The 72,089-nt window shown below is 37.4% G+C and overlaps 1 long non-coding RNA gene across 1 annotated transcript; it reads left to right on the top strand.

Annotated features, from left to right (window-relative positions):
• Positions 1-44,175: 44,175 nt before the first annotated feature.
• LOC130681488 (uncharacterized) lies at positions 44,176-65,798 on the top strand. Its single transcript, XR_008994671.1, has 3 exons — positions 44,176-44,636; positions 64,686-64,906; positions 65,645-65,798. It is a non-coding gene; the product is annotated as an uncharacterized LOC130681488 (long non-coding RNA).
• The last annotated feature ends 6,291 nt before the right edge of the window (positions 65,799-72,089 follow it).

Here is a 72,089-nt window from a genome sequence, read left to right as displayed (position 1 = left end):
TTGTAGAAGGCAGAACAGGTATTTTCTGAACATGAAAAAGCTCAGAAAACTTATCACTTTAGTTCCCTGACATGTTGCTTGAAGATAGATTCTGATTAACTGAGACATGACCAGTGAAATTGTGAATAAAACACTTAGCAAAACAGATGGAACAAAGTCTAAGTATGATTTCAAAGGAAATTTGTCAATGTTACTAATGATTCTTGAAAGGGAAGATTTCTGAGGTAAAACTGTTTAACTCAAGCACTATAAATAGGACTTAGAGCCACACTTTATATGTTCAGACACAGTGAGTTCTTATTGCCTAAAGGGTTCAATAAAGAGGTTGGTGAATCATTTGGCCTCACAGTCAGGATTCAAGCATAGGTACTTGTGAGGTCAGAGCCACTCCAGTCTCCCCACTTCGATGTGATGCTTTCCTTCTCTAGACCACCACAAAATTGCATTTCAAAAATAAAATTTTTAAGTCTATAGCAATTCATATGTTTTGGCTTATGTTGGTTTCATTCACCCAGTCTTTTCTCAAAACTTCAATGAGAATTTAAGCTCCATAAGAGTATGGTCTATGTTCTGTCATTGTTTTGTTTTGCCTTTGCATTCTAATACCTCAACCCAGCATCTAAATGAGCCTAACTATAGACATTACCAGATACATATTCACTGATATACGTTCTCTTACAGACATGCAATGCTTGACAATCTGCTACTTGTGGGAATGCATGTCCTAAAGGACAGCTACTGAAACCCAAAGGAATGAGAGAACAATATAAAATCATGCCAAAGGTGACAATCAATTGGAGATAGATAACTGCTTTTATGTACAGAAAAAGTTATCCTAGGAAGTAGGTGCTAGTGAATAGTTGGCATGGGACAACAATGTAGCTGGCTAGAGGCTTCACTGAGAAGTGAAATTTGAGATAAGACTCAGAGTTTATATAGCTTCGCAGACAAAGAGCTATGAGAAGGATCTTTTAAGTGGGGGTTTTAAAACTTGAAGAATCTGAAAAAAAAAATCAGACTCCTGGCCATGCACTCTAATAAAGCCACACATATTAAAAAGGGAAGATAAGTTCAAGCACCAAGAAGTGGGTGAGACTAGAGGCCACGCTGTGGTTGATAAGGAACACCCACAGGGCATCCACGGAGACAACAGAGCTCTCTGCCATTCTCATCTGCTTTTTTTTTTTTGAAAAAAGAACTCCCTGCTCTACCTCCCTGTCACTTATGTCAGCCCAGTTTATTCAGAATCCTTCTAGATGTGCTCCACCCTAGAAGGTTCCCTTTATAAAAGGTATCTTTTGGAACTCACATGTTAATCAACCAAGTCACTCTCATCTATATGACATCCTTGCATAATCTTTGGTGGTTTCTTGGATGAATAGCTACTATTGTACTTTTTATACATATACTTTATATTTCATTAACACCCAAGCCTGTATTATCCCTTCCATCTGAGTTTAGGCTGCCATGATTTCTTCCAGAGATGTGTCACCACAACCTCCAACTCCCAGGGTCCATCTGTCCAATTCTTTCTATAAATTATTGCTAGATTATATTTTTTTTCTAAGACATGCTTTAAGACATAATGGCAGATATTCAGATTAAAGATGGCAGTGTGAGAGGAGAAACAGAGGCTTCCTCCTAAAACCGCATATAACACAAAAATATAATTAATACAACTGATCCTGAAAGAGCAACAGGAAAGAGGACTGCGCCAGACTGCACACACTGGGCGAAAAGATCAGACCTCATGGAATAGGGTAATGTACCAAAGCTGTGGCCCAGTGGGGCCCAATTCCTTCCCCACCCCACCCCCCCGAGCTCACTGGTGGAAGAGAAACAGAGCAGGGAGGGAGTAGAGGCCTGGGACTGCTGAATACCTAACTCGGGAGATCTGCTCTGGGAACACAAACCTACATTTCAAGGTGCTTTCATGATACTCTCATAACTAGGGGATTGGAAAGCTAAGGCAGGCAGAATTCCTGGAGAGACTGAGATTCCAGTCACTTGTGGAAAGCAGGGATCCATATCCAGCTGCTCTGGGACAAAAGAAAGGTGGGCAGTCTGAGAGACTTCCTAACAAGGAAGCCCTTAGCAAGAGGGCCGCTAAAGGGGCAGGGATTGCACAGAGCTTACTGCTCAGGAGAAAGGACAGGTAGACAAAATTGTCCGGGTGTACTCTGCCCAGTAGGCTGGGAGCTTTCACGATTTCCAGGTGCTCCAGCTCCCTGGCTGGCTACACGGCTCCAAGGACCCCCTCCATGATAGGCAGCCTACTGCACTTTTCTCCCAGCCAGCCCCACCTGGTTCACAAACTGGCAAAACTTACCCTAGCATTAGGCCAGCCAGAGGGAAGATCTGTCTACTGCAACTACAAACGCAAAGCATAGAGGCTTATACCTGTGTCCTCAGCCCACTGGTTCAGGCAGTGGAGATAGGCATAGTGGTTGGGAAATAGGAAACAGCTCTTTCCTCCCCCCAGGCACCAATAATGCTCCCCTGCAACCCCCAACATTGCTTCAGGGACTGAGCAGATACAGAGAGTAGAGCTTCTGGGCACTAGAAGTCGCCATATACAAACATGAAACACCAAAGGAACTTGGTTCTGAGTAAAATTATTAAATACAACTCCTGAGAAAGATGACATGGACCTAATGACTCTTCCTAAAAGGTTCAAAATAAAAATCATTAACATGCTAATGGAGGTATAGAAAGATATTCAAGAACTCAGGAATGAATTCCAGTCAGAGATCCAGTCGTTGAAGAGCACAATGGAGGGTATTAAAAGCAGGTTGGATATGGTGGAGGAGATGATAAATGAAATAGAAACTAGAGAAGAGGAATACAAAGAAACTGAGGCACAGAGAGAAAAAAAGATCTGTAAGAATGAAAGAATATTGAGAGAACTGTGTGACCACTCCAAACGGAACAATATTCACATTACAGGGAAACCAGAAGAAGAAGAGAGAGAAAGGGATAGAAAGTGTCTTTGACGAGGTAGTTGCTGAAAACTTCCCCAATCTGGGGAAGGAGATAGTCTCTCAGGCCATGGAGATGCACAGATCTCCCAACACAAGGGACCCATGGAAGACAACACAGAGACATATAGTAATTAAAATGGCAAAGATCAAGGATAAGGACAGACTGTTAAAAGCAGCTAGAGGCAGAAATAAGATCACATACAAAGGAAAGCCCATCAGACTAACAACAGACTTCTCAGCAGAAACCTTACAGGCCAGAAGGGAGTGGCATGATGTATTTAATGCAGTGAAGGAGAAGACCTGGAACCAAGCTTACTTTATCCAGCAAGATTATCATTTGAATTTGAAGGAGGGATTGAACAATTTCCAGATAAGCAAAAGCTGAGAGAATGTATTTTGGAGGGACTGTATTAGATGAAAGTGTTCCTCAGGTTTAATAGCTGTCACCAGAGGTAATAAAACCACAGTAAGGAAAGTAGAACAGCTAATTTCTAAGCAAATGCAAAAGTAAGTTAACTATCCCCAAAGTCAATCAAGGGATAGACAAAAAGTACAGAATATGATACCTAATATATAAAGAATGGAGAAGGAAGAAAAGGAAGAGAAGAAAAAAGAACCTTTAGATTGTGTTTGTACCAGCATATTAAGTGAGTTAAGTTAGACTCTTAGATAGTAAGGAAGTTAACTTTGAACCTTTGGTAACCACGAATCAAAAGCCTGCAATGGCAATAAGTACATACCTATCAATAATCACCCTAAATGTAAATGGACTGAATGCACCAATCAAAAGACATAGAGTCACTGAATGGATAAAAAAACAAGACCCAGTCTATATGCTGCCTACAAGAGACTCACTTTAAACCCAAAGGCATAACACAGACTAAAAGTGAAAGGATGGAAAAATATATTTCATTTGACTAATAGAAAAAAGCAGGAGCTGCACTACCTGTATCAGACAAAATAGACTTTAAAACAAAGAAAGTCAAAAGAGACAAAGAAGGACATTACATAATGATAAAGGGGTCAATCCAACAAGAAAATATAACCATTATAAATATCTATGCTCCCAACACAGGAGCACCCACATATGTGAAACAAATACTAACTGAATTAAAAGGGGAAATAGAATGTAATGCATTCATTCTAGGAGACTTCAACACTTCACTCACTCTGAAGGACAGATCAAATGGACAGAAAATAAGTGAGGAGACAGAGGCATTGAAGAACACATTAGAACAGATGGACCTAACAGACATCTACAGAACTCTATACCCAAAAACAGCAGAATACACATTTTTCTCAAGTGCACATGGAACATTTTCAAGAATAGATCATATACCAGGCCACAAAAAGAGCCTCAGTAAATTCAAAAAGACTGAAATTTTACCAACCATTTTCTCTGACCACAAAGGTATGAAACTAGAAATAAATTATGCAAAGAAGATGAAAAATCCCACAAACATATGGAGGCTTCACAACATGCTCCTAAATAACCAATGGATCAATGACCAAATAAAAACAGAGATCAGTCAATATATGGAGACAAATGACAACAATAATTCAACACTGCAAAATCTGTGGGATGCAGCCAAGGCTGTGCTAAGAAGAAAGTATATTGCAATACAGGCTTACCTCAGGAAAGAAGAACAATCCCATATGAGCAGTCTAAACTCACAATTAATGAAACTAGAAAAAGAAGAACAAATGAGGCCCAAAGTCAGTAGAAGGAGGGACATAATAAAGATTAGAACAGAAATAAATCAAATAAAGAAGAATAAAACAATAGAAAGAATCAATGAAAGCAAGAGCTGGTTCTTTGAGAAAATAAACAAAATTAATAAACCCCTAGCCAGACTTCTTAAGAAAAAAAGAGAGTCTAAACACATAAACAGAATCAGAAATGAGAAAGGAAAAAACACTAAGGACACCACAGAAATACAGAGTTATTAGAGAATACTATGAAAAATTATATGCTAACAAACTGTATAATCTCGAAAAAATGGACAACTTTCTAGAAAAATACAACCTTCCAAGGCTGACCAAGGAAGAAACAGAAAATCTGAACAGACCAATTACCAAGAATGAAATTGAGCTGGTAATTAAAAAACTACCTAAGAACAAAATTCCTGGGCCAGATGGCTTCATCACTGAATTTTATAAAACATTTAGTGAAGACCTAATACATATTCTCCTTGAATTTTTCTGAAAAATAGAAGAGGGGGAAATACTTCCAAACTCATTCTATGAGGCCAGCATCACTCTAATACCAAAACCAGGCAAAGACACCACAAAAAAAGAAAATTACACACCAATATCCCTGATAAACATAGAAGCAAAAATACTCAACAATATTAGCAAACCGAATTCAAAAATACATCAAAAAGATCATCCCTCATGATCAAGTAGGATTTATTCCAGGGATGCAAGGATGGTAGAACATTCGAAAATCCATCAACATCATCCACCACATCAACAAAAAGAAGAACAAAAACCACATGATCTTCTCCATAGATGATGAAAAATCATTTGACAAAATTCAACATCCAATCATGATAAAAACTCTCAACAAAATGCATATAGAGGGCAAGTACGTCAACATAGTAAAGGCCATATATGACAAACCCACAGACAACATTATACTTCATAGCAAGAAGCTGAAAGCTTTTCTTTTAAGATTGGGAAAGAGACAAGGATGCCCACTTTCCCCACTTTTATTCAACATAGTACTGGAGGTCCTAGCCACGGCAATCAGACAACACAAAGAAATAAAAGGCATCCAGATTGGCAAGGAAGAAGTCAAACTGTCCTTGTTTGCAGATGACATGATATTGTACATAAAAGACCTTAAAGAATCCACTCCAAAACTGCTAGATCTAATATCTGAATTCAGCAAAGTTGTAGGATACACAATTAATACACAGAAATCTGTGGCATTCCTATACACTAACAATGAACTAGCAGAGATAGAAATCAGGAAAACCATTCCATTCACAATTGCATCAAAAAGAATAAAATACCTAGGAATAAACCTAATAAAAGAAGTGAAAGACCTATACTCTGAAAACTACAAGACACACATGAGAGAAATTAAAGAAAATACCAATAAATGGAAACACATCCCGTGCTCATGGATAGGAAGAATTAATATTGTCAAAATGGCCACCCTGCCTAAAGCAATCTATAGATTCAATGCAATTCCTATCAAAATGCCAATGGGCCAATGGCATTCTTCAATGAACTAGAGAAAATCATCCTAAAATTCATATGAACCACAAAAGACCTTGAATAGCCAAAGCAATCCTGAGAAGGAAGAATGAAGCAGGGGGAATTACGCTCCCCAACTTCAAGCTCTACTACAAAGCCACAGTAATCAAGACGATTTGGTACTGGCACAAGAACAGACCCATAGACCAATGGAACAGGCTAGAGAGCCCAGATATAAATCCAACCATATATGGTCAACTAATATATGATAAAAGAGCCATGGACATACAATGGGGAAATGACAGCCTCTTCAACAGCTGATGTTGGCAAAACTGGACAGCTACATGCAAGAGAATGAGACTGGATTATTGTTTAATCCCATATGTACAAGTAAACTTGAAATGGATTAAAATTTGAATGAAGTCATGAAACCATAAAACTCTTAAAAGACAACATAGGCAATCATCTTCTGAATATAAGCATGAGCAACTTCTTCCTGAATGCATCTCCTCAAGCAAGGGAAACAAAAGCAAAAATAAACTCATGGGACTACATCAAATTAAAAAGTTTCTGTACTGCAAAAGACATCATCAACAGAACAAAAAGGCATCCTACAGTATGGGAGAATATATTTGTAAATGACATATCTAACAAGGGGTTAACATCCAAAATATATAAAGAACTTACACACTTCAACATTCAAAAAGCAAATAACCCAGTTAACAAATGGGCAGAGGATCTGAACAGACAGTTCCCCAAAGAAGAAATTCAGATGGCCGACAGACACATGAAAAGATGCTTCACATCACTAATCATCAGGGAAAGGCAAATTAAAACCACAATGAGATATCACCTCACACCAGTAAGGATGGCCAACATCGAAAAGACTAAGAACAACAAGTGCTGGTGAGGATGCAAAGAAAGGGGAACCCTCCTGCACTGTTGGTGGGAATGTGAGTTAGTTCAACCATTGTGAAAAGCAATATGGAGGTTCCTCAAAAACTAAAAATAGAAATACCATTTGATTCCAGAATCCCACTCCTTGGAATTTACCCAAAGAATACAACTTCTCAGATTCAAAAAGACATATGCACCCCTTTGTTTATTGCAATACTTTTTACAATAGCCAAGATATGGAACCTAAGTGTCCATCAGTAGATGAATGGATAAAGAAGATGTGGTACATATACACAATGGAATACTATTCGGCCATAAGAAAGAAACAAACCCTTCCATTTGCAACAACATGGATGGAGCTGGAGGACATTATGCTCGGTGAAATAAGCCAGGTGGAGAAAGACAAATGCCAAATGATTTCTTTCATTTGTGGAATATAACAATGAAGCAAAACTGAAGGACAAGATGGCAGCAGACTCACAGACTCCAAGAATGAACTTGATTACCAAATAAGTGGTTACCAAAGGGAAGTGGTGTGGGAGGGCAGGTGGGGATGGAGGGAGAAGGGGATTGAGGGGTATTATGTTCAGTACACATGGTGTAGGGGGATCAAGGGGAGAACAGTGTAGCACAGAGAAGGCACATAGTGGATCTGTGGCATCTTGCTGCACTGATGAACAGTGACTGCATTGGGGTACGGTTGGGAACTTGATAATATGGGTAAATGTAGTAACCACATTGTTTCTTCATGTGAAACCTTCATAAGAGTGTATGTCAATCATACCTTAATAAAAAATTTTTTTAAAAAGACATAATGGCAATTTAAAGCTGGCAGAGTCCTTGAACATAGACTCTAATGCTTTCTAAATGGTCATCCTTTAAATATTCTGCACAAAAATGTCCCTCATAAAGTTTGGGAGCTGCTATGCTCTGGAGATTCCCTTTGAAATTCATAATGCATATTTGCACAATAATGGCCATCGAGTCCTTTCATAAAGAAGTCAGCTGAATTTTGTATAATCCAGGTGACTCCCAAATATGCTTGACTACGTTCCATGGAGCTCTCCTTGGAAAACATTGCCATAGTCCCATCTCCTCATTTTTCAGGTATTCAGAGCAGGTAAGCTTAAGAAACTCTACGTAACCTTTCCTGAGCACCCTTCTTACAGAAAATTATCAGGCCCCTTTTTGTGCCTCATCAAAGCTCCTAGTATCTGTTCCATGGATCATGTTTTACTTTCGAATTGTTTACTGAATCACTTCAAATAATTTATTCCACATTTGCCTTCCCTGGTAAAGTCCGATTTCCTATGGAGGCAGAGGCCATGGCTCTTTGTCTACTACTCTTTCTAGTGCTTAGCATACATCTGGCATATAATAAGTGCTTTCTAATGTTGTATGGCTGCCTGACCAGTGGCGTTCTGGTGAGAGTCTGTGTTATACTCAGCTTCCTCTCTGACCCCACTTAATTATATCATAACCTTGCTCATCCAATTTGGATGGATTAGTTTTAGAATGAGGTGACCTTTCGGATTGTGAGTGCTACAGAGCCAGATCAGGTGCTCAGCTTAAAGGAGACTTGTGAAATAGCTGCATCAGCTATGGGGACACTGAGCTGGGTGCAGGCTGCGAGGACACTATAACTGAATTCCTATGCCCTCGTGAGTGTTTACTGAATAAATAAATGAATGAACAAAGAAATGAGGACCTTACTTGGTAGTGACTCCAGGAGATACTGTGGATAAGTAGGTATAATTTCTACTGAGTGCATTTTCATTCTCCTGTTGACCCCTATTAGCCACCAAGTGCTCCCATTGTGCTCCTTGCCTGACATAGAGATGATGGGCCCCATGATTTTACACAGATGTCTGACTCTTTCCATTCCTTCTGCCTCCACCTCCTAGCACCTGCTTCTCAAGCGCCATCCACCTATTGCACCTGTGGCCCCCATCCTCATCAGCCCCCTCCCTTTAGCTATGGAAGCAATGGTATTTGTGACAGAGCAGAAAGATGCCTGGACCTGGAGTCAGGTATCTGGGTATGAGTCCCAGTTCTTCCTCTTAGATACTTTGTAAGAATGGATAAGCTGACAGAAGCTCTGTGCTTCTTTCTGCTAAAATGTTCACACTAACGTTTGCCTCACCCAAACCGTGAAATTCCTGAAGGCAAGGACCTGCTAATGACAGAGCCCTCTGTGTATCAGAGGTTCTCAAAATTGTCCCCTAAAATCATAATTATGGGAGAAGCTCTGTGAAAAGGTTTCTGTGACCCAATATACCTGAGGAAAAACACATACTCTATCCTTATTTGAAATACTGATATTCGTAGAAATTAGAGGGCTTGAAAGTCTTGCGACAAATAAATCTGTTTGACCCAGAGATTCCCCCAAGCCATTTTTATTACATATCCTTTTTGTTAGTTGGTTCATGTATGAATATTAACATCTGACAGATGCTGGTGTTCCACAGAACACATTTTGAGAAATGGTGCACCCAGCCAGGGTGAGGTGAGAGTGCTGGTATTGGACATGCCTCCCAGAAAGCTGTTTTGTTTTAAGGGACTTCTACCTCTTCGACTAATTTGAGTGAGATGCAGTTGGATTATCAGGTACTTTGGCAAAGAAGTTTGGGAACAGAGAACCTTCTGGTCGCTGGGGAAGGCAGAGAGCTAATGTCTTGTCTGGCCTGAGAGGCCTGTCCTGGACAGGCCAGCACAGGCTGCTGGCTCCTTTCAGCCTCAGTGCAGCTCAGGCTCTCATTCTCTCTCCCACAGACCTTCCAACCAGCCTGTGCATCATGTCTTACCCTTGGCTACTGAAGATCATCCTTAAAAAACAGACCCTTGCCCTATGATGCAGCAGTCTCTCTTCTCAGTCATTACCCCTCAAAATTGAAATCAGGATCTTAAAAAGATATTTTCATTTCTATGTTCATTATAATGTTATTAACAATGGCTGAGATGCAGAAACAACCTCACTGTCCATCAATGGATGAATGGGTAAATGAACTATGGATATGATTGGATACCATTCAACCTTATAAAAGAAGGACAGCCTGCTATTTGCGACAACGTGGATAAATCTTGAGGACAGTACACTAAGTGAAACAAGCAGTCACAGAAAGACAAAGACTGCATGACTGATTCCGCTGATATGGAATATCTGATGTGCTCAAACCAACCCACAAAAGCAGAAACAGAATGGTGGTTACCAGTGGCCAGGAGGAGACGGAAATGGCAGATGGCTATTCAACAGGTATGGATCAGTTATGCAAGGCGATGAATTGCTAGAAATCTTCTGTACAGTATATATATATATATATATATATATATATATATATATATACTTAAACATCTGTTAAGAGGATTGACACATTTAACTTTTAACCATAATACAAAGGCAATTGACCTTGTTCTTTGCTTATGTAAGAATCCACAGTGACTCCTCTTTTTTTTTTTTTTTTTTAATGGGATAAAACCTAAACTCCTTGGCAGAGAATCCCCAACATTTCACAATCTGACTCTAACCTATCTTTCCATTTTCATCTCTGGTCCCCCAAAGGCAATCACCTAATACCATCAGATTGGGGATTAGGGCTTCAACACATGAATTTTAGGGGACCACATTCAGTCCATGACAGAGTTATTTATATGTGTATCCTAAGCATGTAAAACACAGCATAGCAGCAGACACAGGGTCGGTACTTAGCAAATTTTCACGGATAAATATGTGGACAAAACAACCAACATAATTCTAGTGAAAAGGTGAAATGGTGAACTTACAGAGTCACACATAAGAAATGGAGATGTCTCTATTCAGCCCAGGAGGCAGTAGAAAGGAGTATTAAATGGGCAGAGAAACCCATCTGAAGGTCTAGAGGAGAAGGAGCAGAAATGAGCCTCTCCTAAATGCCAGAGGCAAATGACACCAAATGGCTTTACTGGACATCCTAGATTGATCGATTCAGTGTGGTTTATACATTACTTGTGCCTTTATATTCTTTTTACCTTTTCATACTTTTTCTAATATTTTTGGCTTTCTCTGTCTTAAAAGGAAAAACAAAAGTATGTTAGGTAGCTGGCAACAGTTTCTTTAAAGAAAGAAGTTCTCTAGTATTTGAGTCAGGACGACAATTTGCTAAGTCTATATAATTGATTAATTCTGTTAAAAGATTTCTTTGGGCTTGATAATTTGAAAAGACCCAGAATATAAATTCCTTTACCATTGCTGGAAAAATTACACCTCTATAAATCAGGAGGGGTTGATTTCATTCATTCAGTACACGTTGATGGTGTCTATAATATGATAAACTTCTAGGTATTTTGGGCACAGGGAAAAGCACAAGGTCTGAGCTGAAGAATGAGCTGTTTGTCTCTCAGCAACTCAGAAGTTTGTCTTGACCAATTAAAGAGGCTGACATCCATTTGTTACCTCTTTAAATGGCTGAAAATCTGTGGATCGGCAGTTGCTTTGCTCAGGAAACCACCATATTTGCAAATACGAATGCGTATTTACACTCCGATGAATAATGAAGGTTATTCATTGCATGTGCTTGAAATAATGGTTGATTTTGGAGCTCCGTTCATAAAACCAGCATCAGAAAGTGTTATGGCCTGATGTTTTCATTGCAGTTCAAGTAAAATAGTCATTGGAAATGGTCTTGCCACCAAATTGCAATCATAAAGGCTGGAGTTTAGACTGCGAGAAGCACTTTATATTGCGAACTTGTGGATAATACATTACATAAAAAGTTTAATCGAATCACTCAGTTGGGTTTTTGCCCAGAAAACTGGGAATGTAAATGGTGTTACAGCTTCAGCATCCAGTGATACCAGTCAGCACTCCTTAGATTGGATGTAAATAATCCTGTTTGCGGATATGCAATACGATAGGGGTACACTTGTCTGTAAACTTGCTACCAAAGGTAATTACATAATCCCATCATGTCTTTACGTATATGAAAAAAAATCACTGACCTCAAAGTAAGATTTGATATGTGTTTTCCTTCAAGCTACTAGAAGAAAACACTGAATTTTTAGCAACCTTTATCTTACTTTGGAACTGCAGAAGCAAGATAGAAAACACACACACTGCACGCACACACACCAAAAGCTCAGAAGTTACCATAGCAACAGTAATATCTGCTCCTGACCCACGTTTGGAGAAGTTTGCTGCAAACACAGTCCAACCTGATTGACCATGAGATTCTTCTTTTCTGGGATTAGAGGTTCGAGTTTGGTTCAAATTCTTCATTTTAAAGTTCATCTTGATTTAAGTTCCGAATTTCTCAAGACTTGTTTCCTTAGCTCCAGCCTTATCATAGCATTCACAGGAAAATAAATCAGCCACAGGGTCATTTAGAACATTGTGATCCAGGCAACACACAACAGGAATGAAATGCATCTCAAAACAGAGGCTGTTTTAGCTGGGCTGCTTTGGGGAAACAAGGAAATTTTACTCAGTATGCTCAAAACATGCCCTGTTCATGTGGCTAAACATTGAATCAACTTATAGAAAAAAATATTTTTATGGAAAGAAAGAAAGAGGATGTGGTTTAGAGCACCATTTCCTCTGGTAACACAAGGAATGAACATTTTGTTTTGGCACACACCTGTCACCAGATTCTTTACCTTATTTATGATTATTCCTCAAAGTCTCTGTTTTTGCTCTTCCCCATTCATGCATTGCTGACACATTGATGTTTCCAGGGACATCATGCCTGGCCCCTTTCTCTTCTCACTGGCTGTTGCTATCCCAAATGGGGTCAGTCACCAAAAAGCCTATGATTTGTTACCATCCGTCCTACCCAAGTCTGTATCTCCAGCAGGACCTTATCCCAAAGTCCAACCTGTTTCTGATTATCTCCACCCAACTCGTTGCGACTACCTAAAATTCACCATTGTTTTCCATCACAGTTGGTTTCTCCATGTCTGTTTCTATAATATCTCCATGTCTGTTAGTTGCTCCTCATTTGTTTTTACATTGAAACTTGACTATTTGAAGTTACATGAAACTTTCCCTTAGCCTCCAGATCTTTTTCAGGGCAGTATCATTTTTCACGTGTCCTACTTCACTAACATGCCCAGAAATCTGACCCTCTCTGTGTCCCCAAAGCTACCCTTAGTCTATATTTCATCATCTCTCTTGTGGGCTACTTCTAAAGATTTCTGAGCTGGATTTCCTGCTACGTCCTCCATACCATTCTCTGTAGTGTCCCAAAGAATCTTCAGAATAAAATGTGTGCTAGGGTGGGAATCCTTCCATTCCTCTCCTATTGCGTTCACCATGAGGGCTGCTATCTTTTTGCCCTTTCACTTGGTTCTCTGCTACTCTTGAACCTGTTCCCCTCCCCCGTCCTTCCTTTCTCTGTGTCTTACATGAGGAGTCTCCACCTAAACTGTCTCCTGGATGCTTGAGCAGCTAGAAGCGGCTGGGAATCATGGGGAGGGTATGAACTAGAAAGAGTGTGTGCAGTGTGAAAAATTAGTTCTCTTTTAAAGAAACACCACGCTAGGCAATCAAATCTTCACTGTGGGCTTGATGTCACCTTTGGGAGGCTGTTGCAACCTCTACTTGTGCTCTGGCCACACTCAAAGACTTACATCCTATGACTAAACTAGGTTCTCTGGAGGCTCTGAGCCTTTTTATATGCTGTTTGCACTAGATTCTTCGCTGGAGATCTGTAAAGGTACAACCTCCGACTTGAAAAGGGGTATTTCTCTCTCCATTTGCTGCAGATACTTTCATCAATAAAGGGGGTCCCCCAAACTCTTTCCCACCTTCTTGGAATCAGTCTGTGTCCTGCCTGCCAGGGTCCCTGACTAGGCTAGAATACACTGAACAAGGTGGTTAAAGTGATGTGTTGTTTATGAATTTGCAAATGACAATAAAGTTTAACATTTATATGGTGCTTGGCAGCTTCCTAAAAACTTTCAAACATCTGACACTTCTGGAAAAAAGGAGGACTTCAAGCGGCATGAAAAAAAGCAATAGAATAGTGAAGAAAACTTACTTGCAGGGGGTGGACAGATGACTGCTGGTGTTATAACAATTAAAAAAATAATCAAATTAGGCTGTCAGTTTCTGTTACAAAGGTCTTTAGAATCACTTCCAACTTTCAAACATATGAATGATCACCTAAAACCCACTTTATAGATTGACTACAGGTACAATGTGCCCTAAATTTATTTTTTGAATGCACATACCGGGTTTTTTTTTAAATTATAACCATCTCATGCCTCTATGAAGTTTTCATATTTGAATTTATGGAATTGTTATATTGAAATGGAATTGTGTTACACCTTTAAACCTCAAGTGGCTACTAATATTTTATTAAATACAGCTGTCACTAGGCAATAAAAATCTCCAAGAGGCCAAAAAAAAAAAAAACGACTGTGGTGTTTTTCATATCTGCTTTCTTCTTGCAGAAACCATATGCTAGTAATACATATATGCTGTCTGGTGTTCAATATATACTCCAGCTCTGTATATAGTTAGCCTAGAGCATTACACACCACCTGCATAATTTCAAAACACTGAACACTAGATGTCACAAAACAAAACCCTATGCTGTGCTCTTAAACACAAACGCATTTACAGTTGGTTAATGAGATATACAGAAAGCTGCTGCAAAGCCAGAGAAGTTAATTTCATTATACAAGTTTAGGAAATAATGGTGGACTTTTGAGGACAGATATTCTGCAGCCATAATTAGCTTTAAGATAAATCCATTTGGTATGCATTTGGTTTTTCATTAGGACATGCATTTTCACTCCCATGTGCAGTGTTTGAAAGGTTTACAGTACACGAAATTAGGGCTGTGTAAACTGTGTGCTTCATCTCCTTCTCTAGCCTGATTGCACCTTCCCTTGAACACAGTAGCCTAAATGATAGCCCCCATTGTATGCCGTGCACGTCAATAAATACAGAGCATGAATGTGAATCAATATTGTGTTAGTATTGGGATTAAGCGAGCTATTTTCTCCTCTTTTTTTTTCTTCTAGGGAGATGAATATGAGTAAATAAAATGAGTGTTTGTCTGAAACTGTGTTGGGGGATTAGGCCTTGTGTTTTCCTTTTGAGGAGCACACGCCAACTGGCAGGCCTTGGCTGGCTACCTGGACTGAGCATAGAAAACGAGATGCTCACCCTTGTAACAGCGAGGCCTGCTGCTTTGAAGGACGCGGGGAAGCGGGGCTCAGAAAAACCAGGTGCAGTTTGCAGCGGGGAAAGGTTATGCTTCATATGACTTCGTTTTTCTCTCTGCAAATTAAAGGACAATTTATGAGTGTCTAGACAGGAATTAATCGGAATAATATTGGCTGCTTTTGACCCGAGAGTGCTATTACAATAAAGTATATACAACACAAATATAGGACAAAATCATTTATATAGCCTATTATCATGCCAGCATCCAGAGGCACCTTACAATAATAAAATGATTTACAAAAGAAAACATGAACAAAAACATATCTCTGATGATGAATGGCTTTGAAAAGCAAACTTAATCTGTTCCTGAAGTTCCAGTTAGACAGACTCTGTAAGTGCTTACAAGATAAGGGAGATTTTAAATGATGGTAAAATAATAAAACAGATTGGTCAGGGGGGAACGTCAGATCTAGGACAGAACTAGTTTCTACGATTTATAAGAAGTCAGTATGTGAGAATCTTCCAAAATCCCTGTATGTACCAAACCAGAAGACTGTATGCTCAAATCTAAATGTGCTAAATGCCCACAAAACAGAAATAGAAATATTGTACATGCACACACAAGAAGAAAAATGCAAACTTTACCCTAAAATAAAAATGTTATGAAGTTCAGAAAAAGATTAAAATATCATTTTGCACATATGAAACCTATTATTTCCTAGAAAAACTAAAAAAATAATAATATTCTTGAATTTTTCTGTAAAGGTAGAAAACATTTGAAGAATTAAGTGATTCATAAAGATTTTCGATATGTATGCTCCTCCACATAAAAACAATTATTTAAATGGCAAACAAGTAATGTGATTCAGTTATCTCTTTTCTTAATTTAAGTAGTTTACTAAATGAAAATGAACTATTTTTTCTCTAATCTGTAATTAATACAACTGTTTTTTTCTCAATACAAAGAAAATAAGGATGTTGTATAGTTTATTATTTTTAAATGACTTTCCTTAATGCCCTGATTGTTTAAATAACATAGCTTATTATACAAAACTTGGAAAATGAAGAAGAATAAGGAGAAGAAAAATCTCCCACGATCTCCAGCTCCAGAAATAACCACAGTTAATATCTTCATGCATTTTTTTCAAAATGGAAATTTTTTTCAAATTAAGTCTAAATGAATTATAGCCTCATTTTAAACTGGAAAAATGAACTACTCCTATAAAAAATCCCACCATATCAAGTAGAAGTTAAAATTATGGTAACTATTGGGTCAATTTATTTCCCCTCAATATTTTTACCGAACCTGATAATTATTGCTAAATTATTTTAATTGGATTATCATAGTTTCAGTGCTGCAACTTAGTGTAGAAAAGAGTAAAAAACCACCTTTTTAAAAACAAAATTTTAGTATTATTTATATTTATATATTATTAACTTCTAGTTGTGAAATATTCAGCCATTTATTTTTTGCCCTAGTAATGCTGACTAAAAATTTAATCTCCTATGTACACACACAACATACACATCCACATACATGCAGACTTATATAATGGTATATATTGTGCGTATATATACATAATTTGTCTTTTTCCATTTCCTTTCTTTACTGTAAGAGTAGAAATATTTCTACTGTTCCATATCCATCTGTTTGCTCAAAAAAGAAGAAAAAATGGGGCAGAAGACAGGAGGTTATATTTCTGTTTTGTTCTCTCAGCCCAGCCCTGAATGGGTTTAATCAGCTGAGAACGTAACTGCAAAGCTGGGCTTCTCCATCTAACTCCACTGAGTGCTGGCTCTCTGTGACCTGGGGAGTGACACCGTGTGTCTCCCTTCAGTGTGGATTATTTCCAGCAGTTCAATTGTGAATTGCTAGCAGGTTCTAGCCGGAGAAAGATCAGGGCTAAAATCTTCACAAAGAAAATACCATGCAAATATAATGTGGATAGTGTCACACAAAAGGCTCTTAATTTGGACTCTTATAAATCATTTGCTGCCTCCTTACCCCTTAAATTTGTGACTCCACACTTAAAGGGAGAAAAAGGCACTTCTCCACCCCCAACACAGCTCACCCTTTTACGCATCTCCCCCATACATGATTGCCGAAATCAGCTCTGAGTTGGCTTGCTTCTCCTCTTCCTGTCCCATGGAGACATAGACCCAGATGTTAAGGGCAATTTTACTGTTTTACCTACATGTTTGTGTATTTCTTTCCTTAGTTTGCTATTCCATTTTCCTTTGATGGTGGTGATCACCCACTCTGTGAGCTATTTCCTTTTATAAAAAACTAAATGGAAAATTTGTAGTAGCATTGGTGATCACAGGGACAAACAGATCTATTAACCGTCACCTTCCTCTACACCGTGATCTGGCCTCCTGAGAACTTTGGGACTCCCAATAGACCCTCACACCAATGGATTGCTGTGGGATTCTGCTACTGTCAAGAGTTGTGTCAGTTGAATTGACTTCTACTACCTCTTCAGGATGTGGAAATTGTTTGCCTTTTCTTCCTGCAAACATTAGTAAACTGTCTTTCTGAAATTTCTGAATTATGTTGTGTTCTTTGTTATGGCCATTTATCCTAATATACCTAGGAAACATGTCAGCTTCATACAGAGCCTCAGACAGTAATCAGTGGACACAGTTCTCGTTAGAGGCTCTTAGAACTAGACTCAAATGGGAGCCCTCAATATCTCAAAACTAAAAGAATTTGTATTTCTTTTCTCTCTAAATGGTTGATTACCTATGATGAATTTTAGAACTTAAGAGTGATTGCATTTCTATTATATGTAATGATTTATTTGGAGGAATTCTGTTTGCTTGCTTGGTTTGTTCTAAAGAACTGTTAAATTATTAGTTTCCTTTCTTTTCTTTCATCAAAAATTTTTGTCCTCCATAACTCTTCCAATCTCCTTTCACAATATGGGTTCCATCCTGATGGAAGAAGAGGTCCTCCCCACAGGAGGTGCTATGGGGCCACCGTAGTCTTGTCAGGACTACACTGCAAAGGTGCATCTATGGTTGGAAAAAACATTCCAGGCTCAGAGCAATGACTGGGAACATTTAAGAGGCAACCTTACCTAGTGGTTAATGGGTTGGACCCTTGTGTCAGATAGCCTCAGGGTAAACTTTCATCTTTCAATACCACTTGTGTGAGGTTGGATACGTGGTCTAATTATCTGTGCCTTGGCTTATACAACAGGGATAATAGTTAAGTAGCAAATATTGTTAAACTATTTATCTACTTAAAGAACTTAGAATTGTGCCTGATCCATTGGCTGGTGCTCAAAAATTTCTAGCTCATATTACTCATTGTATCTCAGGCTCATACTGGTCCAATTCTCTTTGAGCCACAGTTGCATATTTTAAACACAGGCTCTTCCATCATTTGGAGAAATAAGCTTTTATAGATAAAAATAAGCTGGAGTTTTAAAAAATTAATTAATTAAAAATAAATAAATAAATAAATAAACTGGAATTGTTGTTAGACCTACTTGAATTAGAATCTCAATTCTGCCCTTTACCAACATGTAAGTTCCTAGAACCCAGGAACTCAGATCTTGGAGCCAAGGGTTTTCTTACTGTGATAAAGCAGAATGCCTCCCTCTCCAGGATTTTGCGAGAATTAAATGAGGTAATATATGAAAGGCTTGTAACACTTAATAAATGGTGACTTCAATTGAAATTTGCTTCATCCTCCCTCATATGTGTAAAGCTGGAATTCTGTACTGACATGCCCACTTTCTTGGGCTTATTCTTCTTGTGTTGGATAAGGAGAACAACTGAGCATCACCTCCTCAAATTAACTCTAAACCATTGTGATAGACACTGCTAGTTGGACACTCCATTGCCAATACTCATTTCCTGTCTGGCTCATTTTTTCAAGTGCAGTAATATACCTAACCTCAGGCCACTGATAATAACCTAACATTAACACAATAATCTTGGAAAATTCTTCATTAGCACTTCCAGCTAGTGGTGGGGCATTGCCGCCAGGGGAAAATCTCTTAAGGGGCTCTAGGGAAAGATTGTTCTCACTGATAGAAGAATAGGCTCCTTTTACATGTGGCCTTCAATGTGTCTTGATTGCATTTGGGGAAGATTGAACTGCCCGGATCTGTGGCAGCCATGCTGTAATCAAGAGGCAATACTGAGGAAGATGGAACAGAGTCAAAAGTCTTTAATGACACCATGGAGCTGCTGCACTGGCTGTGGAACCACCTATGTTTCTGGATGAGGAGATAACTAAATGTCTTTACTGATTAAGCCATCAGTAAGTGGAGATGCTATTACTTTCAACTGATGTAACTATCAATAAAACTCTTATTTGATCAGTCTTGCTCTGACATCTTGTTTCTGTTAGTCAAGTGATGTGTCATGGTATTTTATTTTAGAATTAGAATTTAAAAAGAATTGAAAGGAATTAAAACATGTCAAGATGTTTCCTGAGTCAGATGAGAGCCTGCATTTGCATAAATACACCTTCCTCTTCCCAGGTGAATAGAAATAATGTTAATGATGATATAACAACAATGCACTACCAGTTATTGCACTTTCTCTTTTGCCAGTCTTGTTACCAAGCATTTACCTGCATTATTTCATTTTTAATCCTTAAAACAACCTTTAAAGGGAGACATTTTTATTCCCATTTTATGAGTGAGAAATGCAAGATTTCAAAAATCTAAGTTTCCCAGCTTACCCTCCTGAGTCCACATATGCTACTTTACCCCCTAACCTTTTTTATGTTAGCCCCATTAATCCATACATACCCTGTAGGACTGAACTGAAACATCACTTCCTTGGAAAAGCCACTCCCAATCCCAGGCTAGATTCGATTACTTGTGACACTCCTGCTATACTCTTATATCTCTTTCACAGTATTTTACACATTTGCAATCACTTAATGGCTTGTACTTATTTTCTTTTCCTTCTCTTTATGTTTCCTGGGAGGAGGTACCATGGCTATCCTGCATTCCATTGTAGCTACAGGGTTTGACCCACTAGCCATTCACGATGTTTTTGTGTCCTCGGCACTGTTTCAAATTCTAGGACTTTTCACAGCATGTGAAAAGGAAATGAGAAGACTCCAACAATCTTTAGAGTGTCTGATCACATCCATAAGGCATCTACCATTTTCCCTCTGATTGATTTTTGTTCCTTTCCACACTGTATATCTAGCCACCTACCTGGCTCTCAACTATTCTTTATAAGAGATACTAATTTTTGTATTTTTTGAGTTGTGTTTTTGCTTCTCTCTATTATCAAAGTTTAGCCTGTACATGAACTCATGCAGATAAGTATATGTAGCTGTAACAAAGAGAAAAATTACAAATCAATAGAAATTTGATGGAACATCTGAAAAGTCACAGAATCTCAGTGCTCTGTTCTGTGGCCCATGGATCTAGAACTGATGCTCTCCATTACCTAAAATGACTGGGTACATTGATGTTATCAGCTATCCCATAGAACACTAACTCTTAAATGATATGCCAATGGCTGCCTATTACCTTCCCAGGTTGCTGGACCGAGAAGCAACACTACTGGGACAGAGAGAGATAAGAAGCTCCATCTGGTCTGGGGATGTTTAAATGTTAGTGAGGATAAGTGGATTTGACTGTCAGTTGTTTACTGATGCTCATATTATCTTCTGTCTAGTCTTTCTAAGAGATTCTGCCAGGTTCTGATAGAGGATTTATTGGAGAAGTTTGCAGCACTAATATATATATATATATGTTTCAAAGAAATTGAGGGGCAAGTTCCCCAATTTTTCTGTTCTGTTTTGGTCAATATTGTTCGCTACCACGATGGTAGTGGCCACACACATATCCAGGTACGTGAAGATGAGAGTAATAAAGAGAATGACACCATGAATCAATCATGTCATGGGGAGAAACCAGCAACTAACAGGAGAGAAAGTGGGATTGCGACATGAAGATGATTAAGGACAAATGTAGCCCCTGGAAATGACGGAGTGGGAGAACAGAACTAACTTGTAATAGAAGAACGGTTTCAACCCTCATGGCTAGGGATGTTGAATTTGGCTGGACCTCTAACAGAGTCAGGGAAGTGCTGGAATTAGTGATGAGAAGACCAGCCATTTTGCTTGTGGGAGTCTTTCGTGGCTGTTTTTATTACGATCCTCACCCATCTGATTATATCCCCTCCAGGATGGTGTGAGCTGAGAAACCTGGACTATATTTATAGAATATAAATATCCCCATGTAAAGCAAATCTTCATTATTTATCATAGAGGTCTGTCTGGGAATCATAATAAACAATTATATAGTGAGCAGTGGGGCAGGCACAAGAGTGGACTGAACAAGTCCCCCTCCAGCAATGAGGAAAAACATTCTGGGGTCAGGTCAGGTTCCTCTGGGGACTTTTTTCACAATAACAAACTAGACAGACATACTTTAGTCTCAAAGTGCATTTCAAAATTCCATGATGGTCCAAGTCAACTTTTAGGGATCTTAAGTTGATATAAACATACTGATATTTGTGTTCGCAATGTAGCATATGTAGAACATCAAGAATTGGATGTTCACCAAATAACTAATTCAAATATATGGACAAAAAAAATCAGGAAATAAGTTCCAGAATGTGCAAAGCTACTAACGAAATCTGTGAGACAAATAAAATTCAATTCAACTAAGGAACTTGGAAAGATAGGAATAGCCAATCAAATGTCCATAAAAGAGGCAAATGGAATAATGTGTGTCTGTGTGTATATACATACATATATATAAATGTTTGATATTTTTAAATATGGAAATAATGTGATATCCATTTATTTTGCATGTTTTGCATATTTACTTACGGTTTTATTTATTTTTTCTCTATGTAACTATCTTACAAGCTCTTCAGACACTTAGACTTCATTTATAGTTCATGGCTACCAGTAAGTGAAGCAACATCTCAGAAGTGAGTTACACATGACTTAGAGAATTGTGTGGGGCAAAAATCAGCATATTAGTAACAGAGCAGAATAAACTAAGGTTGAAGGCTTGGAGATGAAGCCAATCATGAGGGACCCAGAAGCATCTCTTCTATAATTTTCTCAACTTATAGTCAAAGGATACAAGGTTAGTCATTCCAGAATTCCAAACACATTGTCATTTGTGCTTACTATATTCATGGACTGAAGTCTTATTTAATAATTAGGTGTGTAGATTTTTCCATAAAAGTATGTAAAACATAGTTATGAAGAATAGAGTAAGTATATGTATAGTTTGTTACACATTGCAGACTTAATAAATAATAATAAAGATAACCTACAAATAATCTTTGGAACATAGGAAAAAGAACTGATACCTGGTTCAAAGATCTGTCATCTGACAGAACATTTTATACACTTTTCACAGGTTGTCTCTTTTAGTCCTTAAAATTAAGTTAGGAGATAAAAGCTATATTGTCCCCCTAGTGCAGATAAGGGAAGTTCTATGTAGCACTGCCTGCATGGATCGTTTTGTGAGTCCTCCAAGACTTCAGCAATCTTCAAACACAAATGATGGATAAATAATTTAAACTTTTGAAAAGGCCAGCATTCAAGCAACACTCAATAACATTACAAATGATGTTTATTTATTTGGAAAATGTCTCTATTTTGCATCTGAAAACTGAGGTTCGTGCCATAGTTTTAAACTGATCATGAAATGACAATAAATGTTGGTTTCATGTAATGTAAGGCATTGAATTTCTAAAAGAAATCCAGAGTCTTGAACTATTTCCATGGTTTCTAAGTGTTACAAGAAGATTGGGGTAGGGCTTAGTCTTCTAGCTGATCTTAACTTAAAGGTGTAAAGAAAACATCACTCAAACTCACGGTGCATGAATTAATGTCTTTCTGTCACCAATCTCTTTTTTTCACTACTCAATGGGTCACGGACCCCATGCCTCTCCTTTCCTCTCTGGGGAACTTTGGAAAATAGTTTTTTAAAAACATGGCTTCTGAGCAGCTAGCACCTGTATTTTGTCTCAATCAAGACAGGTCTGCTTATTCAGAAAATATTTCTCTAAGAAGTTGAGAATGATTTTGGTGCTCACCAGTTGAAAATATAAAGTGGCCCACTTTAATCTTGGTCATGAGAAATGTGGCCATATAATTTATTGCCCAAATGCAGATACCTCTGAGGGAAAAAGGGGATGCTAATAAGAACTACACTGGGGCAACAACATCTACTTGTCACAGGCAGGAGGGAGTTGAGTGTCATAGGTCAAGTTAGGGATTATTTTCCTTATTTTCAGAGCAATGGGAAGCCACTGAACATTTTAAGTAAAGCAAAATGATCAAATGTATGTTTTGAAAAGATAGATCACACAAATCACTACACTGCGGAGAGGCCAAACATGATGACAGGTGAAAAAGGAGGCCAAGACCTATGATAGTAGCCAAGATGATGGCGGGGAAATGGAAAGGGATAGAACTATTCATGTCCGGGAATCTGTTGAGGATTAAAAAACAGCTGAGCATGCGGGTGGATCAGACAAGGTGAGCAGATGAGGGATGCGGATAAGCCACAGTGACTCTTCATGATTTATCTAACTGGGGTGGATGCAATTATTGGAGACTGTAAGAGGGCTAAATGGAGGAGGGGTGAGTGAGAAGTGGAGATCATGAGATATTAGACATGTATATGTGAAAGGTTTGGAAACATTCAAGATGACACTTGTATTAGGGCTCTCTGAGAAACAGAATACGTATATTCTGTATTATATATACAAAGAGAGAGAGAAAGGAAGACAGAGAGGAAGAGATTGACTTTTTTTGTAAAGAATTCGTCATGCAATTATGAAGGCTGGTAAGTCCCAACACCTACAAGATGAGTGGGCAAGCTGGAGACCCCAGAGAACCGATAGCATAGTTCTTAGTCCTGAGTTCGGGAGGCATGAGACCCAGAAAGAACTGATATTTCAATTCAAGTCCAAAGGCAGAAGGAAGAACCCATACCCTGGTTTAAAGGCCGTAAAGCGGGAGGGTTAGCCCTTTGTTTTATTCAGGTCTTCAAATGATTGGGTGAGACCCTCCCGTGTTAGGGAGGGCAATCTACTTTACTCAGTCTATTCATAATTTTACAATGTGGATCTCATCCAAAAACACCCTCACAGAAATACTCAGAATGTTTGACCAGTATGTGGGCACCCACGGCCCAGTCAAACTGACACATAAAATGAACCATCACACCCTCTCAGTAGAATATACAGATTTGAATGCAAAGAAACGGTGTGGCCTGTAGATTCAATTGGAGAATTATTCATGCAAAGATGGTGCCTAAAGTTCTGGACTTTGATAAAATTATCCACGGAAGAGGTGAGAAGAGAATTTAGTGTTCTAATCCTGGATCTGCTTCTAATTTCCTGAACTCTCCAGTAATAATAGATAATATAATCGTTATTATCATAATTATCATCATCATCCCTCATGAAGACATGAAGCGTATTTCTCCTGTAGTCATAAATCTTTGCCTGGATTAGTGGAAGAGTCTATCCACTTCCTCCTACTTTTGCTCTAGCCCATCTCCAATCTCTTCTCCATACAACCACACAGAGCCCTTTAACATGCTTTTTAAAGAGTATTTAATTGTGCAGCTCTTCTGCTCAGAACTCTCCAGTGGTTTCTCATTTCATTCCCAGTTAGACTCAAGGTCTTTCCAATGACTCAAAAAGCCTTAATCCTTGTGGCCTCATCTTTCTCTCCTTCACTCCTTGCTGATTTCTGTTCAGGCATAGTAGTTTTTCTTGCTGTTCCTCACAAACGTCAGTTGTATCCCTGTCTTTGTTTACTCTAACGTGAAAGGCTCTTCTCCCAAGAATCTGCAAGATTTGCTCCCTCACTTTCTTGAAGTTTTTACGCAAATGGAATATTTTTAGGACACTTCTCCTGACACCCTTTGAAAATATCCCCACCACCCCCTCTCTCATCCCCACTCCCCCACACTCCCTATCCCCTCCTCTGTTTTATTTTTTTTCTTCAACACTTTCACCATCTAGCATACTTCACATACACACACAGACACATACTCACAGACTTGTGTACATCCATATACACACACATAGAAATTGACTTGTTTTGTTTATTTATCTTGCTATTCTCCATATTTTTTGCTGGAATATAATCTCCATAAGAAATGGTTTTATCATTTTCCCTGTCTGTATCTGGATGCTTAGAATTGTGCCTCTGCATATAGTAGGAACCTAATAAATACTTATTAATAAATAAATATTAATAAATTTAATAAAAATTGTTAAGGGAACAAGTGCAATGAATCAATAATCAACTAAAATACACCCTGTGCCGCCATGTCTGATATTCCAGGTATTTATGTAACATGGCTTTATGTTAAAAACGAGCCTGTTTATTGTTTCCAGATTGAAGGCCAGGCGGAGGCAAGTGCTGTTAAGTCGAACTTTCAGGTCAACCATGTGGTACGGCTAAGAGCAGACGGTGCATCTTTTAAGACAGTCCTCTTGGCTTCACTGTGGTTTCCCAAACACTTCAGAGAGGGCTTCGGCACTTTGTTCAATAGGGCACCTGCTTCTGCTCACCCTACATACTCTGCCCCTGTCTGGACACTTGCCTTGTCTGAGTCAGCTCAAGTCGCCATAACTAAAATACGTTAGACTGGGTAACTTAAAACAACAAACATTAATTTCTCACGCTTTGGAGGTTGGGAATTCTAGGATCTTGGCACTGGGCAATTTGGTATCTGGTGAGGATCTGCCTTCTGCTTCGGTGATGGTCCCCTTCGCACTGTTTCCTCACGTGGTGGAAGGGGTGAGGAAGCTCTCGGGCATTGCTTTTAAAAGGGTATGGATTCCATTCACGAAGACTCCGCCCTCATCCCCTAATCACCTCCTGAAGCCCCACCCCCTAACACCGTCACATTTGGGATTCAGCATATGAAGGTTCGGGGACACACACCTTCAGTTTATGACATCTTTTGGCTCCGTCCCTCTGCTGAACTCGGTTCCTCTATTGACTACCAGCCACAAATGTAATTTGGACATTTAGTCTGCAGTGGACACCCTCCACAGACACAGCTCACCCAACAAGGATGGAATTAGAGAAAAAAGAATGAAAACACAGGACCATGGCCACTATGTGTTTGCTGTGAAAGGGTGAAGAAAAAGGATGAAACCTTGAGAGAAAACAGCCTCTGTCTGTCTGCTGGCCTCTCCTGCCACATACCCCCGTGGTCACCATGAGGAGTTTCCCATGGGTAGTTTATCCCCCAAGTGACTCTCTCTTGAGGCATTTTCAGCTGCTCCCTTTCTAGGATAGAGGGATATAAAGAACTGGGACACAGGGGTTCAATCCATTCATTCATTTATTTAAACATTTTGAAAATATTGATGGAGCCCCATGTGATGGGCTAGGTCTATGCTAGAGATGGGGGAATTGGCAGCAAAACAGCTGGACATGATGCTGTTCCCTGTAGTCACGGAAGCTGCTGATGACCACTGAGGACAATGCCATCTTTTTGTACAAGATTCAAGTGCCCCTTATCTGACAGTCTCTGAAATGGCTTAGCCTCCTCCATTTAAAGCAAAGGAGAAAGTTTCCCCCATCCTTATTGCTTTTCCAGGGATACTATTCCCTTTATGTCTATATAAGGCATTTTCCCATTAAAAATACCAATGTTGCGAACCCCCTCCCTCGCCACAAGCCTCTCCTCCCCCTGCCAAATTACTCAAGACAGCAGCAAAGCCAGAACATCGTTTGAACTTGCTTGAAAGGGCACAGACCCTTTTAAGCTGCTTAGGATATTATCTCTTTCCCTTAAGTGGTAACCAGGTGACCCAAAAAGGCACACTGAGCTTCCAACAGGTGCTTAACAATGAATGAGGACTCTCCTTTGGCCCTAAGAAACTCTGGATCATTAAATAATACTTGCCTTAAATGCACCAATAAAACACTGCACATTAAGGTTTGGCAATCAGAGGGATGAGCCCAAAGACAGCTTCTCAAATTCCTTTTAGAGGAATTGGACTGGAGATCCACTTTGCTCATCTTCCTATCACAGAGGGCGATCTCCCCGAAGACTGTGTTGGCAGTAGTCCTGCTCAAAGCGCTCACGGTCTGTCCTGCTATTGCCTCTGCTCCCTGAGAAGCACAGTCCCGTGAGAAAGCACGTTCGCACTGGTCCACTGTGGGAAACCCTGGGAGAAGGATAACTCCCAATCTGTGCGAATGAAGGGACTGGAAGCCACATTCACAAGCTTTCTTGTTTATGTTATTTTCTGTAAAAATATTTGAAACCTAAAACAAGTCAGAAGCGTGTTGGCACTGAATTATGTCAGGACAAACATTCAATTCAAAAGAATCGCTGGATTTATTTTAATAGCTGAGAAACCTGGAGACATTTGCAGTCTATTCTGGCTGTCAATTTATGATCTTTAAAAACATTTTTAAAATTGACTGGCCCTTAAATACATCCCACCTCATCTTGTTCGAGCCAAGCTTTACCGATGCCATTAAAAATCAATTCGACGAGCAGCCATAAACTCAAAAGTTTCCTCCTTGGAGTGTATATGGCAGAATGCAATTTTGTTTAATTTTAATTGACAGAGATGTCAGCCTAAGAGAACATTTTAGAATATTAGGAGGAACAGTAAACTTGTGCCTTGACATTTTTATGGTATAATGGTATAATTCCCTGGAAAAAAATCTCCACTGTCAGGATTTACACTAAAGCAATACATGTGTTACTTTTTTTCCCACTCAGTAAAGGAGTGACAAATGTATTACTAATTACACAATTGCTTTATTATGTGGAGCTGTAACTAAAATCTTTTCTGGATTTTCCAGCAAAATTGAACTTCCTGCGAAACGATTAATTCTAGTAAATGGGCTTAGGTAGAAAAAATTGATTCCAGCTGAAGGAAAACCTACTCCCTGCCCCCTTCAATTGGAGATCTGGGCAGGGGTAACATAGAAACTACTTAGGACAGACTTCCAGGGCTGAAGATATATTCAATTTTTCCAGTGTAGAAGTTTTCCAACAAGAAACGGCAGAAGCCAAAAGATTAATTGCCTAACTTCAGATATAAACATAGATAAAACTAAGAGAAGTCCAACGGTGGTAGAAACCAGGATTACTTTGGGTTTTTAAACCTTAAATGTTAGAACAAATGCCTCTTTTTGAACTTATATAACACCCAGCACATGCTTCCACCTTAGAACTTAGTGCATTTTTTTTGAAATAACGTCTTTATCTATACATCTTCACTATTAGAGTACACTGAGATATCTTAATTCACTTTGTACCCATGAAGCCTTGCATAAGTCTTGGCACATCATATGTGCTCAAGAAAAGTGTGCTGAGCTGAAATGGTAATTTTAACTAGTTAATATAAGCCCAGGGATGGCATATGTGCAATTTTGGAATGAAACAGAGAATCCCACTTTTCCAAAAAATGTTCCTGCAACTGTAGGAATAATCTCTGGTCCTCAAAAACAGTGTGCCACACTGGAACGTGAGCTATTCTCCATTGACTATTCATGGTTTCTTAGGCATAAAGAATATCCAGGACAATGAGAGCAAAAAAAGTATACATATATATCAATAAACAAAGCGAGACATTAATGTTGGATATCTTCAGGACATTGACAAAGGCAAAGGAAACTTAGAAAGATGGTATACTTTTCATCTGAGACATTCAACCACTTCCATTCTTAAAGAGAGAGTGATTGCATGGGGTTGGGGGTAGGGTGTGTGGAGGAAGACCCATAGGTGCTCATCATCGTGGGCATAATGCATTAATGAGCTCATGTGTGAAAACAGCACTCTGACTGGCTTGGACTAAATGCTTAACAAAGGGGAATTAAGATAATAATAAGAGCTAAGTATAAGATGAAGAAATGTGTGGCCAGTACTAGCAGCAGCACAAACTGCTAGGAGCCAGAGGAAACGATTGGTTATAATAAGATCAAAGGAAGCTTTCTAGCAATTGATATGGTTCTTTGAGGATGAATAGGATTTGCAAAGTGGCCATAAAAGTGAAGGGATTTTTAGGAGAAAGCATTTTGTGAGCCAATGCAGGAAGACAGAGAAGCTCACAGTGAGTTTGGAGAAATTGGGAGTAGTTTGATGTTACCAAAATTTAGGTTGATCTATGCATAATGGGCGATCTAGTGAAATGCTATTTGGGATTTCCTCATGGCAGGCTATGCATGCAATAATAAGTCATAAGAAGTTCAGCCAAAAAGTTAATGCATGTCCCATCTTTACTTCTTACAACTGCTCATTACAAGGTCCTTTATTTACAGGCAGTCCTTTTTTACCAAGGGAGACAATGATACAAAATAGTAACTAAGAATTCTAAAAATCATTTTCCAACATGTTTGATTTTCATCTATTTAAAGCATTATCTAGGAGTCACTCTTGGATCTCAATTTCCATGTGGTTCCAAAGGACTGAATTTCTATTAGTGTTTAATAAGTTGTGTTCTGAGATGTGCTGGTTTAGTAAGGTATTAACTGGTGTTTCCCCACAAAGAGTTAATGGTCATGTACATTGTAAAGATGTATGAAGGCTGTCTTCCTCTAGGAGATTCGTGATGCACATCTGGAGATAAAAGGCTCTGTATGTCCTGCAATCAAAAATCCAATTTATGTATATTTCATTCCAAATCTTGCAAACTATTTTTCACCAAGAAAACTTTGTAACTTTGTGTGGTGTGTGTGTGTGTGTGTGTGTGTATGTGTGTGTGTTTAGAATACTATTGACATCTCACTACACTTAGTGTTATAGAAAACATGTTTTAGGAAATTTCCAGAGTAATTCCTGAGCTGTCGCAGTTTAACTCTGGATGGATCTAAACCATCTTGAACTCTGAGCAAATCCTTATGGAACAACAGATACTTTGGGATCCCTGTTGACCATTTTATCCTTGAAGTTCCTGAAATAGATTGCTCCCACCCAAATTATATTTAAAATCATTCTAGCATATTATGGCCAAATCCATCCAATCTTAAGATCTAAAACATTTTAGTAAGTATCTCTACATACTACTTGGAAGGGAGAAACTTTGCCCCATCCTGTTCTCAGAGTTTGACAGATAAAATGAGCAAATCTTCCAGCCTCTTCCTAATGTCTTCAGCTCAGTAAAGCCTGGCCTGCCTGCAGGGTTGACAATGTGATGCAAATGAATTATTGCAGAATTTAACTTTAATAGCAGAACTTCCCAAAGGTAAGAGTGGTGAAGGTGAAGGCTGCCTGAATCACTCCAAAGAAAAAACTACAAAGGAAGGAAGGGAGGGACTAGCCAAGTTCAATGTCTTACCTAATCCTGTAACTCATTCATGACAAACCTGCCCTGGAACCCAGATGGCCTGTTTTCTCTCACTGTTCTTTCCCCACCACTGAAGAGTTCTCACTCCCAGCAAGTGGAAATTTCCATTGACTTAGAGGTGAAGGCTTGATTAAAAAAAAAAAAAATACGTAAAAATTATTTCAGGGAGGTATGGAGAGGTCAATCAGTGATGAAGGCAACTTTGGACAGGAAAGAGAGGTCTGCGTTCTCTCAACACGTCCATCAGAGACTGTATTTGCAGATATGCTAGTCAGGGAAATGAGTCACGTGGCCAGTCAGAGGTGACCTGTTCACCAGGCAAACCAAAGTCAAGGTAAAAAATTCAATGTCTTTTAAGGTTTGTGTCTGATTGCAGAAGACAAAGGGGATCTTTGTTTCTGCATTCATTCTCTGGGCTCCCAGATCATCAGCAACACATCCTAGTGTTTTATCCAGCAGGAGGAACGTGGCGGCAGGAGGGGGCAGTTGAGGGCCAAGAAGGGGAAGCCAAGGGCAGTGCAGACGATGCTCTGTGATCTGGGAGCCTGTGAATTTTAGGTCAGCTAAATCAGGACACAAAGCCACAGCTGCTAAACCACAAAGGCCCACATATAGTTTCCTTGGCTCAATTGCTTCCCAGCCACAAATCTGCGGAAGAGAGCCTTCCATGGGGGAACCTTCTCTCCTTCCCCAATTAGTGCCTTTTCACAGTGGCAGGATGGAAAAGGTTTTACTCGGCAACATTACTGAGTATCAGTAATATGCAAAAGATCTGTGAAATCAATTCCCATTATTTCAAAGGACGCTGCATAGTAAAAATAATGCATAGTAAAAACACTGTAATGAAACTACGGCTTAATCTGCTGTGATTATCTAAGACGAACCAGCAACCGCTTCATCCTTATTTTGCAGCATCTGCTCAGTGGTACATAAACTGTGTGTGCACAGCAAGGCTTATGCTATGGCAGTTGAAACTGAATTTTGGGGTGTCCCTGGGATACACGTTCTGCGGGATTGAATATTGGGCTTGAGATCATGGACAATTTTCCATTCTCACCTCTCCTATTTCATTTGTTTCTGCATTGTTAGTTCTCTAAATAACCTTTTTTAAAATGAAAAAAGAGGCTCAAAGAAGAAGGAACGGAAGCAAAGTGTTCTTTTTGTAAAAAAGCGAGGTTGATCACTATGCAAATGGCATTCTGCCCACACGCTGCTCCCCCCAGTTTGCCCCAGTGCCCCATGCTAATAACAGTTAGCCTTGTTTGGCTGCAGCTCGGCAAAACTCTCCAACATTTTTGCCGCTCTATATTTCAGCCATGACTTTTGTCATATTTTGAAGAGAAGCTTGCACCTGGCCAACCAACTTGCATGCCAAGCTCCAGCCCATTGAGATTTAAAATGGATTTGAATTGATTGCCCTATGAGATTTAGAAGGTATAAAAAAAGACAGCAGCAAAAAGTCACAGCAGAGTTTTCTTGCAGAGTGGAAAATAAAATTAAGGGCATGGTGATAGGTAGCATTCACTTCCCCATATCTTTGAAAACACAGGCAGCAGTTTCTTGCCATATGCAAAGATGAGGAAAGAAAAGGCAGCTAATACAATGTCATGAGAACGGAATGCGTTTTTCTTTCCGCATACCTGATGCAAAAAACTTTAGTGGGTTCATTATTGCTATTATGACTTCAAATCAACCTGATGCATAGGTGTTGCTATTGGACGATTTGTTATTAGTTTGCTTTTGGGGAATCTAGTGAGAAATGGAGTCCTTCTTTTCTCTAGGGATTTGTGTTTGCACAAGAACTATCTCCAGCATCTCCCGTGATGCTTTCTGCTCAGCTAGGAGGAAGACAAGCTGAGAAAGGTTATGCATTTTTCCATTTTGGTCGCTAGTGAAACCCGGACTCTCGAGGGAGCAGGCGTCTGAAGTCACCACGTAATCAAGAGCAGGCTAGCTCTCTAATTAAGTCAAGTGAAGTCCCCCCACTAAAATGCCAAGCAGCCCCTAGTTCAGTCAAACTGGAATGTGGTCATGAATCACTTCAGATCTTGTTTTAAAATGCACATTTTGAGTGAGTGGCTCTGAGATTCTCTGCTTCTACCGAACTTCCATTGTTACTTTCCCCTGGACCATGCTTTGAGTACCAAGGTTTGGGACGATTGGGTCCTTTCCTTTCACCCAGGAGTCCCCTTACATTTTAAAAGAAACTTCTGAATATCATATAAAATGGGCCCAAGTCTAGGAAAATTGAAAGTCATGGCCCCAGAAGTATAGACACAGCCTTATCAAAGGGATTCCTCAAGGTCAGACTACATACTCCAAACCTAAAGCAGCCAAAGGAAGGGTGTAAAGAGCTGAGACAGGTAAGAAAAGTCAGATGGCCAGGAGGTTGAAGTCCAGAGAATGTTCTTATGCCCTTAGAAACACCAGCTGATAGTGGAATCACTTTTAATATCTTTAATTCTATTTGTAGATGTTCTGATCTAATTCTATGTAATAGGTATATATATATATATATATATATATATATATATATATATATATATATCTTTTATTGTGGGCAGATTCAAATCCACTGTTTAAAAAATATCCATAGATTTTAAATAAAATAAAGATGAAATAAAATTTTATTCTCACTCCTTGTGCAACAAGTGGGTAGTTATTATTTGTGATACTTTGTATAGTTAACATGTGCCTGGGCAGTTGATAATACACAGTGTTTCTGGAAAATCCACCTTGTGTCCTAAAGACATCTTGGCCGAATGTATGGGTGCATTCTGACAAATGCAGCTAGTGGCAAACCAGAATGTGACTTGATTGATTTAGATAAGAAACAAATAATATTAATATTTTATGATCAATATCATGTGAAATGCATTCCAAATGACACCCGTACTTTTGCCTACAAAATAACAGAAAGGATAATTTTTTACTTAAGACTCTCAAAAATAATGATGTGATGACACTTGCTGTGGGTCCATCTCGCAGTACCTGTTAATCTCATTCTTGGGGTAAAATCATTCTTGGTGTAATCGGATATGGAACCACCCTGGGCTCCTTTTTCTCTCTCTCATCTTGACTTCTGAGTCAATGTAGCCTAAGCCACAGAGTCTCATCAGTTATGAACCTATCTTATCTTCTGGTAAAAAAAGAAAGAAACGAGCATAATCGTGCTGCTGAGTATTCATTTTCCTTTATGTTGCAATGCTATTTTTATAGCGGAAGGTCAATATTTTAGCAAACATTACAAATAGGGATTCCATAGGAAGGGAATGATTTCATATCAGCCACACATCTGAGGCAAAAAGCACAGGGGTGATTTTCAAACATATAGGACATGACTGATAGCTAGGTCAGTTATAGATATAGCTTGTGTTTTTATTCCTACATAGAACTGAGAAACTAAAATGGATTTTTGTTTTAGTTCATCTGTGGCTTATCTATCGGGATGATGTTTCTGTACATATAAGTTGGCAAAGGGATGGCAAGTAGATTATGCAGATAAGTTTAGGAAACTGACCAATATACAAAAAAAAAAAAAGAGAAAAAAAAAAGTCTTAGCAAATAAAAGAATGTCAATCCACACTGAATTATCAGCACCTTCTACTTATTTTGCCGATGAACACATTTTTCAAAACCAACTTAAAAAATGAGGTTTTACCCCTTCAAAGAGATGAAAGCAAAAGAAATATAATGGGAATTAGATAAAATGTTCCTTCCTTCCAGATTTTGGAGAACTCTTTTTCAGGGAAGTTAAAGTCCTTAACTGACTTTGAGAAGGATCTGTGTTTTATTCGATAGGTAACTGTTTCTGTCTCCAGTTCATCAGATTTTCTCCTTTCTGTGCAATTTCAAACACATTCCCACCATTAGCAGTAGATGATTTGGGAAATGCTGTGTTTTACACATGATGGCCAGAGAATCAAAATGTGAAGAATGCTCTTTTTACAGATAGGGATAAACAACTAGATTTGGAAGTGTCACTAGCAGCCTGCATTGGAGGTTGTGAATTGTTCCAGTGTTATTTTTACAAGTGATATGTTTATTTTTGTGATCAGTTAGAGGTTTGGTCTATGAGTCCCAGCTGAGGATCCCAAGCACTTCCTCAGTTCCCAAGAAATGGAGAACACCTGGAAAAGGAAATGTCTAAATGAAAAATACAAACTCTCACCCCGAACACGTGCAGACAAGATGCCCGAGGATTGCTGCTCCAATGCCAGTTTGGAAACAAACAAAACAAACACACAAATCAAATCGAATATTTCTGTCTGATTGTCCTTCACCTCGAGTCTTTGGTTTCAAACAAGGAGCTAAAGAAATAAACATTCCCAAAAAGCACCCCCTCCCCATGCCATTAGGATCTCCAAAGTAAATAAAAAGTGGTACTGCCGAGAGTGAATTGCCGTGACAATTCCAGGGAGAATCCTGATTTTAGCACCACTGTACCAAATTTGTCATTTAGGGAAGCTCTTGTTCCCTTTATTGAGTTCCACTGTAGCGAACAATTTCTGCCTGCATCCCTCGTGTGTCCTTTTGCTTTATTATCTTTCACTGTGAATTGAGCCTCCACCATCCATTTCACGGAAAGTCTAATTTCACTCACTGCTTATACATATGAGGAGACCCCCACTCCCCCCCCCTCACGCCTCCTCTCCCTCTCCCAATGTTCTTATCAAATGAAGAATTGTGGATAAGGGTTAGGTGCAGATAAACATGAGTGTAGCACTTCCAGAAAGGTCATGACCCCCCCATAAGGTGCTTCTTGTTATGCCTGACCTTCAGATTTTCATCATCAGCCCGCCTGACAACTTAATAATGCAGAGGAGCAGGATTCATTTCGCCCCTCTGAGAAAGCCAGCCCAGGACGCCCTTTTCCCTGATTATTTCCCCGCACTCCTGGCTGCCCTTTATAAGCCAACCAGAACTCCATCAATCATGCTCCTCTCTTCCCTCGCCTCCTCAGCCCCCGGTTCTGAAGGCTCTAAAGCTGCCCTGTTCCTTTTGTCTGGGACTGGAATGTGTACACAAAGATCCCCAAAAGGGAGGCGATGGAGAAGAACATCTTCAGCAAAATCACTGCTCCCCCTTCCTGTTCTGTGCATTGTGTCTGAACACTGAATCTCTTTTCCTTTCTTGTTTTTTTTTTTTTTTCTAAGAAATGCTTTTTAAAGTTCTTATCCTCATTTGTGCGTATTACTGTCATGCACCATCTCTCTTAATGAGCGCTGATAAGTACGGAGTTTAAAACACCCTGAACGTAACTTAGAGGTTTTCTGGTTTCCTGGCCTGGTTTCTCTGTTATTGTGGTTATTGTCTTTATTAGAGATTTTATTGTTCTAGAAGTAGTAAAAGGAGATGAAACCTGTTTCACACCTGCCTTCCCAACCCTCTGTACTACATGCAGCAGAAAGAAAGGAGGAGACAGGAGAGAGAAAATCAGAGGTGGGGATGGAAATACACGAACAGAGGAAAGCGAGAGGAGACTTGGCTTTGCCGGACTCAGACACTTAGTGCACGTAGGTCAGAATGAAAGCGGCATGCAGAATTTTGGAGCAAAGAGATTTTTTTGGAAGGTGATGATCTAGATCAGAAGCAGATTCTAATAACTATACTTAAACCTGCTCTGTAAAATATGCAGAAACTTTACCCTTAACTTGGAAAGTGTTTTCCAGCCAATGAAGAAGTGGTTTCAGAGGACAAGAGAGGTTGGGTCGCACCAGTAGGTCCAGTGTGCCTTCAGCACCAGAACCATGACCTGTGGCACCTGCCTTCGCTACCTTGAGAATGGACAGCATCTCCCTTAGGCCTGTTGCTCATCCGGATGAGGCACCATCAGCACATCCAGCCAGTCCACTTGCATTCCAGGAAGCCGAGGGAGCAGGATGGAAATCTGCACACAGCTGGACCGGGCTGTTAATGTCAGCCCAGCTCATATTAGGCTGCTGGCTGAATTAGGTTTTTTTTTTTTTTAAGGAAGAGAAAGGAAAAGAATACACTGTGGAAAATACAATAGATAGTAGATTCACTGGATTGCCAAATATTCATTCAAAAAAGCGGGAAGAGACCTTAAATCATTGTAGACAATAACAAAGCTAAGAAGTAAATGCAAAAAATACATCATGCAATGTTTGATCAAAGCTATACACCTATCCTCTACTTCCAAAAACTCAAAATCCTATTTTGAAATAGAAAATGAGTTACGCAGTTTTGTTTTCTTTCTTGAGTGACTGACAGTCTCAAGATAACTGATTTCTTAGTAAATTCACAAATTAAAAGATATGCATTTATTAAGGGCCTCGTGTGTCCCCTATCTTGAGAGAGATGCTGTGGATAAAGTGAAGGATCCCATGGCCAAGATTCTCACCTGGCCCTGGTCAGCAGGCTCACTACACAGGTGTGGGCAATGTCATTACTGACTCTATACAAAGAGCTCCACCCAGTGCTCTGGGTGACATGGTGGCATGGCTGCAAGGCTGCAGGAGAGCAGAGTAGAGCCTGGAGTGGTGGCAGCACCGAGGACAGAGGCCCAGAGGACAGCTGTGCAGGCAGAGAGGCCCAGAAGCAGAGACAGGCTTGCTGTATGCAGACTGGGGCCGAGTGGACAGGATTCTAGTGACTGACCTGCCACCATGGGAATAAAGTTGGGTATAACCCTTTCACCCCAAGAACGTTCTACTGTCATTTCTTTGGTCACATTAAATCCATAGTGAACTTGCCCGGGGCTGAAACCCAGTGGCAGGACAGAGGCCATGAGGTCTAGAACCCAATCTCAACCAAAAACTTGTAGTATAGATGTGGGGAAACCAAAATCAAGACTTCTGATACCATTTTATTTTGAGCACTGATGTCCAAAAAATGAATAGAATTAGACAGCAACACTTAACCTTCATGTGTGTATTTGTCTATTTTTATATGGAAGGTCACTGTACTTATGCTCTGGCTTGTTCTGAGAGACTATATATATGTATATATATATATACATATATATAGTCATATATTTAATTTATCTCACTATTCTTCTATTTGAGGATATTTTAGTTTGTGGAGAACATTTCTTCATTGTCTGTCCAGCAACTTTTGAACATCTTTCCTGTATCCAAGGCATTTCCCATATCCATGTCCTGCCTTCCCCCATAAAAACCCTTAACTCATTCTCCTAGCTTCCCTTGCACAGGAGATGGAGTCATGCGACCCGACTCAATGACTCTGACACCCATGATTGGGACGGAAGCAACGTGAAGGAAATAGGCTGACCTGTTTCTATTAATGACAGTAATGCTGGTGTCAGGCTCTGAAGGGTCATGATGGCTAAAATCCTGGCACTTAGGATCCAACCCCAGAAGTGTGAGCAGTTTGGGGGACTTCCTTGGAGTGGTTCCCTAGTGTGGCTGCATAGCCCTTAACCCAGTGTCAGCACCCCCTGGAATTCTACATGCCACGTGTAATGAATTCTTTTTTGGTTCACACTCTTCAAGGTGAGTTCTACTTTTGTCTGTTGGCTGCCTGCTTTGTTCATTCCATTGAAAGCACCCTAAAGATTCAAAGTTGTGTTTTCACATTTGATGAGGACAAATATCTTTGTACACCAATCTTAAAATACAGCTCTGATTCTTTCACCTTTAAAACTCCTTGCAGAATTTATGAGTCAAATGATGTATATACTTTTAAGGTTCTTAATATAATTTAGCAAAATTCTGGAAAGACCATATCAACTTACTATTAGAGTGGTAATATATGGAGAGTCATCTTAATGAGACCTCATTAATATTGAGTATTATCTCTAAAAGTTTTTAATGAAATGGACAAAAAAAGAGCACTTCAATGTAGTTTTTTAATTTGTGCTTTTTTTGATTACTGGACATAATTTCATGTGTTTATCTTCTTTATTTTTCTTTTATGATTTATCTGTCAATTGTCACATTTTTATTAGGATGATGGAATTATCTTATCTATGTGTAAATGTACTGTATAAAGTAAGACATACAGCATTTAGCATATATGCTGGCAAGTATTTAATGATTTGTTTTGGATTTTTAATTCTGGCTATATTGGTTTTGATGTGCAAAATTTGAAATGTTTATGTGATCAAACCCGCTGATTTTTCAACTGATTCTTTTCATATTTCTGTGCTTACAAAGTTTTCCCTAGAGGTTAAATAGATAATGTGTCTGTAATTTCTATCACTGTATTTACTCATTCTTCCTTTTTAAGAAAAATGGGTAAGAACAAGTATGTGAAAGTCACTGGATGCTGAGAAGGCCATCTTTTGGGGAAGGACACTGAGTTTCAGGAAGGTCACCTACTGGGGCTTGGAAATTTTATTGCCTTAAGTTAAGCATATTAAGCTGTCAGTTTTTACATCACTTCATTGAATGCCACTTCCAAATACATTTTCCAAAATCACTATTTTATCATGCTCTGGACTTTCTAAAAAATCTTCAGTCCTTCCCAAAACCCATACAGATAAAAAGACTCTTAAATCCCAAGCATAGAATAAAGAACCCTGATACAATGTCCCTAAACAATCTTCTCAACCTTGTATCCCAATACACCCCAAACCTCAGCAATGTTATTCTACTATAGGTTAAATATTATGAAACTGCTGATATTTAGCCACTCAGATGTACCAAAAATTGGTCATTTAATTTGGTTCAATTTAAATACCTGAAGAAAAGACATTCATCTTCTTATAATATTTTCCACCCCAGTCTCACCACCTGAAATGCTATCTTTGATTTCTTCAAGGCAACTTGAAAACTCCACTGTATCTCATTCCTGGAAGCAAACATTGCTCATTTAATACCATCCGTCCCCCTTTATATATAAATTGCTACTTTAGCATTGGATATTAACTGTTTTTGATTTCACTAGCATTGATGAATTTTATGGTTTGTGAACCACTATAAAGAAATGGTTTATCTTGCCATTATCTACATATTTGAAAGACCACCACTTGTTGTCCACTGTCCCCTCCCTCGGCCTCTCACTGGAGTTGCCCTCACTGTTGCCAGATAAGCTATTCCCACCTTCCAAAGTGTCCTTACAACACATGGAGCTAGGCAACATCCTCCTGGTGAAGGTCTTCAACTGCTATCTCTCTGGGTCCTTCCTGCAGACCAATTTATACAAAGGGAAGAACTCAGGGCTGCAGTGGGGCAGGTATTGAGCATGGAGCTGCCCTCAGAGCTCTCAGAGGTGAGGAGTCAGGAGAAGAAAGTAAAATGTTTGTGGAGCCAAGGATGGAACACTAATGGGCTCTCACTTTCACCAAAACAACGGGCTTGGGTGAGGCCACAAGAGGCAGAAGTAGAAAGGGGAGCCATGGAGGGCTGCAAAGCATAGGAAATGATGCATGTGAAGTAGGGTGACTCAGAGCAGGAAGGGCTTTGAACACTAGGCATGTGAGTTATGTTGCTTTGTGCACAGCTCTGCACAGAGTCTCAGGTCTGTGGTGGGGAAGCACATGCCAAAACTACCAGGTGGGCTAGAGATGACAAGGGATTGGGAGGGAAGCAAAATGTAGGATCAAAGAGCAACAAGAGGAACTTCACACTTCAATGGCAACTGTGATTGCAGTAACACAGAAGTGAAACCAATGATAAATGTAGACATTTCTCAAAGGAGTGATGAGCAGGGGCCCACTGCTGGTCAAAAAGTTAATCTAGTAGTGGCACATTTATTCCTCTTTCAGAAACTTCCACATAACCCATGCTTTAAATCTACTTAGAAATTTTACTATCTACAGAATCATTAGATTGACAAGCATCTATTTAAAACAATTAAAGAGTGAGGTGCCACTGGCTATCGATCATTGACACCTTTGTGGTTCACGCAAGAGCAATTGCTCTAGAGTGTGTGATTTTATGTGCTCTAAGGAAATCTGTGTTTTGTTTGGGGATGGACGGAAGGAAATACCTGTTAAGAGTTTGGAAAAAGGGGGAGTACCATAATCATGTTTAGAACTTAATGAGAACATTGTTCTTCTGAGGAAAAGCGTTCAGAGGATTTAGAAAGGAGTGCAGAATAGGCGCCAAGCCGTTGAACTTTAGTTTACCATTTTCCCTTAGGCTAAGTCTGTGCAAAAAAGGAAATATGTGGTTAGAAGCCAGGAAAGGATTTCTCTATTTTTCTTTTTCTCAAATTTTCAACAGAAGTAACTGAATCGTAATGGAGTTGGGGAGAAGTTACAAAATATTTTGGGAGTGAAATAGGATGCCGTAGCCTAACTAGGCAACCTGACAATCCCATTAACAAAGAATCTTAGTCGAAAAATTGAGACCACCATGTGGAATCCTCGGAGGTAGTCTCCAGTCTGGCTCTTCCCATTGTTTCTCCTCAAACCTCTTGCTCTACACCCCATCTTTCTCCTCTCCCACATGCCTCATTCCATCTGCCCATTTTTTACCAGAGTTCTCAGGACAAATATCCACAAAACCACTTCTCCCTGAACATTAAAGAACTTCACTTCTGTCACCTTCCTCGCCTGCGGGCTGTGTTTCAAGGGAGAAGTCCTATCTCCAAGAAAGCTTAGGAATTCTGGGTACCAACCATTGTATCCACATTAAAACACATTCTTAGTGCAAAATGGTTAACTTAAATCTGGACTTCTGGGGTACCATGCCTTCTTCATTGGGATACAGCCCTGCTGTCTTGCATCTCTCATCTTGGAGACTTTAATGAGATGGTAGATCACCGAGAACACATTCTCTGTGTGAATATGTAAGTTCCTCATTCCTTTGTGCTGTGCCATGCACATCATTTGGAGTCGCAAACGCTATTTGTAGAAGAAGTGACTAAGCTAGACCTGAAATCATGTGCAAATTTTACATTAGTCTCTGGAACAATATTCATTCTGAGCCTTCCTTCTTTGGAGGAGTTTGCCGTGGTGGGTTGGGATGAGAACTTTAAGAAGTCCTCCATGAGGTTAAAATCTATAATCATTATAATAAACAGCATGACTGTAATGTGTAACTATTTCTTCTTATCAGCCTCCATGCTTTCACTTTCACCAAACTGAACTACCAAGTTTCATGGAATCCGTTCTTCTTGGCAAAGGTCTGTTCTATGAAAAAGGAGAACGAAAGTCCCCAGTCCCTCTTTCTGGCATAGAGAAAGCTTCTAGCGTGAATGTACGCTGCCAAAAGTGAATGATGTTGGCGGGACGTCCTCCTCCAATTGGACTTTCTCCTGGCAGGAGGGGAATTTGCAGCAAAGGAAGAGGTTGCTCTCTCTCCCTGTGTCTCCAAAGGCTGGGTTACAAGAGCTGTCTGGGGTGTACAGTGGAGGCCTGACCTCAAAATCTCCATTCTCTGCTTGGCAGCCGCTCTCCTTGGCTGAGAATCAATCAGCAAGCCTGACTAGACTAGGATGCAAAATATTTGACTTGAATATATTACAGAGAAGAGTTCTTTCATATTCTGAAATATAGAGATGAGTCATTGATATTTATTTCTAAATAAATCCTATTCTCATTATTGGGGAGAGCAGGTTACTTTGGTAATTCAAGGAGGATGACCTAATTAAAACTTGATATAAAAATTCAGCATGCCATATAGTACTTTACCTGCCCAAAGTAAACACAGGCAAGCACAATTTATTTTACGGGAGCATCCCTCATGCAAAATTACTAGTGAGCGTATCACAACCAATTACAGGCCACTGTATATGCAAATTATTACTCTTTCAATTATTTATAGAGAGCTATGAATGTACACAGTTCTTTATAGAGCATCAAACACAGAAGACAAGAGCTCTGAATGAGGAAATCTGAGTAGCTGGGACTTCCCATGGGTTGACATGACGGGGTGGCAGAAAAGCAAAATGAAATTTGTTTGCAGAGAGTTAAGGAAGAAAAAAGGAGAAAAATATGATTTACGCTACTCAGAAAAGCAAGTGAAAATTAGTCATCAGAACAAGGATGGGCCCCATGCAAAATCAGGACCATAGCAATTTTTTTCCTAGCTTCAATTTCCTACTCGTAACACTACTATATCATCTTACTATAAATTACATTCTAAGCTTTGTTTTTATATATTTTCTTTACTCAACTTTATGGACAACAAAAAGTCATCATAAGCAAAGTTAAAAGACAAGAAACAAACTGAAGTGCAATATTTCAACATAACTAGCAGTCAGGTATAAATATCTGGAGCACATAAAAACCCTGAAGATCAATAAGAAAATAATAACCTACCCACCCCCCCCAATTCATAGATGAATTATCTGAAAATGCAGTCACCATAAAAAGAAACACTAATGGCCAATTACACATATGAAAATATGGTCAATATTACCAGTAATTGGAGGAAATTACAATTGAAATAAGATACGCTTCTGGCAAAAAATTTAAAATTTGGTAATATATTGGAAACAGCAAAAGGAAACAGCAACTCTCAAACAGCTGGTTGGAGACTTTATTGATATAGCTCTCCTGGAGAAAGCTCGCAGTCTATATTAAAATAGTTTTTGGAACGATGTGTCTGCTGCCCCAGCCATTCCATTTCTCATTGACCGCCCAAGAAATACACTCACATTGCACACAGAAGATAGGTCTAACAATGCTTTAAAAATAGATGCTCAGGGTTGTGAAACTATTCTGTATAATGCAATAGTGTATGCATGACACTATGCATTTGTTCAAACACATAGATCTTTCCAGCACAAAGAGTGAACCCTAATGTAAACCTTGGACCTTATTTAGTAACAGTATAACAATATTGCTTTACCAATGGTAATAAGTGTACCACACTAATCCGTGCAAGGTCTTGGCAATAGGGGAAACTCACTGGTAGGGGAAGACCGTATGGGAACTCTCTGTACTTCTTCCTCAGTTTTTCTGTAAACTTAAAATACTGCTCTAAAAAATAAAGTTTGTTACTTAAAAGAAGAAGAACATGGGGACATTTCAATGTTAGTTGAGATATGGCGGTGTTCACAATGACAGTGCTGAGAATAAGACTGATCTAGAAAGGAGAGGTGTGTGTATGTGTGTGTGCACACACATAAACATGCATGTTTGAAATGCAAACCACAGTGGTACTGAATATGTCTTATTTTCATCTTTTCAATCTTGTTTTAAAATATGGAAATACCTTTTCTTCAATTAAAGAGTAAGCTACTTGAGAACTCGAAGGCTTTTCTTACAGCTTACTCTTTCATGGTCACTCTAAACAGAGAAATATTAATGCTATTATCTGAATGAATATTACAACTTCTAGCCAGTCAATTTCCTTTTTACATAGATAGATTGAACCGAAAGTGTGCCAGAAAATAACAGTAGGTAATATTAACATTAGGCTCTTTTTAACCTGGAGGAGAATTTGAATGTTAAAAAAGAAAAAAAAAAAATTTGTCTTCTAAATCCATGATTTTTCTATAATAAATTTCTATTTTCTGTATCTCTAGAAACCTTTTGGTCTCCACACTTTGCTTGCCTCGCCCACATGCATACCAAACTCATTTAACATTTGAGATTCTCTAAGTACAACAAATACCAACTTCTGTTGTTTTTTTGGCCCCTTGTTTTTTGGATTGTTTTCATTCTTGGCATCATACCTCTCTTGCTTTCACCTCTTCCCTGCCTCCTCACTTATAAATCTTAATTGGATGCAATCACATTGCCAGTTCTCATCTGCCTCTCATCTTCCAAATCTTTGTGTCTATCCTTCCACACGCAGGGCTAGAAGCCAAAGCTTTCAGACAAATTGGACAACATATTAGCAAGTTACCAAGTAATCGCTCCAGGGATTCAAGGGACAGTATGGTCGAGCCCCAGGATGGAAGTTCAAAAACTGAAAAGCTTTCTTGGATTTTCAAGAAGCTGGGGATCTAAGATTCTGAAGTTTCCACGAAGAGGTCACCATCATCTGATATTTCAGAAGGACTCTGGAGTTGGCCCAAAGGACTGTTGAAAGATCCAAGCCGTTGCAAATTGATTTGGTGTGGGAAGATTCTCCTGAGGAATGAAGAAAACCAGGGCCATGTCACTTAGGGCAGCAAACCCCATCGGCTTGACTGAGCAGCCATTACCGAGGAGGCGACAGAGCCCGAGCAACTTACAGACCCGACAGGCAGGGCAGTGCTTTGTCAACTGGGCACAACACGTCCATCTCGTGCAGGTTAGTTTATGGGGACATACTCTGCCACGAAACTTCACTGAAACATGGAAATTTATGCCTTCATTATGAAGGTGTTTCATTTCAATTTTGAAATGCTAGGACAGTGGCTTAAAAACGAAAAGGGAAGTGATGGCCCATCCGACCGAGACAGGTTTCTCGTCAAGAGCTTAACTATGTCAACAGACTACTTCTGTCTTTCCTAAAGCTGGAAAGTAATTGAGGGGAAGAGGAAGTGCAGGGATTTTGAATGAAGCTAATTGTTCCTGGATGCTTAGAATTTAGAAAATAATGAAAAATAACCTATTAACTATTGCTAAAATGTTTCTGAAAATGGACATTGTACCTCAGAGAATTTCAAAGATAGAATAAATAAATCAGGTTCACTTCATCACCAAAATAATAATATTGGGAGGAAATTTTGAATAAGATCATGAAGAAGAAAACATATGTATGAAAACTTTATATAACAATACTTTTTTTTATGAAGGGCAATAATGGTAACACTAAAATTGCCTGAGAAAACTTTTTTCTCTCCTTTTCACAGCTTCTGAATCAAAGGGTGAAAGAGTAAATTAAACTACATAGAAATAAACTGAGTAACAATTGAGGGTGCTTACCTCAGACACGTAACAGTTTTTTATGTTTTCATAAAACACATAACACTGTATTTGGTGCTTCTTAAATGATTAGATTTATTAAATCATAAAATAATATCTTTTCATTGAAATAAAAGTTGTATACAGGAGAAAAAGTAATATTATTTCCACCCTTCTCCTCTAACCCTATTCCCTCAGTAACAAAGCATACCATGTGCAACAAGGTGGAGTGTACTGTTCCACATCTTATCATGATAAACATAAAAATAGTTCAAATATTCTTAGTTTAAACTTGAAATTCCTTGCTAACACAGATCATGTATTATTCAGCCATATATCCTTAGTAATAAATAATGACTGGGTAAATAGATGAATGAATGAATATTTACCACTATTTAATGGTAATAGGTCTCAAGGGAAGATATTACTTCAGTTTAATCTTTGCATTCTAATTAACTAGGACATTGGTATATAATAACGTACAGTTAATTCAGTGTTCTTGAACTGTTGAATAGATGCATGAAAAAGGGTGATTTCTGTCCTAAACTGGTTAATTATGGGAAAAGTGAAAGTGAAAAAAGCAATAAAATAAATAAAGGAGCACAAGGAGAGAGATGAAGAAAGTGTGAGAAAGCTAGTGAGAAAAAAAAAGGAATAATGAGAAGGGGGAGAGAGGAGCAGAGGAGGACAGGGTCCAAAGAGACCCGAGGAGGATGTCCCGTACTTAAGAACTTGCAATGTACGACTAAAGTTAAAGACAGCCTCCAAGCAGAATGTTCCTGAGATCTCAGTGGTCATTTTGTCAAGAGCCACCCTAATAACTTTACCACCTTTTCCTCCACATCTAACCAAACACCAAGAACCTTTCTGATGTTTGGTCAATTCTTTCCATCCTTACCAGCCTTTTACCCCATCTTTCTGCTTAGCTGCAGTCCATTATGTACATGACTATCGAATTAATTTTCCCTGCAGTATTGCTTAAATCAGAACATCATTGCCTACTAAAGTGTTTGATATACTCCATCATGTTCAGTAAGCTCAAATTCTGAGCACCAAATTCACAGGACTCAGTAAACTTTTATTATATACCTTCTGAGTCTTTTCATTTGTCCAGCCAAGACATATTATCTGTCTAACATAGTGCATATTTTCTCATCTCAACTAAGTATTACTGAACCTAGAATGTTCTTGCCTCAACCTACCCAATACAATGATATCCATTCTTCTGCAGCTATCATTGAGCAATCCCTTTGACTGTCAAGAATGTTAACAATGTTACTTCTGGAATAGAATGCCATGTGGCTATCCATTATGGATTCATTCTCTTAAAAACTTCATGATAAAATTGAGAGTGTGAGTCATCCATTCATTCCTTCAAAAATTAAATCAAGCACCTACACTGTGCCAAAAAATAATGATAAACAAGAAAATAAACATAGCTCCTACCTACATGGAACCTAAAGTCCAGTGAAAAAGGCAAATAATTACTACAATAGGATGCCCCTAAACAGAGACCAATATATGTCCAAATGTGAATAACCCAAAACTAAAACAAACCAAAACTTAACTCCAGTATTTTGGGAAGAATTTCTATTGGCAATACAGCCAGCCGAATTGCACTAGGGGGAAAACTGAGTGACGATACTTGCTTTGTCTAATGACTGTGGTCTTAAATGAACTCAAGAGGCCCTTTTTCTGATGTTGTATCGTCTACTTCTCATATCAGACACCCATCGTTTGTTCCATGAAGGCAGCTGAGCAATTATCGTTTTTCTGTACAAAGACTACCTTTTGAGGCTTCTAGAGGTTGTCTCCCCTTGCATCTTTGACATTCCATTCACGGAGTTCCAAAAAACAGCAGGAAAGGTAACAGTGGATGGCAAATAGAATATTAGATCATTGGAGTTATTGCACTCATGGCGCATGTCACTCTCTGCATCCAGCCATATGCTTGACTCAGCCTGTGCCAAGGAGGTGAAGCAGCCAGAAAATATCCTGTTACCAATATCTTCTGTTCAATGACATTGCCATCCATTGATCATTCCTTCCCGAATCATTTACTACCTAGGCCATCATGATATTGTCAATCTTGTTAGCCAGTCAGTTCAATGTGTACTATTCATTTCATTGTGGTTCTAAGTGGCACTTTTCAGATGACTAATCCTAAATGGCAACTTTTCACATGATTATTGACCATTTGAATAGCTTCTTCTTTGATGTGCCTGTTTGAGTTCTTTGTTCATGTTCCCTATTCGATTGTTTTTCTTCTTAAAAGTTTACCTGTAGCTATTCTATGTATATTTCAAATAAGATTCTACTATCAGTTATGTATTTTGAACAGTTTCTCTTTTTCTGTGAACTTACCTTTTCATCTTCAGTATTGTCTTTTGTTAGACAGAAATGTAATCAATGTTTTATTTTTGGTTAAGGCTTTTTGTCTTCAGTTTAAGAAATCCTTCTCATTACCCTTATATTATATTTTTAAAGATTCATTGTTTATTCTTTTACATTAAGATCTATAATCCATGAAAAGGCTGAAAACCAATGATCTAGGTCTGTCAAGAAAACAGAAAAAGCATAAAAAATAAACCCAATGATAAATACAAGAATAATAAACATAAGAGAATAAATTAATAATGTAGAAAGCTGACATATAATAGAGAATATGAACATACTCAAAAATTCTGAGAAAAAACAGTAAAAATAGAAAAGATACATATTAGTGTCAGAAATTTGAACTAACACAAGATGAGATAGACAATAGGAGCAGTCCTTTAACTATTAAGTAAAATGAACATATAATTGAAAACATTTCCTGGTCTTTCACATTATTGAAATGCCCCTGACACCTAATGTAGAATTCTGATTATTCTAAATGACCAACAAATGTTTTATAAGTGGCTAGCTGACTGTTTAGAACAATTTCATAGACAGTTTTTGAGAGTGCAAGTAATATTCCTGGAGGTAAATAAGGTAGTAAACAACAAAAAAACAAAATAAATTGTATAGTTTGATAATTTCTTTTAAAGGCATTTATCCAAAAGAGATTACCAAAAATGTACAAAATATCTTGTCCCGTTTTAAAAATAGCATCATAAATACAAGCAAACTCAAAGTCTAACAACAGAGAATGTATTAAATCAATTATATAAATAGATAACTATGGGATAGAGGCACTGAATATTCTGCACATTAACAGCCATAATGTAGAATATGACGAAATTAGAAAATACAAGTTATTATTCAATGAGCCAAGAAATTTACCGAAGAGCAAGTATAGCATGCTCTCAACCTTGTACTTTTGCTTGGAAGAGTGACTATATTCATAGGCAGAATATATGGCAGCACATGGTGTATGTCATCAGCAATAAACGTCTATTCCTTTGGCTGGCCGAAAATTGCCAATATTCAGGTTGGTACATTTTTTTCAGAGCACACGAGCACCAAATAGTTTCATTTCCCCATTCTCTACAGAAATCAGAGATTTTGCAGTGAGCTTGGTGCATTTTTCAGGAATGGGGAGATAATGAGGACAAATGTTTGCCCAATTCCCATTCCTTTGAACATGCTGTGCCTCACATTCTGGTCGCTGTAAGTACCAAGCAGGAATTGAACAATGAAACAAACGTAAACCAAGAGCAAGGGAAAAGCTGTTTCCTAATGTGGGCCAGGGCATGTCTAGGATGAGACTCTGAGGATAAAACTGACTCATTGCCATTTTGCTTGGGACAGTCTTAAATCAGAGCCAGCCACCTACTCCACCTATGCACCTCTCCTTCGCAGGTAACTCATGCTTGACATCATTAATCCAGTTAACATCATTAATCCAAATCCTGGAAGGGACAAATCTCCAGTTTGTTTAGACTTGCTCCAGTGCCTCATTACAGCTATTATCACTACATCAAAGAAGCAGGTCCTATATGTGAGCTATGATTAAAGGTTTTTAAACTTTGTTGTGCTGAGTAAGAATGAGAGACTGTTGTGAAAAGGATTGAGCTATAAAAATTAAAAAAAGAAGTCTAACTAGGTGCAGAGATTGTACTGATATCGGGGGCCCTAAATCCTGGGAGACACAAAAGATAAACGATTACAGGATTGGAAATCACTTACTTCTATCATGTATCAGTTGCTTATTTATTTATGTCTTTTCAGAGGTCTATGGTTTCGTCATCTATGTCTTTGTTAGTCCTCCTCCCTCACTGAGCGAAGTGTCTGGCACAAAGAAGAAATGTAATCAAAACAAGAATACATATTGATGAATAATAACTATGGGGAGAACAGGAACTAAGAAATAAAAATTTGCTACCAGAAATAAGAACACTGAAGTTATCCTCTATGCAGATACTAGACATGCTATTTTTGTATAAGTAGTTTAATTGATGTTATATTCTTGTGAATTTATTCATTAAACATACTGGTAGTTCTTTGTGCTCAATTCGGTCCTACAAATTTTGGGGATACAAAAATTAATTACAATATCATATTTCTGATACGTGATGTTGCAAAATTCACAGTGTAGTTGGAGGTAGTATGTATTCCATGATCTTTGATGTGTTTTAAGGCAATATTTAGATTAGCAAAACGTGGGCTGTATGAATTCAATGGAAGAAGAAAACTGCAGGTGGGAGCAGGAACACAGATGAATTCAGGTGACTGGTTTGCCTTTGGGTCTTCAAGTTTGGCTTAGAATTTAAAGGAGGGAGAATGTCCTAACAGAACAAAGCATTAAAAAAATGTAGGTAGAGGATGAATGTGTCTGTATTTTTTGTTATGGAAAAGAGCATTTAAAAAATACATGCGTTACTTTCTTAAATTCCAAAAGAAAAGTCCAATTGTATTTTAGTTTACTCTACTAAATACACATTCCCCCATTCATGCCTTCAATGAATTTTAAACTTCAGATGTGTTCCCCTTGAGCTTGTCTTTTTCCAGCTAGAATTTAAATTTTCCAGTCTATCACCTCTTATCCCCTTGAGCATTTTATTTGTCATTCTCTGTACAAGCCTCAAGCACATGGACACTCTTGAAAAGAGTAAAGGACTGTGGTGACAATAACTTCTCATGTGCAGACTTGCATGGGTTTATGAAGAAATGCTGGTGCAAACAAGCACTGTCCCAGGAAATCATTATGGACAGGTTATTGTCTGACTCTCCCTTTCACATATCATCCATTATTAATTTCTTCTTTTATTCAACAAAAATGTACTGGGTGCCAACCACCCTCAAGATTTTATCCAAAACATTGATGTTACAAGATTAATAAGATTAATGAGAAACGACCCTTGTCCTCAAGAACCAAATGTTTAATGAAGACAGAAGTGCATAAAAAAATAATTTTTTAAAATAAGGAAAGTTCATTGAGATATATTTACAGAATGTCTCAAGACTAATAAGATGTGATCTATAACCTTGCTTTGTGAAGGGACAGATCAAGGGAGACATTACTAAAGTGACATTAGCCAGGTAAACAAAGGATTCTGATATATCTTCTTAACAAAGATGGAAATACATTTCTTATTCTACTGGACATGGGCTCATGTCATTTGCTATCATTGTGATTCTAACTATAGTATACATCTGACTAGCTTCCACTAGTCTACCCATATTTCAACACTGCAATGCCATGCCCTAAGTTTATAATTTTGTGTTTCTGATCCAGCATGGGGAATATTACAACAACCTAGACTGTGATAGTTCACAGATAATTCAGGAGGGACCTCCTGCCCAGGGCTGAGAAAATAAAGTGATTTACCCTAGATGAGTGCTTCTGCAAGTGTTGCCCCTGGGTCTGCAGCATCTGCAATAACTGAGAACTTCTTAAAAATACAAATACACAAGCCCTACCTCAAACCTACTGAATCATAAACTCTTGAGGTGGGGTGGAGGATGGAGGGGTGTCTAGGGCTTAGCAACCTATGCTTTTACAAGTCCTCCAGGTATTTCTGGTATATTTGAAATTTGAGGAAAACTTCCCTTGATAAGAGCCAGATCACACTGTACCAGTGAACATTGGTTTCCCAAAAGTAATCAAGAGAATTCTAAAGCAGAAAGATGGAGGAAAAGTGGCCAGCCAAAAAGACATGTCAAAAATATCTAAGATAACAACTAAGCAGACATGATACCTGGATTGGTACTCTTTGATATGCAAGCTCAGCAGTCAGCTATTCAATTTTATTCATGAATAAAATATTTGGAAAACAACAGTATAGTAACTATGTGCAGAAACTCTATTTTATTCCTTTAGTCATGTCAATTAATGAAATAGTTAAAGAATTTAAAATAGATCTTTTAAAAATCACTTGGCCTCCTTTAAGGTAGAGTCTGCAATTCAGATCTGTCTACTACTGTATGCCATTTCTATGCAGCATTAGAATTTCTCTATGCCAAAGGAATTTGAAAATCTATATTTTGCCATTATACAATTTTAATACTCATTTTAATAACATAATATAAAAATTTCACTTTGCTAAGAGTGTCTGTAGCATAAATACCCTATAATAAGACATTTTAATTTCAATAGCAAAAAATTGTGCTCTTGCATCACTCTAACATGATGGATAAGAGCATCCAAATGAGGCTTTTAGCACAACCTTTGGACTACATTAGCAAAAATAAATATTAACATAAGAAATACATGATGGAAAATCTTTAACACTCTACAAAAAATTAATTCAAAATGGCATATTGATCTTTAAGCCACCTAAAATAAAATGTATTAAACAATTCCAAATATTTCTCTATCAAAAATTCAATATTTCACACATTTTTTAGACAGCCTAAGTAGGAAGAATGTACTAAACATTGAGACAAATCCTTATAGCTTAGATAGGAATTATTGGGTATGCTTAGATGGAATTTTATGACTAAGAATGTGTGGTTATAATTGGCTCTGAAGTTAACATCTCTTAAGATAGGTAAAGTAAATGCTCTTGAATGTTGATTCCCCACTGAAAAGAGTATATGTTCACATAACTTACTCTCATCACTTCATGATCATTTGGATGAAATATCTGATTGATAGGGAACCTAAGACACTGAGAAAATTCTCATAAGTTTAGACAGAGGTACCAGGAAAGGGTTCCATGTTATTTGAAGAGCATGAGGGAAATAACCTTTATATTCCTATTTTTATTGCTGTGGCAGTGGAGCTAAAATTCTGAGGTGAACAGAGAATCTATCCAGAGAACTGAGAAAACAGGACTCTTGAAGCTAGTGTGGAGGAAATACTAAGCATGAGAATGAAAATACTCTAATTATCTGTATAAATTGGCAGAAGTCCCCAGGGTACCCTGCAAACTAAGCAAGCACAGAACATACCCAAGAAACATAGCAAAGATTTGGGGAGTTAAACTATGATATAAACTACAGTCCAAGTCCTACCTGAAACTTTGTTTGTACATCCAAGGGAACAGACACAAAGAGTGTATATAGCAAAGCTTTCCCAAACTGAAATGATACCAGAACAGCTATCCACAGAGGATGAAATATGGTTTGTGGTCTGAACCTGACAGGGTTGATTGAATGTTAAAGAGAAACTTAAAATTATCCAGAGGATTTTCATGGATTCAAAAGCTTCACAACATAATTCAGACTTCGTAGGATAAAACCAAAGTTCTTTAATTTGCAAAGAATCAAGAAATTTTGATCAGTCCTCAAAAGAAAAGGCAATCAACAGATGCCAACCTCCAAATGACACAGATTTTAAAGCAGCAATACAACTGTTCTCCATAAGATAAAGGTAAACACTTAAAACTAGAAGGTAAAAATTGTCAGCAGAGAAGTATAACCTATAAAAAATGAACAAAGGGAAATATTAGAATTATAAAATACAATATATGAAATTTTAAAAAAATCATATGGGCTTCACAGCAGAATAGAGATGACAGAGTAAAGAGTCAGTGAACTTGAAGGTGGATCAATAGCAATGATCCAAACTGAGGACCTGAGCACAAAAACATTTATTTTTTTATGGGACCTCAACATACTGTTGGACACTTCTTTTTATTGAAGTATAGTTGATATACAATATTATATTGCTTTCACGTATAAAATATAGTGATTCAACAATTATATGATTACAAAATGTTCACCATGACACATGTGGTACCATCTGTGACCATACAAAGCTATTGCAGTGTTATTAACTATATCACCTATGCTGTACTTTACATCCCTGTGACTTACTCATTTTACAGTTGGAATTTTGTACCTCTTTATCTTCTTCATCTAATTCACTTCCTCCCTATGGCAACCACCAGTTCATTATCTGGTTTATGAATCCATTTCTGTTCTGTTTATTCATTCATTTTATTTTTTAGGTGTCACATATAAGTGAAATTGTATGGCTTGTTGGATACTACCCAAAGGTCTAACATTTGTAACATTGGAAAGGAGGAAAAGAGAGTGAGGAAGAAAGGATTGGTGAAGATAAAATATCTGACAAAACAATGTCTGAAAGTTTTCCCAAATTTGTTGAATGACAGAAATTAAAAAATTCAAGAAAATCAGACAACTCCAAAGGAAGAAAGGTAAAGAATGCCCACACATATCATAATAAAACTTTTGAAAATCAATAATTAGAAAAAAAACCTGTGAAATCAGGCAGAGAAAAATGACATATTACATATAGGGGAACAATGGTTGTGGACTTAGCAGAAACCATAAAGGCTAGAAGACAGTGGAATCTTTAATTTGGCCTCCCACTCACCAGAAGTAGGAACTGCCAATGCAGATTTTTGTACCCAGTGAAAATATTCTTCAGGAACAATAGCCAAAAAAAAGTTCTCATATGTTGAAAACTAAGAAAATTAACTAAAAGCAAATCTGCTCTAAAATAAGTGCTAAAGAAATTCTTCAGAGTGAAGAAAAATTATATCAGAAGGAAACTTATAATTGCAAAAGTTAAGAAAGAGCAGTGGAAATGGTAAATATCTGTATAAATATGACAAATTATTTTTCTCCTTTTAAGGTTTAAAATATATATGACTGATAAAAACAAATCTATAACATTGCTGAAGGAAAAGATACTATATATAGATGTAAGAAATGTGATAATTATAAGAAAAAAGAAAGCAAAAAGACATAAATAAGTTGGAAATCTTCTATGTAAACTATGAAAAGTAATATTCCCAAGGAGAACCACTAAATATATACAAAGTGGTCAAAAGCAAATAAGTAAATTAAAATGAAATTCTAAAATATTTAAATTGTCCAAAATAAGGGAGAAAACAAGGGGAAAAAAAGAGAGAGCAAACTTCAAAACACTAAAGTAGCGAACTTACTTCTAACCATTCTAGCAATTGCATTGCAGGAAGTAAACTAAATAACCAATTGAAAGATAGAAATTGTCTTACTGGATTTTTTTTAAAAAACAAACTATATTGCTTAAAAGAAACTCACTTTAAATATGAGAGAGATCAGTTAAAAGTAAAAGGATGAAAAATATAACATGAAAACACTAAATATAGTTCTAGTGAATATATTAATATATAGTGAATATATTAAAATTTTTAATTTCTCTTTAACATTCAATCAACCCTGTCAATGAAGTTGTTATCAGAACACATTTAGCTATTTCTTATAAAGTTAAAATAAATTCACTACATCATATCACCAGGTGTCATCATACTCAAGTGAAGTGAAAAATTGTATGTACATAAAAACTTGTACATCAATGTTTATAGATTTGTAATTACTCTAAACTGGAAGCAATCCACATGACCATCAAATGTATAACAGATAAACTGTGGTACATCCATAAAACAGAATACTACTCAGCAATAAAAATGAATGAATTATTGAAACTTCCAACAATGTAGATTAATCTGAAATGCATTTTACTATAGAAGGCAGACTCAAAGGTCTACTGGAAGTATGATTACATTTATATGACTTTTTCAAAAATGTACAACTCTAGGAATGGAGGACAAATTGTTTGGGGTGAATTGTGGGGAGACTGTGGGGTTAGAATGATCACAGAGGGACAAAGAGCAAACTGGAGAGATTGTTATGATCAATTCTGTATCTTGATTGTGATTGTAGTTGGAGGTATTTTAGCGTTAGTCAAATCTTGCTGAACTATATACTAGAGAGTTTGTTGTAAATAAATTAAAATTAAATTTTAAAATAAGGAAGATAATTCATATGGAGAGAAAATCAGGTTTTTCAGAAAAAGAGAACAGATAATTCAAATAGTCAAATAAAATTCAAATATCCCATAATAAAACAAAAAGAAATAAGAAGAGCAACATTTCATTAAAAAATAAGAATGGTGTATACACATTCAAGGGAATATCAGGAAAATTTATGTGCAATGATATACATAAAAATATATTTTAGACTGCTGGTACAATATGGTCCTACCTTGTTCTTTTTTTAAATTTGAAAATATAATATCTTCCTTTTAATTGGGAGTGTGTAAATCATTAATATTTAATGCAGTTGTTGATATAGCTAATTTTAGTCTGACATCATGCTAGATTTTTGTTTATTTGTTCCATCTATACTTTGTTCCATTTTTCCTTTTTCCCGACTTCAGGGTTAACTATTTTTATGAATCCATTTTACTTTCACCATTGTTTAATTAATTACACTTAAAAATATTTTAGATGTTGCTATTGGATTTAGAATATACAAATAATATACCCATTCACATATGATATAAAAATGTCACAGTAGTGTGCCTCCATTATATCCCTCCCATCCTTGTAATTTTGCTGTTACATTTTTTTATCTCAATATGTGTTTTAAACCTGAAAATATATCTATCTATATCTATCTATGTGGCTAAATATACATATGTCCCCGTTTATATAACTTCTGATATTTTTATTTTCTTTGTGTAGATCAAACTTCCATTTGATATCTTCTGTCTAAGAAACTTTCTTTAACATATCTTGTAGTTCAGTCCTCTGGCAATGAATTTTCCTAGCTTTTCCTGGCCTCAAAAGCTTGTTATTATGCCTTCATTTTTGAAAGATATTTTACTGGATATAAAATTCTAGTTTTGTTTGTTCTCAGTACTTTACATATTTCATTGTCTTCTTTCTTGTATAACATATTGCATTAAGTCTGCTTTAATATTTATATATGTTCCTCTGTATATAATGGTTTATTTTATGCCTAGTTGGCTAAAATTTTCACTTTATTTTTGGTTTCAGCAATTTCATTATGAATGCCTTTTTTCACTTTTTTCCATTGTGTATTTATACCTGTTGGAGTCCTCCAGATTCTTTAATCTGTGATTAGTATTTTTTCTTTAATTTTGGGACATTCTCAGCTATTATCTTTTTAAGTATTTTCTCCATCCAAAATCTCTCTCATTCTCTGCCAGAAAGTCAGTTACATTTATGTTATAATATTTGCTATTTTTCTCATAGCTTTTTGATGATCTACTTGTTTTTTTTCACTCTATTTCATTCCTTTTATTCCTATTATGTAATTTCTATTAACGTATCATTAATAGAAGAAATCCTTCCCTCAGATGTGCCCAGTTAGCTTATAAACCTATCAAAATAATTCTTCATTTCTCATAACTTTTCCTATTTTTATCATTGCCATTGGCTTAAAGTAGTTTTATATCTCTGCTAAAATAACTCCTCTTCTCATTCACATCATCAACCTTTACATAAGATCCTTTAGTTCTTTTAAAGTTGTTGCTATCTATAGGTCTATTTCTATTAGCTACTTTATCTCTTGAGAATATATTGTTAATCTTTTTCTTGCTTTATTTAGTTGTCTCATAAATTTTATCAAGTAGAAGACATTATCTGTGAATAAAAATGTAGAGACTGAAGTAAATAGTTTGTAGGACCATTAACTAGGCTCATCTTTTGTTTGGCTATTAATATGAGATATTGAGTCAATCTAGTAAGACAAGCTGGGTTTTGAATTTTGCTCCTTTAGTTACCTTCAAGGTATTACAAGTTCCAAAGCCCTGTAGTAGTGGAACGCTATTACCTCGTGCTTGATAAAAGACTTGGAGTGACATAGGTTTTTTCAGTGTTTCATATCAACCTAACCTGTTAGTTCCTATATACAATTGCCACAGGTTCTTTCCAAACTTTACCCCTTCCCCAATAGTAAACTGCTATTGCTTGTTATTCAGGGCTTGGCTTATTGTTTGGGCAGGAGAATGGTTCTTGATTCTCCTGGTCAAGCCTCATTCTAAGCAGAGCCTGTGCACCTGATCTGTGAGCCTTCCTCAGCATTTTTACCTTTCTTCCCATGGAAACCAGCTGCTGCTTTGTATCTATAGTTTTAAGCAAGAGAGTGACCTATCCATATCCTAGAAGTATCTAAACTCTGATTGCTATTTGTGCAGGATCCTGTGTCCAAGATGGTACCTTTCCTTCAAGGGTATATGACTTTTGCTTCTACTCTTTACCTGAACCTAAGGGTTGGGAAGTTTTCCTGTCCCTTACTCAGTGACTAAAACTCTTGTATATTAGAGAATGGTTCAAAGAATTGAAAGGGTTTGTGGACCTTCTACTAGCAATATTCAGTAAACCCAAGTGAACAATTTAATACCTGTGTTTAGTCAAAGGTAAAAAAATTGCATGTTCTTTCTTTCTGTGGAGAGCCTTTTTACTGTTGGGAATTCAATTCAGTTGTTTACCTAATAAAATCAACTCTCCTATGTGGTCAAAAAAGTTCTGATTTTGTAGATTTTTCAGCTGTTTCTCATAGTTAAAATGGGAGTAACTTTCTCCTGTGGGTTTCTCCATCCTAAATAGAAGAATTTTACCTCCAATTTACTTTTGTATCTTTTTACTTCCCTTTCTGGAAACCATGCAGAAAACAAAAATAATAGCAAAAAACTCAAAACTTAAAACTCAAATTCCATTTTTAACTGTGTCTGAATCTGAAAATAGAGCAATTCCACACACTACAAATCACAGGTAGTTCTAGCCTTTCAGTCCAAATTAAATAGTTGATGTCATTTAAGAAAAAGTAAAGGGAAAAGAAAAAATATACAGGGACTCCTATAGATTGAAAGGGTATAAAACATAAAAACAAAACTCATTGGATTAATTTTTATTTTAAAATGCTATAAAGGTTTTTTGGAGATATCAGAGAAAACTGAATATGGTTTGTATATTAAACTATATTGTTAATACTGTTGTAGTATCATTATTCCTGCTACTTTTTTTAGTTTCATAGGCTATTGTACTCATTTAAGGAGAATTTACTTATTTCAAGGAAATGTATCCTGAAGTATTTAGGAATGAACGTGTTATGACACCTGTGACTTATTTCTAAACATTTTAGCCTAACACAGTTGTATGAAGAAAAAATATGAAAAAATTAAAACAGTTTGTGAATCTATATGAACAGTATTGAGGTGTTTGTTACACAAATATTTATAATTTGTGTAGGTTTAAACTTCTTTAAATCTTGGTGAAATTCTTTTCTCATGTTTTATTTATAAACTGTGGGAATCTATTTTGATTAATATAAGTAATTTCTAAAGAACACAATAAAGCCATTTTTTAAAATTAGTAACATTTCAAGGACATATATTAGAAGCTTGTTGATTTGGTCCAAAGAAACAGACATATAAAAGTATAACTTGGGAGAAACAAGGGTTAAATAAATTATAGAAAATGCAGTTTTTACTATAATGTTTCAGTAACTTCCATATTGGCTAACACAGGTTTCTTTTTCTTTTTCTTTGCTGAAAAACCTATAACTAAGAGATAGGAAATGAAAGTTAGTATAGTTATTGGTTGAATTTCTTGTGGATATGTTCTTTGTATTTGTTTGTTTTAAAGATTTTTAAGAACTAAGGAAAAACTAGAAATTTGTGTGTCATGTAGTCATGGTAAATACATGCAGAGTATAACAAAAAAACACTAAATTCTGACAGGGCAGTGGTAGGAACGTATGTGGAAGAGATTTATTCTGTATAACCTTGAAGTGAAGGCAGATAAAGGACCTGTGGGGAAAATAATCTTATCACATCATTGCCCTACTTAAAATCATCAGCGACTCTATATTGCCAGAATAAAATATACATCCTCACACCTGCCTAACAATTTCCATTGTCTGTTCCCTTTCTGCCCTCCACCTTCTTTTCTACTGACTGCCCCCTCAGTACAAAACAAGCTAGGTTTTCATAAGCCTCTAGAGCACTGCTCACATTTCCTTTTCCATATTGCTGACAGTGCCATGGACCTGGCCAAGTCCTTCTGAGCTGTCTGAACTGTTCTCAATCATAATAATGTTTTCCACAAAGCTTTCCATGACTCTCCCCTAACTAGGATGATCACTTTTCCCACAGGATATTCTACATATTTCTCTCAACATTTCAGTAAGTACATTGACTTTATTTGGATACGTTTTCTCTCCCCCATGTCAGACACGATGCCCTACTTTTCTTGTTTCATTAATATCTGCTATGGCGAGGTGACTCTGACAATAACATGTGCTTACTTGCTAAAGCACTTTGTGTTTTCTACATATCATGGTAGATGATGACCAGAGCTAAGATAAAGTAAAGAAACAAAGCTAAAGTGATTTTGCCACTATGGAAAGGAAATATCATTCTCTTGACAAATATAGCACCCCGCTTTTGGGACTCGAAATTTGATGTATTACAAACGAGTATAATCTAATTCACAGAAAAACAAAACAAAAATGTCTTCTGAGTCACCAAAGCAAAGAAAGCCATTTCTATTTTTTATCTACATCATATCAAAACCTATAGGAGTATAAATGCAAGTGTCATTGGAAATGTTATTGTCTATGTAAATAGCCCCAAAATGCTACTTAATTAACAACTTATAACAATCTATATGTTGCTAAACTTCTCTTCCCACATAGACAGTCCCTTAAAGCCTGACAGCCCAAAGTGTGGTCCTGAGTACAGTATCAGCCTTACTTTAAAGCTTGTTAGAAATACAAATTCTTGAACCCCACCCCAGGCTACTGATAAAGAATGTGCATTTAACAAGATCACTAGGTGATTCTATCTATAGTCACAATCGAAAAAGGCTGTCCTAAAAGATATCGAGCCTATCAAGAAGAAAACCAGAGCTTGACTGAACAACTCTGTGCTAGAGAAAAAATTTGCATTTACCCCATGGTGGTGTCAACCCAGTTGCAGAAGCATATATTCCTAATGCACGAGATTGTTGATAGCGTTTGTATCCATCCGTGTTATCAGGCACCCACACTTGTCTGCATCTGTTGTTCACAGATACAGTTAGCATTTTTGAAATGATTAGCTATATCAATCTATTGGTGCTCAAATAATCACCCAGTGTTTATTTTGTCTGTATAAGAATGTGTGTGAGTCCACACATAGTGACTTGAGAATTTCTTCACTCTTTCTAAATTCAAAGAAGGAAAATAGCAATGTACATTTTTTTGGACTACATTAAGTTTAAGAAATTAACAATTAGTTGCAAATAAATATCTTGGGTAAAACTGGTTTCTTAGTTAATTCCTTTTCTGGGCCATGCTTTCTGAAACTGACTTCATTTTCTCTCTTCAGCTGTCATTTGGAATGCAAATAATAAAGTTACTTAAATTGCTACTGATTATGCTGGGCCTTTTTTTTTTTAAGGAAATAGAAAGCATCTTTTACTAAAAGAAATGCTTGAGATGGAGAGACCTATTTAGAAGGGAAAGAGTATATTGAATACAGTTATAGAACAGTATTTTTTTACCTTTGAAGAACATATGATTTGACACTTTTTTTAATCTTTCGAAATAAATAGCACGTTAGTCAAGAAGGATTTTGGTAGCTTAACTACAGATGCATTCTCCTCCAGGTTAACAGACAAAACTTGTAGAAGAAGTACTTTGATAGCATTCTTCATCCTCCATCTTTGCTTTCTTGAAGTCTTGATGAGTTGGTCTAAACAGGTAGCATATGTTTCATTTGATGGCTATGGTTCTGGACCTCTCTGGACTCTCTCTAGAAGGAAGTTTTCAGGGATTATACCACAATTCACTTACTCATTTACTAAAGTTTTCTGGGAGAACTGAAACAAATAACAAAACAATTTTACCTGCAATCTACTTAGATGCAATAAGAGAAGCCATTGTTCATATCAATTAAAAAGATAAAATTTAGTATGGGATGAATGTATTTTTAGACATGTTATTTAGTTATCATTATACTGAACACATTTCAGACAGCATAGTCTTATACATATTTTTGTTTAATCTTTAATGAACAAATGTAATAGACTAGATTTTAATTTTCCTACTGACCTCATTCTTAACCTTACATAGAAATCATTATTCCTAAATGCTTATAAATATAATATTATCTACTCACTTAAACCAATTCAGTTAAATCTATATTTCAATTGATTTATGGGTAGAGTTCAGGGAGATCACCTTTTGCACTTTGTTTTTTTTAACATCATGATATTGAAAATAGGAGACGAGTAAGTCCAGAAGAAGAAAATGAGGATTGACTCATTTGGGCTGTACTCAAAATGTAAAGATTCTCCCCAGATTTCTACTTTAAAAAGTCTTTGTTAGTTTTGATTCAAAGTCTTTGCTTGGTCATAACGATTTCTGGGATTTAGAAGCTTGCTTATAGAATGAGCATAGGGAATGGCTTAAGGTTAGAAGAATTTGGAGAGTCATAAGTTTAAATATTGCTTTGCCAATGCTGTAATTTACATATAGTATTTTAAAAGCATGTTCTAGAGAGTGACGTATTTCCCACCCCTCACATTAGAAATTACTCAAAAGATTAAGAACTGTCCATCTCCTTTCAGGAATACAACTCCACTTAAGATTCTCTGCAGACATGGATATTTAGCAAGGTTGTAGCTAGTTTGTTCAGGTAGACAAATCATTAACAAAAATATTGAGTTTCAGAATTAAGAGTGAAAAATTAAGCTCAGCTTTGCCTCTTTCTAATTTTTTGACTTGGGGTTTATTTCTTAACATAAGTAATGGGCTTTTTAAAAATAACCTAATTTTCAAAATTAACAACTTCCTATTTCTACTAGATATGGTATGGGGGGCAGTTGGAACCAGTTGGTGATGATCTAAGAAAAAAGTCATTTCATAAACCAGTCCATACCAAAGATTCTAATCTTTCACAATATAGAATGTAGCATTCCTAATTCCTCTTTGCTATTCCTTTTGCTATTTATATCTTCATTTCATTTATATGTATATTAGAATCACACAATACATTGCTACTACTATTGATTTAGCATTAATTTAACATTTAATTGAGTTTTTTGATTAATTAAAATAATAACAATAATGTATTTCTTTTCCTACTGTTTCCCTTTTTTTATGTCGATTAAAATTTTAGACCTATATAGTTTTTCTTCTACTTAAACATTTCTTTTAACAGTTCTTACAGAGGAGGTATAATCTCAATGATCTCCTTCCTTGTTTGCTTGAGAAAGTCTTTATTTTGCCTTCATTTTTGAAGGATAATTCAGCTGGAAATCTAACTCTAGGTTGGGGATATTTTTCTTTCAGCACTTTAAATATGTTGTATGCTCTCTTCTTTATTGCATGTTTTCCGAAAGAAGTCTGATGTAATTCTTCTTTTTTTTCTTTATGATAAGGTACACTTCCCTTTTATGGCTTCCTTCAATATTTTGTCTGTGTCCAATTACCTGTGGTTTGAATATAATATGAGTGTGCTTTGTACTCATTCTGCTTGCTGTTTGCTGACCATCTGGATCTGTGATTCCGTGTCTGACATTAAGTTTAGAAAATTCTCAACATTATTACTTCAGATACTTCTTTCCATTCTTTCTTGTCTCTCCTTTTGGTATTCAATTATGTATCTTGTGATATCGTCTCTAAGTTCTCAAATCTTCTCTTTTTCTTGAAATGTATATTTTTTTCTTTACTGTGTGAGGAATTTTTATTGACATATCCTCATGCACATTAATTCTTTCCTTGACTCTATCAAGTCACCTCAAGAGCCTGGAAAAGGCATTTTTCATTTCTAGTACAGGGTTTTCATTTGTACCATTTCCCTATTACTATTTCTTAGACTTTCTATCTCTGTGTTTTGGGGTTTTTTTTGTTTGATTCAGTTATTGTTTTCTTTGTATGTTGTCCACATTTTTCCAACAGAGTCCTTAACATATGAATCATAGTTATTTTAAATTTCCTGTCTAAAAATTCCAACTTCTGTGGCATCTCAGAGTCTGTTGTTCCATTTTTTTTAGACTCTTTATTATTGCCTTTTGGCATGCCTTAACATTTTTGTTTGAAAGCTGGACATGTTGTATCAGAGCATATGAACAGAGGTAAATAGGTCATTATTGGGAAGATTTATGTTAATCTGCCTAAGAGGTGGGCTATTTAATGTTTGTTGTAGCTGTCGGTACCAGGGGTTTCAAATTCCTCAGTCCTTGTTTTTGTCTTTCCTTTTGGCTTTGGGGCTTTCCTACGTACTCCTCCTTAGAGAGAGTGCCTGCTTCTGGTAGCTGGTTCAGCTGTAAATCTGTTATTATCTTAAAGCCCTGCTGGTGTGGTGGTATTGTGTCGTGGGGGGGGGGGATGTTCTATAATTTTCTGATTAAATATCAGTGTTTCACAGGGTCTTGTGTCTTGGGACTGTGGCCTTCGCAAGTGCATCTGTCCTTCCTCTCGGGTACAGACCCTCTTCCATCTCCTCCCTTCTCTACTTGCAGCATTCTCAGTGGATTCCCCATGATGTCTGTCCCTGTTGACAGTGATTTTTCCCCATTCGGTCAGACAGAAAGAGGCTGCATGGGACTGGAGTGCACAGTGATTCCCTTCATCAAGTTGGAATAAGTTTTCAGAATTGTACTTGGCAAAGTCGTTTTCCCCAGAGGGCAGGCCTTTGTGATGGAGGAGGTTCTGGACGTGCTTCACAGTGTTTACACTTCCCCTGCCAGGGCCACTGGGGGATATTTCTTGGATCTTCACAGGATTCCTATGAAAAAGGCCCAAAAAAGTGTGGGTGCCCTCTAAGACTGTAGCCTCCAAGAGTATTTCCCTCCCACATTAGTTCATACTCTGCCTCCAGCAACTTATTAATATTGCCATTTAATATTCCTACCAGTTTTTGGTCCCGGAGGCTCCCACTCCTGGTTTCATTGTTGTGTCTCTCTAGATGCCACTGCGTCTTCAGATTTCAGGGTGGCAGTTCATTTGCCACATTAGTTCTCCGATGGGCCTACGAAAAGTTGTTGGTGTTTAGCTTGTCCAGTTTTTCTTGTTCTAAGGATGGGAATGACTATTTCCAAGCTCTTTACATATCAGAGCTAAATGCAGAAGTCCTTAGAAAAGAAATTTGGTGCCAAAGTATGGAAGGGTTTATTTTAGAAGTTTGTGTTTGAGAACCAACAGAAGGTTCAAAACAGAGATCTTACATCCCAAGTATATGCTAAGGGAAATATGAATTTGCAGCTGTGCCAAAGTGAGCTAAAGTCAGAGGAGACAGTGGGAGAGAAGACGAACTGAAGGGTTATTGATGTCTCTGCAGTAACCAATGGCATCTTAAGCACATGCAACAAAAGTGGGAATAGAGGAAAAAAGATGGGCTGCAAAGACAGAACAGACTCAGCATGCGACTCACGGCAAGTGGAGGAAGAGAAGGAAGTGGGACCAACTAATGATGATTCAAAGATTTCAAGTTGGTGGTGAAAGCAGTGGTGGTGACTTACACAGAAATAAGGAACAGATAAGGAGGCAAAAGCTTGAAAGGTATGTGAAAATAATAAGGATATGGAAATGCACATTCAGAAAAGTCCATCATTCAGTTAGACTTAAAAAACTCACTAAAAATGTGTCAGCAGGAGATTTATATTTGAGAATTAGCCACAGAGAGACTGTAGTTGAAGTCATGTGACTGACTGCTTTAGTGGATAATGGCATTTAAAAATATTTCATTGAGCAATATTTATTGATCAATTACTGAAAATTAGAATCTATGCAAGTATTGTTTGCTCTCTTTCTTGAACAATCAGAGGCAAAAGAAGTTTTCAAAAAGATACAATTACCTGTCCATGAATAAAATTTTATCTAATGTACTCATCTAATGTGGGCCACATTTTTAATGGACCTCCAATGGTGTCACATTTATCAGGCTCAAATCTATAGCCGGAGGTGTTAGGGAAGTGCACGTTTATGGACACAATTCATTGGACATGAAGTTAACCATAACACATGGCTATTCTCATCCTGACATCACTAATGAGATCGAAATGCACTTGGATCTTACCAGAAACATCAAAGAAATTCCTATATAATTGATATTCATAAATAATTATCCAGGAAATTAGATTTCTTTGGAAAATCTTTTGAAAATTTCTTTTGTAAACCTGTATTTTGATACATTCAAATTCTATGTGTTTAGAAATATAAACAAACAATAATAGTGATTAAGAAATTGGTGTAAGTATATAAGGGAACAATTTCTAATACTATACTTTTATTTTTTAGAGAACTTCAACATTCATTCTAAAGAAGAAACTAAACTATTGAGCACATTGATAGCTTTATGTGCAAGCCCACAAATTAATTTGAAACATCAAAAAAAAATTTGGTGGACCAATGATGGTTAATCAACTCTCTTCAAATAAATTGATTTCTGAATGAACAACATTGTATTCTCATGTATTGGAGTGGGTCAAATTACCCAGGATTTTAGCCTGATGTCAATTTATAAATAGACAAATCAGCAAAGACATATCACCCAGCATGGCTCTGTTCTATTTCTGTAAGTTCCTGCTTATCGGGTTTATAATTAGACCATGGATTCTTTCTAAAGCCATTCTGACTTTGCACGTTCAGAGTTCCTTCAGGTCTTGGAGACATGCAGGCGTTGTCATGTCAAAGATGAACTACTTCCCTTGAAGTGGTACAACACATTTCTGTTTGAATCGATGCAACCATAAGTCACAGGCACTATCCTAGGTGCTCTTGAAGTTAAAATCACTCGAGGTGGGCTGCAAAGGCATAGCACCTCAGACATCCTCATAGGAGGTTATGACTTCTGTGCAATGACAGCCCATTTATAAATATTAAAGATTTCTATTTTCAAAGCACGCAGCCTCCCTATGAAAATGCATTTATGGGTAAAATTTATTTTTAAATAGTTCTTGAGTTAATGAAGTACCTTGTGCAGTCAAGGATTTCAATGAGGTTCCTGACTATTCAGAACCCACTCACTGATGGACTGGAAAATGAAGGAAAAGAATCTTATGCCCATCTGGAAAATGAGAGAAGGAAATATAGCTGAGGCAAAGGAACTTTCCATTAAAGGACAGCCAATTCTATATGGTCCAGTGGTGAAGAATGACTTTTCTCTTAGCACCGAGAGCTGAATGAGATCACATAATTTTACGTGGTGCCCCAAATTTTCAGGTTCGTTCTCTATATTGATCAAATAAGTAAATCCCTGAGACATTCATTTTCCACTTCATTTTGTATTACATAGACAAGGTACAAACATATTATAAAAGTCAGTTGAAAGCAGGAGAGGGATTTAGGGAGGGGAGGCACGGCTCATGTATTTCCTAACATGCTGTTAGATGTATAATATTTTAAGTTACATGTGTTAGTGATATCTGGTACAGATAGTGAGCTATAAATTTCATTTGAAAAGAAAATGAACTCATTTCTGAGTAATAAGGGCATTACTGTTCAGTATACTGTATTGAAGACCTGGTAAGGTCTCACAATAGTCTATCTGATCCACTTGGCCATGAAAAACCCACTATATCTTCCTCAATGGTGTCTGTGTTAGACAAACTTTTTAAAATATAATATTTCTTTGTTTCAAACATGTTTAAAAGGAACATGCAAGGATGCTAAATAACATGTTGGATTAAAATATAACTGGGAGCAGTATGGATCATACAAATCACGGGTTTTAATAGGGTAAATAGTTTTTTAAGAAGCACTTACACATTTTCTCTTGGTTATGAAAATACATGCTAACTGTAGAATATGTAGAAAATCTAGGGAAAAACTAGAGAGCACGAAATAAAAATTACATGAAAGCTTCCCATCCAATAAACCACTTTTACCATCTTGATTCATTGTCTCCCCATCTCTTTCCTAACAGAACAGTGACCAGTAAGAGCTTTAGTTTTATCCTGACGTATTATATTTCCACTTACATAATGAAATGTTTATATTATTAACATAGATACAATTTCTAACTAAATACAAAAAGTGAGTAGATGTTTTGACCAAAATGACACTTTTCTGCTTCAGTTTTCTGACCTCATGGGTTAGTATGCCTTTCCTGACCTAAGATATTTGGATCACTATTTTCATGCTTAACTACACCTTGCATATTTGAAATATATTTTGAACATCTTAAATGATCCCAGTTTATTGCCACCCACAGAACTGAGAGGGGACATATACTATTTGAGTGGAGGAAAATGCAGTGATTAGTACTGCAAAGTGGATAGAAAGTGCTTTTGTACAGTGCCTAACAGAGAGCTCTACCCTCTTACCTGCCTGAGAATGCAAAAGGAATTAGAATGTTCTCTGTTTTAATGCACATTCCAGCCATCATTTAAGTTAGTTCTCATTTTTCCTCCCCTTACTTTAAAATACCTGTCAACTAATATGAAAATATTCATATGAATTAACCTACTTTTTTCATTGCAAACCTTACAATTTGTTCTTTTATTTCCCCTCCACCAATGCAGCAGCCAAAATGTCTAGATTCCATTTATTTTATATCTCTTCCTGCTAAATTATCACTAGAGTTGAGCTTTAGAAATATACTCACAAGCAGCTCAAGTTAGGTGCATAAACATGTTAATTCATTTGTTATTAGGCCACGTGACACCTTATTCCTTTAACTTTGCAACCCTTGCAGCAGACTAGCAAAAGTCCCTCTTTTCTGCGTGGGTTAGTTAAGATGTATCTGCCTATTTTGCACTATCTTTAGTATGCAGGGAGCACACAGATGGAGATAAAAGGCGAAATGTCTATCTTTGAGTCCTCTGCAATACCGAATAAGTTATCAACCCACTAACATGCATGTCTGAATAGACTCCTTTGGCAACAGTGAGATGTTATCTTCCGTGACATGCGAATTCCTCCCTCATGTCAATCCATGAAAGTACTAAAGGATGAACGTGCTAGTAAAATGAATATGGCAACACCACTGGGACTGCAAGAGCATCGTATTTTCCCCCAGCTCCTTTTAAAAAAATTCTCCAGCTGAATCCTCCATATACATATAAATTAGTCAGGCTGAAGGACTGCTCGAGAATCCATGTCTTTAATCTCATGGAGTAGGCGTGGGGACTGTACTCTGTTTAATGCTCAGGGGTCTGGTTTCTCCCCTGCAACTCTGCCATCCTCCTTCAAACCCAGCCCACACAGATATAACTCAGAAATGTGTAGGCTGGAAGCTGGGCGGCTGTACTGGCCAAATAAGCATACTTTTGACTATGGCTTGACCCACAGTAGACTAACCCACAGCAAAAGCAGACAGATTGTCTACCTGATTAATTCATAAAAATAATAGCTAGTATTGTTGAAGTAAAAGAAACAGACTGCAAGATGCTGTCTATGCACACTTTTGCCCTTATGCCATTGGTTGCTCCCAATAACCCTGTGTGTAGCTACATTTTATTTCTATTATACAGATGAGGAAACTGAGGCATAGAGAGACTACTCAACTAGAGAGTGGTGGGCTGATATTTAAACAAGCTGTTGTGGCTCCAGAGCCCATACCCCTGATCCTCTGCTCCATGGCAGCTCTCCACCCCCCTGCCTTTTCAAGTCATAGCATAGTCTTTTCTCCCCATAATCCGATAAGGAGGAATAGTGTGCTTGCACGCCCAAACACTATGTAGCAGCATTCAAAATACAGATGATCCTGTGCAAATTAGCCAACCATCTATTTTATTTAGTAGGTGGAAATTGAATCACTTGCTAATATATATAATACAATGGGGGCTTAAGTGTTTTAAGAATGCAACTTATACGATGTACCTGTATTTTATTTCTTAAATCTGGATTGAGGTCTTACTGGACACATACAGAGAAGGACATGGTAAATTTTGCAGCTCCAGAATTTGAAAATGGTGAAGGTGTGAAATTTAAAGTCTTGGTAGTAAATGCTCAAATTAATTTCCATTAAAAATATATCACTTTGGGTCTACATATAACAGGGGCACTCTAAGACCAAAGAATATAACAATTTAAAAATGAGCCTTTATTTCAAGCGGCATTGCCTTGATATAATTAAAAATACAGATAGATAACTATCAATACTTATACCCAAATAAATAAATACATCTTTCTATCTATCTACAGAAGGGGAGTAAGTAAAGCAGAATTTATACAAAAATGAATAGCAAAAGCTAAAGGGGAATCTATAGTAGCTTTAATTAGTTATAATTTTAGTCAAGAAGGAATCATTAAAATTTTTATCCTTCATAAGGAATTCTGCCAGGCAATATAATTAATACAAAAATTTTAAAAAGTCATCTCTGGAACAGTTTTCACTCTAGGTAGACAAGAAAGAAAACCTGTAAGAAATGGTTAGAGAGAAAAAGAATAAAAAACATAAACACATCAATTCTGCAGAAAAGTTAAGGAACACAAACTAAAGCAGCACTTCAAAGAAAGTATGTTTAGTTCAGGAAGAATTTTTGGATTTTGGGGATTCAGGAAGAAGTTTTGAATTTCTAGAATGTGTAGAAATCCCAAGCAATGTGAAGGGCTGGTCATAAGGTCTGGAATGGTGGAGTCATGAGACGGTACCAATGAATACCACAAAAACAGGATACTTGATGCTAGATGATGGTGAGAGGGTATAAATGCCAAGGGAGGAAGTTCACTGGGATCAGAGACGTGCTAGGAAGCCAACATAGATAGATTCTGGAACAAGCTATATGACACATTGCATTGGGTTGACAGAAAAATGATGGGAGCTTTGTAAAGAAACTTCCTTTTTGGAAGGAAAGGAACTGCTTTTAAAATCCATATAGCCTTGACTCCAGGCCTCAGGTGAGGTTTCAAGGACTTAACAGGCTCTCCTTAGCCTGCAGTATTACTAAGTAAAGTCTGCAAGTCTTTCTTCTTCCACAGTGGATTGCCTGTTACCTGTGAAGATGGCACTAATACTCAAAGAAGATACCAACATCGTGCCATTTGGTTGCCAGTTATCACAGTTGGGAAAGCCATATTACGATTTCCATATGTAGAAAATAAGGCTCTAAGAAGCTAACTATAGTGAATCAGACCATAAAGTAAGAAAAGAGTGCAAATAAGACTGAAGCCATACCATACCCTCAAGATGGTTATATTCCACATTAGCAGACAAGATTCATAATTCTTTGTTTTCCTTCCCCATATAAATATTTGCTTAGTGCTTTTCCATTTAAAAACTCATAAACTGGTAGATTAAAAGATGAATTCCCATCCTCCCCACTTCCCTGCGCCCTCTCCTTCTTTATTTGCATTGGCTTGAGAACCTTCTAGTTCCTTTAAATGAGTCATCTGGGACCAGAAAATTAATTTATTTGAGCAGATGTATATAAACGTTGCTCAGAATAGAATCACAAAACAGCCCAGTATTTATATAAGGTCCCTATAATTGATGACCTTTTATAGTTTTGTGTGAAGAATCCAAGGGGCTGACTAAGAAGCTACATGGGAAATATCAACATGATTAGAAATACAGCCGCATCTCTTGAATTCCAATTCAGTGGTGACACGGAGTGAAACTAGAGGGGAAAAACAGCCACAGGATTCCCCTGCACAACACTAAATTCTTCACCCTAAGTGCACTAAAAGCCAGTTGATACCATAGTTTGAAACTCTCAAAATTATGGCCTATGATGTTGTTAATTACAAATGGATAATTCCATTTTTTTGCCAACAGTGGGAAATATCTAAGCCTTAAAACCAAGCACATGTCTTGAGTTTGTCTTCCATGGTACCATTCCATTTATATTAAAAGTAATCATCTCTACTGGGTGGCATTTTTAAATTTTTAAGTGTGGGTCTTTGGCACAAAGCAAGCTATACTCTTGTTTCAAGAAGTTCACGTGAAGCGGAACTCTTATTTTATGGATCAAAGGATTTCCCTCAAGATTAAGACCTTTCATTTTACAATAGTGAAGATTCCATACCTCTTTCCCAAAGTGAGAAGAAAAACTGTGATTTGGGCTTAGAATTCTCGACAGAAGTGGATGGAATTTTCCAGCGGAAAAGAAACATGCCAGGCAAAAACATCACTACACATTTGTCTAAACATAGATGAGTGCCCTGATGGAATAGTAAAATACTTGAAAAAGTAAATAAAATAACTTGGGGAAGAAACTATTTTGGGCAGGAATTAACTATCTGAAACTAAAATGTACATCACTATAAACGCCACTTTATTTTGAAGAATTAAAAGTAAAAAAGAACAAACAAGCATTGTTTTCTTCCGTGAATTTGAAGGCTAACATGACAAGAAGGGCAAATAAAAAAAAGAAAACAAAGAGAGAAACGTAATGGAAGAAGAGAAAATTCAATGGAGGAACAGCAAAAATAAAAAGGTAATTTTCAGTGGAAGAAGAGAGAGTATGGAAAGTTTTTAATCAGTCCAGTCCTGATATAAATTTTGTGAAAAGTGGGAGGAATAAGTTTATTCACTGCCTAGAATAGTAATGAACAAAGCTCTGTGACTTATTTATTAACATGTGCCTATAAAGGTGCACAAATTAGTATGACAAAGCAATAATGATCATACTTGTCAAGGGGGCATAGAAGCAGACACATGTTCTTACATTTGTTAATTGATCAATAGGATACTGAATGCCTCCTTTAGTAAAGCAAAGACCTATCCCTAGAAGATACCAAAATACATAAGATGCCTCAAGAAAAAGACTAGGCCTGACCCTCAAGGAGCTAACACTTT

This window comes from Manis pentadactyla, chromosome 18 (assembly GCF_030020395.1).
Source record: "Manis pentadactyla isolate mManPen7 chromosome 18, mManPen7.hap1, whole genome shotgun sequence".
NCBI classification, from domain to species: domain Eukaryota; kingdom Metazoa; phylum Chordata; class Mammalia; order Pholidota; family Manidae; genus Manis; species Manis pentadactyla.
This window is presented reverse-complemented; position numbering and strand designations above follow the sequence as displayed.